The sequence below is a fragment of the Melanostigma gelatinosum genome (assembly GCF_949748355.1).
Source record: "Melanostigma gelatinosum genome assembly, chromosome: 15".
Classification (NCBI taxonomy): Eukaryota; Metazoa; Chordata; class Actinopteri; order Perciformes; family Zoarcidae; genus Melanostigma; species Melanostigma gelatinosum.
In genome coordinates this window covers 6,940,246-7,012,334 of record NC_136648.1, presented here as the reverse complement: position 1 = coordinate 7,012,334, position 72,089 = coordinate 6,940,246, and the positions used below count along the sequence as shown (strand labels likewise).

At 40.5% G+C, this 72,089-nt stretch overlaps 3 protein-coding genes across 7 annotated transcripts in view; 2 read left to right on the top strand and 1 right to left on the bottom strand.

Annotated features, from left to right (window-relative positions):
- Nucleotides 1-20,351: 20,351 nt before the first annotated feature.
- LOC306789123 (pituitary adenylate cyclase-activating polypeptide type I receptor-like) lies at nucleotides 20,352-44,309 on the top strand. 2 transcript variants are annotated; one of them, XM_079284928.1, is made up of 14 exons: nucleotides 20,352-20,467; nucleotides 24,519-24,615; nucleotides 28,971-29,081; nucleotides 29,190-29,290; nucleotides 29,379-29,476; nucleotides 29,634-29,766; nucleotides 31,257-31,410; nucleotides 31,895-31,955; nucleotides 32,528-32,597; nucleotides 32,724-32,815; nucleotides 33,904-33,987; nucleotides 37,872-38,001; nucleotides 38,838-38,879; nucleotides 39,942-44,309. In XM_079284928.1, exons 1-14 carry the CDS (start codon nucleotides 20,426-20,428, stop codon nucleotides 40,143-40,145), a joined length of 1,419 nt encoding a protein of 472 aa, XP_079141054.1. In that variant the 5' UTR covers nucleotides 20,352-20,425; the 3' UTR covers nucleotides 40,146-44,309. The 2 variants fall into 2 exon arrangements, with proteins under 2 accessions (XP_079141054.1, XP_079141055.1); XM_079284929.1 differs by lacking the exon at nucleotides 33,904-33,987.
- A 2,201-nt stretch (nucleotides 44,310-46,510) lies between these two features.
- LOC306789762 (pituitary adenylate cyclase-activating polypeptide type I receptor-like) lies at nucleotides 46,511-62,899 on the bottom strand (the record flags this gene model as incomplete). Its single annotated transcript, XM_079285833.1, has 13 exons — nucleotides 46,511-46,657; nucleotides 46,850-46,891; nucleotides 47,793-47,922; nucleotides 49,601-49,695; nucleotides 50,350-50,419; nucleotides 50,505-50,565; nucleotides 52,480-52,633; nucleotides 53,263-53,395; nucleotides 53,688-53,785; nucleotides 54,517-54,617; nucleotides 55,577-55,684; nucleotides 61,944-62,052; nucleotides 62,789-62,899. The coding sequence occupies 13 exons, from the start codon at nucleotides 62,897-62,899 to the stop codon at nucleotides 46,511-46,513; spliced, it is 1,359 nt and encodes a 452-aa protein (XP_079141959.1).
- A 3,612-nt stretch (nucleotides 62,900-66,511) lies between these two features.
- The window catches only part of LOC306789204 (elongation factor 1-delta-like), an 8,345-nt gene continuing 2,767 nt past the window's right edge, over nucleotides 66,512-72,089 (top strand). The window contains exons 1-4 of one of the 4 annotated variants that reach the window (XM_079285032.1): nucleotides 66,515-66,599; nucleotides 67,038-67,065; nucleotides 67,731-67,766; nucleotides 70,200-70,314. In XM_079285032.1, coding sequence (XP_079141158.1) covers nucleotides 67,753-67,766; nucleotides 70,200-70,314 — 129 coding nt within the window. In that variant the 5' untranslated portion in view covers nucleotides 66,515-66,599; nucleotides 67,038-67,065; nucleotides 67,731-67,752. Of the gene's footprint in view, nucleotides 66,600-67,037; nucleotides 67,066-67,730; nucleotides 67,767-68,534; nucleotides 69,068-70,199; nucleotides 70,315-72,089 lie in introns of those variants that run through there. The other 3 variants (XM_079285033.1, XM_079285030.1, XM_079285031.1) reach the window with 3 other exon arrangements.

The following is a 72,089-nucleotide window of genomic DNA, read 5'->3' as shown; positions in this document are numbered from 1 at the left end:
GTCACTTTTAGCTGCTAAATGCTCCTCTATGTTCACCAGCTGTTGAATGTGTCTGTCTGCCATTTGTTGCTTCCCAATTCATTTTTTGCTGAATCTCACAATTGTCTTGAGTTGATTGGAGTGTTATTCAGATCACCTGTTGTGTAGGTTGTGGGGTTGTGCCTGATTAAGAACTGAGAGCAGCTGCGTGCATTTCACCTTTTGGCCAATCAGGGTCTGATGCTGGAGCGCTTAAGAGTGGGGAACTGCACAGTCGGGCCGTTCTGATCCTTCCTCCGTGTAAATCAAACCTCATTTCTGCAGATATTGTCAGCCAGAAACTCTTCTTCTTCATTGCTGGCTTACCTTTTCTGATTGAGGGTGATTTGGAGCATTCTGTCACCTTGATGGAGTGAATACTAAAGAACACCTCTCCACTAGGTTACTTGCATCAGGGCAGATCTTAAGGCTCTTTGTGCTAACCTAACGCCCACAGCTTTTATTTGTTTATCAGTTTATAATAAACTAATTCAACAAACTCATTTTGCCTCTTTGTCCATGAAACACTTATTTAAATTAAACCCTTTGAGAAGTGTAGAGGGGAAATGTTTGCGATCTGCTAGCAACTCATCAGCATCTGAAGCATGACGAGAGACCAACGACACACTGCTTTTTGTTGTGCGGTCACAAGCTGAAAGGATGGGGAACTACCAGTTGCATCTTAAGCTGCACATTGAATTGTGTAAGCATCTCATGTTTTGTTAATGTTAAAGCTTGAATTGAATTCTATTTGACCAGTGATGGTGACCTCATCTCTCTGCATTTCTCCTGCAGCGGTCGACGACTAAAGTATCATTACCGCAGTGTGAGCAGCTCTGACTACATCTGAATTTGTCTTTCCTTTCCGCATGTATCAGAATAACTTTGTTTATCCCCCCGCCGTTAGCCAGCCCCCCCGCCGCCGATCAATCGAGCCTGGAGATTTTGTTTCTGTAGTTACGAACCTGCAGCCTCTCAGCTGGCTTTATCAGAGTCGTTATGACAGGAAATAGATCCAGCAGGGTGATGAGAAACGGGAGTGAGTCATCTATATAATATATGTATATATGTGTCTTTATGTACCGCATTTGTATGAGTGACGTATGTGCAGCTGAGCCATATTCATTCATTCCTTTTCCAATCGTGCATTGATTCACCCACAAATCCCCACCATCTTAAGTCAGATGTAGAGGAGAGGGGGCAGAGTTGTTCATTACAGCCTTTCTTCCACCTTGAGGTAGATAGGGAAATGGTAGCTTGATGGCCACTGTTTCCATGGCAACTCTGTTAGAGCAACCTCGGCCCACAACATCTCAAAAGATCAAAGATGTTATTTTTAAAGTAACATAAGACGAGATGCTGTCTAAAGCTTGAGGGGAGAAAAACGAAATCATGAATTCTCATACCAAACAACAACCGACAGATACAGAAAGTGAACAGCTGTACATACGGTACATACAGTACATACGGTACATACAGTACATACGGTACATACAGTACATACGGTACATACGGTACATACAGTACATACCGTACATACAGTACATACAGTACATACAGTACATACGGTACATACGGTACATACAGTACATACACAAGCGCAGTGCAGAGGCCACAGCAACAGGGGCTATGTGTGGGACTTTGATTGGCGTGGGCTCACCGCACAACAAGCAGAGACATACCCAATCTGCAATGACAATGAGAGAATAAGAAAGCAAGTGTTGCTTTTCTAAATGAGAATATTTGAACTGCTTTGGCGGACATGTCACAGCTTTAAAAAAAACAACCTGTTAAACAGACAACACATAAAAATGTCCTCTTGTTTTAATAACTCCTTTGCAGCGTTTCACGACAGGGCTTTATTGGCATGGTGTCAAATATTCTAGAAGACTTTACACGTGGCGGCCTCAAGGGGCACACGGTGACAACAGTATTTTTGAAGTTTGAACTTGTTAGAACTGAACTTGTTCCTCCTCACTGGCTGTCAAGATGAAAATGGGAGAATATTTATCGGCGTTGATGCAGTAGGCACGAGTGGTCCCTCTCATTTATTTGTGTGGATAAAAGAAAATCATAAAGTTCTGTGTTTCACCAGTTTTGTTGCTGAACGTCAGACGTCCGGCAATTCTTTGGTCTCAGTGTTGCTCTTTGGTGCACGTGTCTAAATACATGAGTTTAATGAAATGTTTACTCATAGTACATATTTTTAAAGTTGTAAAATAACCTTGAACAACTCCAATGTGTTTGTTGATACGTTTATGAACTGTGCGCATGATTTACTTCTGCATTTGTGAACAATGACTTCTTAGCCAGCATGGACGATAAGTTCAGATTGAGAGTTGAAAAGTATTCGTTGCGATATTTTATGCCTTTGTTAATAGTTGATGACAGAGAGATGACAAGAAATGAAGAGAGAGAAAGAAGCAGGGATTGAATTTACTTAACCCGACAACCAGGGACTCTGCAGTCCACGGTTGGCATCCCAACTCTTGCCTCCTATTACTTTCTACCTGAGAAGACTTGTTACCCTTCTGTTTACGTGAGACGTTTGCCACTAACATTCTACAAAACGTGTCACTCATACTGTCTCCTATGTGTCCCTCACATGCCGGGATTTCGTGACGTCTTGTACCACATACATTGAGGCGAAGCAGGACTTGGCGGAGACAATAAGAGTCCCTCTCTCTGTGTTCTCTGGCTGCTTCCCTCTTGATGATGGGTTTCAGATTGGTGTAAACCGCAATTCCAATGTGGCGCTGCAGGCTCCTCACTGGACACACTTGCCAGTATGTTGTTTCCATGGAGACGCGGTTTGCTCTCGCGCCCCTGCAGCCCGTGTCATTGACTTCAATTCGTGCAGAAGGCCTTTCTTGCCTAAGCACATACTTACACAGAGAGCCGGGTTTCAAAGGGTCGCAGGAAATTTGTCTGAGGAGATGTGAGGGCGCGGCACACGTCGGAGAGCACTTCAGGGCCACGGAGAGGCTTCATGCGGAGTGGCATTCATTTATATACTGGGACATTGGCAAAACAAAATGAGGGACATTTCAATTCAAACTGAGAGCTCTTCATTACCTCTGTAAGTCCAACTGAGCTACAACAGTAAAAACAAATCCCCAGGCTCATCCCGTTTCCCCTAAATCTCAATTTACAACAAAAAAACAGTTTCGATTCTTGTCACCAGAGCTGATGATCTCATGCAAACCCCTCAATCTGAATTGCAGGTCTCTGCTTCCAAATGAAGGAGCAAGGCCTTCTTTCAGGACAAAATGATGATTACTTTTTTCAGGTGTGCTCTGGTAGGAACATTTAGTTCAGCTGGGCAGCTAATGGCATCCACCATTTGACTCTAGATGTCGTTCCATTTGAATTTCATTATGTGTGTCTGATTGACCGATCTCATGATGTCTGTCTGTCTTTGCTCAGCTTTCATCAAAAGTGCAGTTCAGGCAAATTAATAACCTAACCGTTGCATTAATATATTTAAATATGATGAAGAATGCAAGAATGCATGTTTCATTTTAAATGACTAACATTTAATCTCTAAGTGCATGTGTTGTTATGGGTTAATTGCATTTATCGCATCATTGCAAACTAGAGACGATTCATCTGCACATCTCGGAGTATTGACATTCATCAGTGACAGAATTAGAAGCTCTTGGCAATACAGACAATTAAACACCAACCAGAGTAGGGACCACGATTAGGTTCTGCTCCGGCCATAAGCCAAATGTTTTTTTTGTTCTGGGAAAATACTGCCGCTTCAGAGGGACTCAATGGCAAACTTCATCCGTTCTTTTTCACCGACATATTGTGTTATTTTGCATTGTTTTGTTTATCCTTTTAATTATGGCACAAATATACTCATCAATTTACTCAAATGTACTCCATCTCCTGTTTGAAACATGTTTCCTTTACCTATTTGCATATTTTAGCCACTTACAATTGCTTTCATGTCATAAAAGGCTCTAATAAATCTTTTCAATATGGCAAGAAAATCAAGTTCAGTAGAGATGTGGCCCGAATTGTAAACAACACTGATTTGACTGATCGACAACCAAAGATTTCAACCTTGTGGTAGCAGTGGAGGAAAAGTTGTGGGATCCCCAAAGTCTTCCGGATACATCATCTTGGAAATATATAAATCCATGCAAGATTTTGTGCCAATATATCTAATAAATGTTGCATGGAATAAGTGCAAAATTTGACTTGCTGGTGGAGCTAAATTAAATGTAAATCACTAAAGTCAGCAAGCTTCATCCTCTGGAGACAATGCATGTCTTTATCAAATATCACAGTCATCCATCTCGTCGAAATATGGACCGACCGACTGACCAGTAATGCTGCCCCGAGATCCAAGGCACCAGTCTGGACGTCATTCTGCAGCTTTAAGACGATTGTAGTCATTGGTGTAGTTTTCATAACATCCAGTGGGTCCAGGCTTCCTCTCCCAGTGGGTGACTTACAATTTCAATGTAGACAGAGTGAAAACATTACTGGCAAAGTGGTGGGATGTGCCTTTAAAGTGATTCAACCTTGACTCTCCCAACTCATTATGAGCACACTCCCAGGCTGCATCTGTAATTACCGTGAACAGGTGCATCACTCAGACGCATCGTCATGGAGTTAGAGATTTCATTTAGAGATGCTGCCCGGGATATTAACCCCGCTAATTACAACAGCGCGCTTCACGTTGAACCACGGGGATGAAACGTTGTGGACCTCAGGTCTAGGGTAAGCACACAATTACTTTCACTTCTATTCTGAGGGGAGTACAGGTGTAGAGGACGCGGACCAGTGGACCGGATTCAACATTTTGTCCGCAAATTGTGTGATGGACAGAGCTTTTATTATTTGAGGATGGAGGCATGTGAACCGATTGTGGAGTTTAAGCAGAAGATTTAAACAAAGGTATCAAAGGATTCGTCACCAATTTGGTCCAGACTAAAATATCTTGACGACTATTTGCTGGACATTCATCGTCCCCAGAGGATGTATCCTGATGACTCAGTGATGCCTGAGCATCATGATCAGCTTGGCATTAACAAGTTACTTTGGGAAAAAAACAACCGTTTTTTAATTTTACTGCAATTGTTGCACATTTTGCCAATAAAAACATGTCTACATGTATTTGAAGGTGTACCAAAAAAATAACGGCTGCTCTTCTTTGGTTTCGTATATTAACGGAAGATTTCTCGATACGTATAGCTAGAGCCTTAAGTCCAACTTGATTTACTAGCACGAACATGAACAAGTAAAATAAATAATTTACCAGTGCATTTCAAACCTCTCAAATTATGAGTAATTCATAAAACTGCATTTCTTATTGGATAGGTCTTTCCTGGGAGAGTTTATGCTTCCACCAACAGTGTTTTGTTAGGAATAAAACATAGATTAGTGTGACACAAACAGTCTTTAATCTTTGGACTTGAAACGAAAGAGGAAAGAGCTCTGGATTCATTTCAATATTTATTCATTCTTCAACCGAAAATCCAAGGGAAAAGCTTTCACAGAAGCAACACAATGGCCACTAAACCGTATAAATATATATATTGTGGCATCACAAGGGGACAGGTTGTGGAGGGGCGCTACATCTTCACCCAGGATCAGGGCCCACAACCCAAAATGGCCGCCGGGCTAGAGACTACAGCTCCCAAACTGCCTCATCATGCACCCAGCTGCAGGTGCTTAAGGCCCCTGGGCAGGGCTGGGAAACAGAATAAAGGGGAGAGCACCACGGCAGAGGAGGGGGGCCCGGAGTAGGAGAGAGGACGCATACCTGGAGGAAGTGAGACCAAGGACTTTGCAGGGTGGGAGTACTTTGTTGGATGAAGAACCCCCTTTCTCCTCCGGGACGCTTTAGGTTTATTCATGGACTTTTTTGTTTGAGGTGTGATTTTTGGAGTTAAAGGAACTGCCAGTGAGATGGGCCAATAAAACCTTTATTTTTGTTTATACGGTCGGATTGTGCCTGTTTGATGCTCTCTTTTGCACTGCCCCACCCTAGGGACAACCGTGACACTACAATATATACAATATACATATGTGTGTGTGTGTGTGTGTGTGTGTGTGTGTGTGTGTGTGTGTGTGTACATAGAACAGTTCATTTCATGTGCATCTGCGTCAGAATATTTTTATTTTTCATTGGAAAACAGAATAGGGTGATACTGAAGCGAGCCTGTGATCTTTTGTTCATCCATTCATCCTCTCCTCTTCACTCCTCGCCTCCTCCGCACTAGGGAGCTCAGCATCTGACGGCGTTCACTGCTGACAATAGCGCGGCCCCTCACAGCACAGCAGATGGTTCAGACAGGGCTGGCTGTGGATCCAGATCAGATCCTCACCTCTCACAAGCTTTGAGTAAAATGAACTTTAAGGGTTCAGTTGCCTTTTTTTCATTTTTGACTCTATTTTGAACAATGTCAATGCGATGCTGGCTGAAGTTTAGCAGGTTTGATGTTTACCGTGTTTATCATTTTAGCGCGTAGCAAACATTTGCTCATTAGAACACAGCTGAGGCTGGATGTCATTAGTTTTACAGGTATTTGATTATAACAGTTGAGCAAACTCAAATTTTGACTTGATGCTGAAGGGATAATAATAATTCCTCTTGAGGGGGAATGAATGTGGAAAACAAATTGATGGCAATTCATCCAATTGTTGTTATGTAATTAAACTCAAGCGTGACCCTCATGGTGGCCAGAGAGGGAAAGTCAGAGGATTCCAACAGGTATGAAAACATGTTAGCATGAGGCTCATCTTAGCTTTTAGCACAAAGCACCGCTGTGTCAAAGTACAGCCTCGTAAAGCTGCCAGCATGGCTGTGCAGGAATAGCGCCGGGCTTTGAAAATAATTCTATGACGGTTTGAAAGTAACTCTCCAATTTTAACTCACCAGCTATCTCATGATACCTGCACATGTGATCGGAGTGAGCTTGTAGCTCTTGATGTTTTTAAAGGTCCAAACTCTCTAAAGTGTTTTACTTGGCAACACATTTTCTTTATAGAAATAGAGCAGAGATCTAAAACGATTTTTAAAAGTCACACTTATGGTAGTATTCAGAGTTGCAGGTGGTTTTATTGCTAATCTAGTTACATTAACACATATTGACAGCAACTCAGCGATAAACAGAAGAAGTAATTGCATGAAAAGATTTTTTTGTGGTGATTTCCAAAACACGTCTGTCAATCTGTCGCTGCTTCAGTCCATAAATATGATGCAAAACAACGATAGAGGGCTGAGGACATGAGAACATGACGCCCACGCCACTTCTCTGGCACACTCATTTAAACTTCCGGCAAAGCTGAAACCACCTGTCAGCCCCAGACTGTCAGCCCCAGACTGTCCACTCAACTCGCACTTCTCTGTCTTGTGTTGCTTTGTATGTGTCTCTTCTCCTTCTCCTTTCATTCCCAGAATCTTCTGCATCCGTCCTTCCGTCCCTCAACTTCACAGCCAACTTGAACCAACGGGACAGGTGAGAGCTTTGCAAGTGTCGTTTTGTACTTCATGTCATATAACATCTGTGTCACTGAAATGATGAAGGCCAGTCACCTCAGATATTTCTGTCCTTTTTCTGATTTTTCTGATGCTCTCTCTCTCACACACACACAGAGCTCCAAGTTGCCATGGCAACCTGATGATTGAATCAGTTATGATTGAATGGCTGAGGTGTGTTTTGATTGCCACAGTGTGCTGCATAGCTATTGATTTATCATTTCACGGCACAGACCTGCTGCAGTTATCATCATTGCTGGTGAGCTGAGCTGAAGTAATTGCAGCCAATACAATTTAAACACAGTGTGTTGCGTCATTCAGGGAGAGATGTGAGTGATTTTGTGAGTGCATATTCCGTCTCTCTACACCTTCAAACGAGGCGATGGTGTTTTTGTTCCTTTTTCAAGAACATTTTGCATCGGAAAGATAACAACGTCTTTCATTTTACACAATTTAGCCTGTAAAAAATGTTTCTAAGTGAGTGTGAGTGTTTGTGGGAAAGAATAATGTGCACAGGTGCATTGGGTGCAGTACCAGAAATCCCAACGTGTGAAAATAAAATTGAAAACTGTCACTGTCAACTAAGTGAACCCTGAAGAGTCATAATGGGATTTACTTGCAGCGACTTATGCGCTCTTTCTGTTAAGACGCAGCTGCGTTGCCTGGCTGTGGTGGTTGAAGCGATGGCTTATTATTATGCGAATACAGGAGCCGTGTTGTGATACTGCAGCAGTCCGTCAGTTAGAGTGCTGTACGTTAACTAGCTTGGTCTTGCCATTATCTCTTAGAAATGTCTTCATTTGCTTTTAATTGCTCTCATGTTACCTGCAAAATATTCAAATAAATTGTGGCCACAAAAAAATAAACATCTTAAAAAATCTTGGAATTCTTGTGAATCTTATAAAAATCATGGAAAACAAAACGTAACTAATATCTTATTGGAAAAATATGTATTAATGGTGTTCAAAAGTCACACTTATAGACGTCCATCCACACACATTTTGTATCATCTTTGTAAGTGTGTTGATTGTTGTATGTAACTGTAGGGTACACTGAGAGAATTACATAGTATTCGCTGTTTACAATTTATATGTAGTATAAGATCAAGAGACAACAACATTGTCAACGGGTAAAAAGGTTTATTCAAAATAGTATTCAATAGTAACATGGAAGGAGCAAAATGGAAAAGTGAAAAATGCAAATGAACAGAAGTTAAAGAACTAGTTTTTGAATTGTTTTTACAAACTCTTTGTAAGTTACAGAACAGCAATGGCCAAAATCATCTTGATGTTTATCCCGTGTTGAAATACCAGAGGTGGAAAGTGAGTGGACATGCGATTTGTTTCCAGGCATGTAATAGAAATATGTAAATATCTAGAAAACCTTTGTCTGACATGATTCACCAATTTATTCATAAAACCAAACTACATTTAGCAAATCCCCCATTGTACAAAAGTATACTACTTTAGGTGAGGTTCTCTTTTTTTTATTTCATTTAAGTAATTATATCAACATAAGCAAGTAAAGACTTCATTTTACTGCAAATAGAGAAACTGATGCCACAAGAAAAAGGCGTGTTTTGTATGTTTGATGTGCACTTAGCTGATCTCATTGCGAAGACATATTGTGACTTAATATGTTCCCAAGCGCCCTGTCCGTCACTAAAATAGAAGCATCATGGTGTGAGCACCACATGGGGTCATTAGGCCCAGGTTTAAGATTTAATGAAGTACATGCTGTGACAATACATGGGAAATATACAGGGAACCACTGAGAGGTTTATAAGGTGACACACACACACACACACACACACCTATGCATGGATTGAACTCTTATCTGTGAAATACTGACAGTGATAACAGACTCACTGCATGGTTAATGCGCTACATGTAAGTATTTTTCTCTGATCATATACACACAGATACAAGAGAAACATGACAATAATTGCATGCAGCGAGCTGCAAAAATATGAATTTACATTTAATCGGCAGGTCCCTCGAGATGTATTCATCTCTAATATGACTTAGTGTAAACTGAGGCTGGTTTGCAAGGATTCATATTTAAGCCTTAAATCACGGTTTAAGTTTGAATGATGTTGCACCAGGCTGGTGAGATGGATTGAGCAAAATAAAAGTACCTTGAAGAAAGCAAGTTGAGAGACAGACTTAAGCCGAATGAGTTCAATGATGCTGCTGAATTCATCAAATTTGTTGCCAACTCAGCAAGAAAACGGCGATGGAGCTAAACAGGAAGATTCTCTTTCTTCCTCAATGGGGAAAAAAGTTTATTATATTTTGCTGTTGTCCATTTTTTTATCTTTTATTATTTGGCCATATTGCTCCATTCATTTCATTAATTAGAGCTTCTCTGCCAAGCTGTCATGAGTAACATTAGCTAGCAAACAATTGAACATTAGTTAAAGAATACAGAGCAGCCTATAAGGTTAACGGTTCCACTCCTTCACTGTTCAGATGTATTTATGATTTCACATAGTATTGATATGTAGAAGTGTGTGTATATCATAAGACTAAACTACCCTGGAGTTTGAACCTGTGTCTGGGATACACAGATGTTTTGCATTTGGGCTAATTACCGGCATGTCTATATATACACCGACTGTGCTGTGCTTTCATTCTGTTTCCCTTGTGTTCATTAAGAAGTGCAATGCTGCTGCTGCTGCTTGCATGAAATTAAATAGTATTCAGATTGTGTGCAACAGATGTTTTGTCCTTTCCAAGAACACCTTTGAGTCACGCAGGAAGTGGACGCTGAACCTCAATGCATCAAAATAAGACATTTTGTATTTGCTGTTTTCATATTACTGGACAGAAAAGGCACCTACAGCTTTGGATCTGCGCATTGAATGATAAACGAATGCTTCTCACATGTAGAGTGCAAAAACATTACAATGAAAAGCCATAATGGCATATCCACCATTTAAAATGAGAGGATATTGTACTGTAAAGATGTTGGAAATCTAAAATACTGTTCTGATAAGACCTCTTCTGCGGACTGTGTGGGTATGAACATTGATTGACATCTCCCTCACCTATCCACCTAGCTTTCACTGTGACCATTAGGTGTTCTCCAAAACCCGAGCAACACGGGCCAGATTTAGTCTAATTGGGCGTGGGTACCACTTTATTTTTAAATATATGAATCAGTATTGAAGTAAAAAAAAAAACTCTTTTCAAATAAGAAAGACGAATACTGGTAACACTGGAGTTTTCTCCATGTCCATTTGTAGCAAGCAAGCAAACTTTATTGTGTGAAAAGCAGGATGGTGTACAGGTTGTATGCTGTATGCTGTACAGGTTGTAAATCCCCTTCATGCACGTTTGTGATTTTGGGCCATGTAATAAAAATTGACGTAACCACGACATCTAGTTTGTGTCCACAATCACTCCCTTGTTCACTTATTCTCTACAATGTACTCTGTATACTGTAATTAATGCAGTTTACTCTCAATGTAACATGTATTATTTTAGAGGACTAACTGATATTTTCCCCACGGCAGATACTTCCAGGACGCTTTCACTATGCATTGTTTAATATTTAAAAATGCTGTTTCCCTCAGGAATATAATCCACTTAATTCTTTATGTGCTGTTAAAAACTCACACACACATAAATTGATTCTGCACAGTCAGCGTTTGCTTTCTTCTCCTGAACTTTACACTTTACATACTTAATAAATCATTTAATATTCTGTAAATCGTAGACTGTGATATTAACCAGAACCATTTTTTTGATTAGTTGCTCTCAGTCTTAACTCACCAGATCATCATCAAGCTTTTGAGCACAATCCAAACCCAATAGTCTGGTGAATTAGTCAAACCAACACTCTGATGGTTTTGTACATCTCTTTGTAAAAATAAAGATCTCTGAATGCTTTATTTTCTCTTCACAACAAATGTGTAGAGCTTCGATCTTTTGACCCACTAGCCTGTGATACATTATGTCACTGTTGTCTTGTTTGTTGAGCCAAAAAAAATATTTGTCACGTTTGAAGATGCATCACACTCACTTTTTTGTTTCTTTTCCTGCACATTTGCAGCTGGTTTGAAATGTCTCAGGTTCAGTCACCAATGCGTTGATTTGTACTTCTCTTCCTGAAACTTGATGTCGTCTGGATGCTGCAAGTGTCAGCGCTGGACAAAAACTCCTGCTTTGATTTCTGTATTTATGCATTTCTCTTTTCCTGTCGGACATGAATAGAAACGACTGATGGCTCAGTTCTGCACACAACCAACGAATACTGTATATGACACTCCATGGGCCCACTCCTTTGGTCTCCTTGACAACACGGACGTTTTGTTCCTTGATTTCTCTGATGCTGCCACATCCACACTGTGTGTGACTGACAGAACACACACAGTGTGTAATCAAAGACATGGATTTTGTATTGAAGACAGACATGCAGGTGACAAGCATTCTGGATGCAACTCTGAATCGATCAAATTATATTCTCAATTTATACAAGTGTTACTGAGGAATGACCTGATAATCAGTGAATCATTACTGACTTACTTAATCATTAGTAATTAGTAATATGTGTCAGATTAGAGGATTATAGAGTCATAAACTATTATTTTGTTGACATCGTCGTCCACATTTGGCATCTGTGGTCCCTTTAAAATGTCTCATGTTAAAAGACGCCATTGGCTGTTTAAATCTACAAATTTGGTGATAATAACATCAACGGACATACATTTTTAAATCATGGATAAACTTAATGCTCAGGCGATTAATGATGAACTGATGAAAGGAGACAGAACAAGAATGGACGGTAATTCAGACATGATTTTCTCAATTTCATGGCAGTCCGTTCAATTGCAATAAAATGGTATTTTACTTGAAACAAATGTGAACCTCATGGTGGCAGTGACAAAACAAAGTCAGGGGATCACCGGAGTCATTTGGATGCGTCCTCTCGGGGATCTCCAAGTAGCATTCAGTAATGAAGCCTCAAGAGATTCACGAGATCTCAGTCATCAGAAAAAGGCCAAATGGTCATTGTAGCGTATTGAAAGCTCCAGCTGCTCGAACAAAGCCTGGAGGTCATGCAGCTGGCTTCCACTCGCCTTATAATTCGTTGTCTAAAGCAGAATGATATGGATTACCATGTTTCACATTGCAACCATTAATTAACTGAGCAACTGCATAGGGATCTTTGTTCATACATGGACCTGTTTGACTGAAGTCTGAGGATGCTGTGAGTAAATGTTTAGAATGACCAGCAGTATAGAAGTAAATCTTAACATCAATTAAAACAAAATGAAATTGAAAAAAGCAGCCGCTATGTCTGCTGAAAAGAAGAGGGGAAATCCACATATTGCTGCAGATTTTTTTTTTAAGATTTACTCACAGCGAAACTCGTGGAAATAGATGAACATTTAGCAAGATAATTCACTGACTGGAGGTGGGAATTACCATAATTGCCTCTCCTTCAACTTTAATGTGTGCAGTCGAGGCACAATGTTCCAAACAAACCATTAAGTTTAGACACAACCTGTGAAAAACGCCATTTGGAAGAGTTTACAATGCTGTCGCATGCCATAATTAGCGAGGCAAGAAATGAAAGTCACAGTGGTGAAAACAAAGACATCAATGCCTCACTGTTTTAGAGTAAACCGAGCCACGCTGAATATCAAGTTACAGCTATCTCAAGTGTTTCATAGTCTCCATGAGACTATTTACAGAATCGGAAAAAACATTTCTGAAAAAACTTTCCTCCAGTCATTTTCTGCTTTTTCTTGTTATTTACTGGATCATTAAAAGTATCTCATGCCTCTTAAAAAACATTCAAACAAAACAGGAAAACAAGTCACAACAGGTTGTTGTAGATTGTTTTAAAAAGAGAAGATATGTACCGGTAGTCTTCTGCAGTCGAACATAATGTCTCAGCTGATGTGACTGTTATATATATATATATAGTATCTAATATATATTTTGAATATCAGACACATTACAAGTACACTGTGGTTCTCCTTTATCTGCCATTATTCCACTGTTGCTTAGGCTGGCAACAGTGGAGATGCCTGCGCAGGGTAACCAGCAATGAATACGCACACTCTCTCACACTCATACGCATTATAATATCCCCTGCTGAGTCTCCCTGATTTGTCATTCTACTCTCCCACGCGAGTGAAAGGACCTCGTGACGACATGTGTCATCCATTACAGAACATTTTGTTGAGCTGCTTTTCTCTTTTCTATGGCAACCTGCAATTATATTAGCATCCTCTGAGAAGTCGATCCGCACTGCCAGCCACACATTAAAGGCAATCAAAAGCTTTTGAACAGACTTGTCAGGACGAAATTGGAGGTTTGGGCACTAAAAAAGCCTCAGAAAGACCATTGAGACATCATGCGAGTCTATGTGTTACATATTAACCTCGTTTTATCGTTCTCAAATGAGTCCTGGGAGAATCAGGGTAGCATGAGCAGTATCTAGTGTATTCGCTTTTTCAATGACCAAATGAGATCATATTCAAGAGAGCTCATCTCACATGGTAGTGATATTTAGTTGGTTGGTGCTCATGCCTCGTAGAATTAATGACACATTCCCCACAAACCATGCTACATCCCTCCAACTGACTGGCATTTCTCCACATGCATTTGTTTTTAAGAGCAAAAAAAGAGGGCGAGTGCTCACAGCTGAGAATTTTCTTTTTGTTCATCTCACCATCTGCCATTGCGAGAACACATTCGTTCCTTCTGTGCTGGAGGATCAGCAGCCCTTCTCCTCCTCCGTCATTTTTTTGTGCCATGAAGCAATCCAGCGGACCCGCTGTGAAATGTTAACTCGGTAGCACACAAAATGTAGCTGAAAGGCCGGTTGAAGCTGCCAATCGTCTTGGCAGTGATCTCTTTGTTTGCGGTAATGATGTTAGTTTATCAAAATCAACGATGGTCGTGAATTGTCAATGTCAAAATGCTACACTTAAAATATTTAAACACCTAATGACGCTGACTGCAGAATGTCTTGTAAAACAGGTTCAGCACCAACTGCAGGCAGTGATGTCCTGCAGTGAGGAACAAACTCAAACAAAATTGATGGACGGATGAATCGCTGGGTGTCTTCCCCCACAGCTGCGAGAAATTCAATGTTCCCTTTTTTTTCAAACAAAAAAATCTAAATTCACACATGGCAGGAAAAGCAAAGTAACTCAAATGTGCCCGGTGGGGTTTAAACAAGCCGATGTTTACATTCAGTATAACTCACCAAAGGTTGAGTGTTTAATGCTTCCCTTGAGAATTAAACATTTGTAGAGCTGATTAGTTCTAAATATTTTAAGTCTTGCATTGTTTAGATTTATCTTAAATTATGGTACTCACCATCAATGCCACTGTGTCCTTCAAACCCTAAATTGATTATTTTATGCTGTGACCACAATGGAGACAATGTCTGTGGAGATATTTCAGACAAAAAACCAAGATCTAGAAAACTCTTTCTCTGTTTTTATTCTGCTCTCACACCGTTGTAATTATCATCACCGCCTTAGACTGCATTTGTTTTCGCTGCCTTGTCGAAAGTTCATACAGAATTGGAAAGCAAAAACACTGGGAGCCACTGAAAGATGCAGCTGAGCGTTTTCCATGGAAACGAGGCTCACATCGTTGTCTTACTTGCTATCATGCTGCACAAATAGCCCACAGATTGCCGACTGCAATAGCTTAGGACTTTTTGAATTGCTCTCAATGGGAGCATTTCCATCGATGTCCTTGGAGCCAGAAACTGTGTTAAAATGTTCCGGGAACAGCATAAGACATGCGTCACTATACCCTTCATCCAATCAGCCGTTTTCATGGATGCTTTTTCTTTTTATACATTTTGATAAGGGGCGAATGTCTTCAAGTCAGTTATTGTGGTGTGTCCTGTCTTCTGTTTTGTTCTCTGAGAATATCCGCATCATGGCAGGGCTAAGTACTTTTTATGACTCGTTGATTTATGGCCAACCCATCAAAAGGCCTAGCTGGGCGATCAATCACTCAAAACAGTATCCTGCATATAGCTGGAAATTGTCTAGCCTGGATCCAGGGGCGGTTTAAGAAACTGAATAAGAGGGGGGGGCATTTAAAAGAAGGGTCTATTTGAAGTCATTTGATTGACTTTCCAATAAGAACAGTAACAGTTTCTTCAGAGACTCTGCCTGGCAAGGATCAATCCTATTGAGATTTAATTAAAGCAGCTCTTAGTGTTCAGACTGTTGTTTATTTGCAGATAAAATGTAATGGATTCTTCCTTTGAGCCCATCGATGCCCTGATGCGTAAACACGATTGCCAGCGGCCACACAGGCCCCTACAAATCCCATCCATGGGAACGTCACTGCATGTTGGTCTAAAATGCCACAGTACCAGCATTTGGGGATTATTGTGGAATACAAGCGATAATTCAGATGTTAAACTTTAGTGGAGATGTGAGTCACACACATCATGGAGCCGCCTCAGTGCCTCACAAATTGCACCCAGCAGGGAACCGGACCTAATGCCTTCTGGAGCGTCAGAGAGGCGCAGGCGCAAATGTCCGAGTTTTAAGAACAGTTTGTTTTCTCGAACAAAGTCCCACGCATGTGACGTGAAGACATGCAGACGATGCTTTTCCCTTTCAGCCCAACATCCCAGTGTTGAGACTTGTTTGTAAAACATTGCTCCTCCTCCAGCTGCGTTTGTAGACTACACTGTTGTCTCACTTTGTTGTATCTGTGTCTGACGAGGTGCGAATCCCAAAGGAACCTCCTCCTCCGCCTCCTCCTCCTCCTCCGCCTCCTCCGCCTCCTCCTCCACATCTTCGTGGTGCCGCAGCAGCCAACGCGGTGCGGTGTGTGCGTCCTGCAGCAGCAGCAACAACAACAGCAACAGCAGCAGAAACGGCACCTGTCTGTCGTTTTTTCTGGACGGGCTGACAACCATTTCAGGAGTAAATCAAGGTATTCTCCCAAATAATTCTCGGCGGGGATCCGTAAATACCAATGGCTGTGTAGATATTTGCGCCTCTGAAAATTACGCATCGGTAAGTTCCTCTGACTTGTTTTGCACGCCTGGTGCTGCGCGCTTTGACCAATATCTTTGACTTTTGCTGCGGCTGATCAATTAAGCGGGCTGTCACCGAGCGCGATGCTGTATGATAAAGTCAACATTATATTTCTTCTTAAATGCCAGTAGGCACGCTGAGATGAGTTCCGTAGCAAGACGCTCTTCTTGCTGATGTTTTTTTTTCATGTGCAAAGCGAAGGTCACCCACATGCATTGATGAATTAAACGTTGACGAATGCGAGGATAAAGGGGGAAAGGCATGGGCAAAATAAGCCGATTGATTCTGCACCACCAAGGGGGGAAACATTTGTCACTGATTGATTGTAATTAACTCTGTTGCATTGTTCTCCCACAAACTGTTTGTCATTTTGAAAGCTCTAATCTAAATAATAACAAAATAGCCTAACTCTAAATATGAACACTTGCATCTGGGTTAATTCCAAGCATCGTCCTGTCTAACAGGGCTCGTTTTAAAGTAAAAATGAATTATTAATGCACCACCATGATAAAAGGAATTCAACTCGCATGAGGAGGAGGCTGATGTGTGCAGACATATCCTTTAAAAATCCCTTTACACTATAGATGAATAAATAAGGAGAGCTTTTTCTTCTTTTGTTTTTCCTGTGTATCTGCATCTGTACACACACAGCTTGTGCGCGCACGCACACACACACACACACACACACACTTACACAACCTTGCTTTGCCAGTGTTAGTGGATGAATGAATGAATGAATGAATGAATTGTATTCATATAGCGCTTTTCACAGACAGCACAAAGTGCTTAACAGAGCAGACATTTAAAAGCATAAAAAACACAATTTGACCCTAGGGTCAATAAATTATCTACACAGAGAAAAAAAAAAAAAAAAAAAAAAAAAATAAAATAAATAAAATAAAAATGTAAAACATATTTTAAGAGCAGGTCTAGGACATGGGTTTACTTTTACACAAACGCCAGCCTAAACAGGTGGGTTTTGAGCTGGCTTTTAAAAGTATCCACAGTATCTGTGAGGCGCAGAGTTGCAGGCAGAGCATTCCAGAGCCTCGGGGCCACTGCCTCAAAGGCTCGTTCACCACGGCTCCCAAATCGTGTGCGTGGGACTGACAGAAGACCTAGAACGTTTGACCTGAGAGTGCGGGCGGGTGAATAGGGGCGAAGTAGATCAGCTACATAAGCCGGAGCCTGACCGTGAAGTGCTCTGTAAGTGATGGTGAGAATTTTAAAGTGTATCCGAGATGCTACAGGAAGCCAGTGGAGAGATCGGAGTACGGGGGTGATGTGAGACCGGTTTGTCCTGGTGAGTAATCTGGCGGCAGCATTTTGGATGACCTGCAGACGGTTAAGAGCAGATGCACTGAGTGATGTGAAAAGTGAGTTGCAGTAGTCAATGCGTGAAGAGATAAATGTGTGTATGATCATTTCTAATTCAGGTGTTGATACTACAGATCTCAGTTTACTGATATTTCTTAGATGGAAGAAACATGACCTGGACAGCTGCTTAACATGAGGGTCAACCGGATGTGGTCCCCAATCTTCCCATCAAGGGTTGGAGTCTGTTTCGGGGTGTTCCCTTTATCGTGTTTGGTCACATTCAGTGCCTTACAGTTGGTTCATTATTTATGATTAGAAATCCTCATGATGGACACTGTCTTGCATTAAGAACTACTGGGTAAAATACACAATACTGTTCTTTCTGTAAACCCACACATCTCCACTTCCTCCATGTTCTAGGTACTGCTGGTACTGGACATCATTTGTTTGTTTTTTTCCTTTAAAGCTCCACAGAATTCCATCCCTTGCTGAGCAAAGCAAAGACTCTCCTGCCTCCTTGCTCTTCGGATAGTTTTGATAGTGGGCCCCTTCTGTTGTTTCCTGCACCACTGCTTCCTCAATACCAACGTATTGTTACTTAATTTGGGGCCTCCAGACACATGGCTGCTGTGACATTTTGGGTTAGATGGAGCTAATTGACACCATATCTGACAAGTTCCTCTCTCCGTCCTTCTGTCTGTCTGAATGTGTGTGTTTTTCTGTTTAGACGTGCATCACGACAGTTTGATTTCAGTTATCCCTCCTCCAAATCTCAGGGTCTTTCCGCTGAGCACGGTCTGTCCTATTACTTGATAAAGCATCCGAGAGATGCTTTGGAGGTAATTGGATTCGGTGCTAGAGGGAAGAGACACAGAGAGGAATGTGTGTGTGTGCATGAATTAGCTTAGCTTAGAAGTGTGTGTGCCTTGCTCTGTGTGTGTGTGTCTCTCTGCTGGTGCTGGCCAGTGTGCTTTGTGTTTTCAGTGAATCATTGTGTTTTCAGGAAGCTGTGTGGATGAGTAAGACATGAAAGGAGGGGTTTGGGAGTTTAAAGGTCTGACCCGATGCTTATAAATTTGATTGAAGGAAATTTATTTGATCCTTCCAAATGTCTGACCTTTGGTAATCAACTTGTTCTTCATAAATCCATGCTTTTGCTCCAGGATTCTGCTCTAATTTAGAGCGCAGGTGATGACACATCTTTTGTGGTATAACCTCAGTGAAAAAAACATCAAACGCTTCCTCTGTGATTTGATCCAGAGGGTTTATATGAGTGTATCGCATTATGTTGTGATAAGATATGAAGTGTTGCGAAAGAAGTGTGTTTGCGTGTGTGTGTGTGTGTGCGTTGAGGACAATACAGTAAAAGTATTTGTTGTATTTTGTCATCTTTTAATCGTATCTTCTTGATTGTTTGTTTGTCTATAAAACATCAGGAAATCGTGAAAAATGCTCATCGCCATTTCCAATATCCCAAGTTAATCATTCAATTGCTTATTTTGTCCAACTTACATCCCCAAACCTCAAGATACTCATTTTACAATCAGATAAGACAAAGAAAAGCAGCAAATCATTACAACTCAAACATCATCTGTTAGTCGACTAATCAATCGACCGCCTTCTTTTTTCAGCCCCGGTTTTCAACTGACTGTGGCCTCTCTTTCTTCAGTTTCATCAGTTGAATCATCTTTGAAACGATGGAATATAAAGTAACTAAGTCGACAAATTGTCTTGTTCAACAAACTAGATGATTTGGGCGTCTGTGGTTTCCAGATGTAAAGGTCTCGTTCATTTTTCATAAAACTAAACAGTACGAAAGATTCATATCTCTTGTGCCAATCAGTGATCGCTGCTGACGACGAGTGGAAGCTAAAGAAAGCTGATTTTACAACCTGCAGTTTAAATTCATTCAGTTTGAAGTTCTGCGTCAATTTTGGATGAATTCAGCGACGAGGAAGCGCTTTGAATTCGCTACTGCTCTGATTCGTGTCTGTGAGTGGCTTCTTCTCCATGGCAACAGCAGCCGAGGCTCATGGGTATTGAAGTATTTTAAGCCGACTCCTTGCCATAACTACGGACAAAACACAATTTCTCAGAAACAAATGTGAACGTATTAAAAATCGTGGTTATTACATGAACCTGTGGGATGGTGACGTTATCTGGGAGAGTCCTGTGTCTCTGTGTTGAATTATATCAAAACTGAAAGATTTTTACTGCTAAGTCTTAGAAATAAAAAAAAACTGTCAATACTCAAGTTTCCAAAACACATGAAAATATCAAATAATAGTAAAGACTCTCAAAATGTTATATGCCAACATATTATTCTGTCACATATCTGCGTATTAGTAATAGAACACAATGCTACTGATGCAGTCGCCCAACGTCTTTCAGAACCTTTTTCCCTCTGTGTGTTGTATTTCAGAGCCCTTGATGCCGAGCTGTGGTGACGCTGAGGGGAGCAATTTCAGTGCATCCCAGTGAACACACACTCCCAGACACACACACACACACATATATTGTGGAGCCTTTTGGATACCAGCCCTCCACAGGAGACAATGAGAGGCTACCTGCTGACTGCAATCTTTCTGCTGCCCTTGGTGAGTAGTTTCTGTGCATGTGTCTACAGTACGGGGGAGACTGGGGGCAAATGCAACACAATCCATTCCACCAATCAGAAACAAGCTAAAGTGATGACGCTTGCTCTACATGCTCAGTAGGATTCTCTCAGCAGGATCATTTCACTCCCGCAGAAGTTTTTAACTAAAAACAGATTTAGAGGTATGAATGTTATGTTTTTGGTATTAACAGTATTTTTCTTCTGCTGCACTAAAGTTTACAAGTCTGTGAATTTAAGCTTACATCAATATTATCTCTGGCTTATTGGTTACAAATGAACAATGAACAACCGATGGTAAAATGTGTGTTGCTAGCTAGCGTACCAGATGTTATGCTGCAAGATTGGTGGCAATTGTGAAACTGTGTTTCAACTGCCTCCGAGCCACATGGCCCCTATGTAAGGACCTGGAAATGAACATATTTCACTCCATTTAAATGTTAAATTACATTTAAAAAGGGTGTTTTAAAAATAATTAGTTTGTTCTAGTATAGCAGCTCATCAATAAACACACTTTTTTGACAAATGAATATGTGTTTTATATGTATTAAAACAATATATATTGTTAGTAAAGTGTTAATATCATATATTTCTATATATTATACATATGAGGTGCTTTTATTTGAGATACAGTCTGTTAAAGAACAGATTCCCACACTAAAGGTCTTCTTGCTATTTATCAAGCTCGATTGTTTTGGTGTGAGTCGCCTAGTTTGTGGAGACGTTGCCCGTAGCGATGTCTGCCTTCTCTCCAATATAATGGGACCATATGACACTCGGCTTGTCGTGCTCAAAGCGCCAAAAAAATACTTTTGAAAAACAGCAATGTCTCGTCCCAGAAATAATGACGCGGCCACTCAAGACAATCCACAGACCTTGTTGTGAGCAGACGTGGAACTTTAGGCGCATACAAGAGTGTGCAGCCTATTCTTTCCCATCTTCACATTTGGTTTATTTTGTACTCTGGTGGGCGTGTGCTTGCATGTAGGCACTGGAAGCGTGGAAATCACCATAATGCTGCATCAGCACATCAGCATAAGTTACATGTCCTGGATCAGCGCTGCGCAAAGACAACTGGCCGCCTGTTACACCAATATCAGATGGCCCCGCTGACCTGAGAGCTGTAACTGCATCCATCTGCTGTGACTCACTTTTATCAGCCATCTCATTGAAATAAAAAGCAAAATGGAAGAGTTGTGCAAGATGCGTGGGAGGGATTTTATACAGCACACTGATGCAGCACAGCAGCAGTTTCCCTGGTGAAGCTTCACAGATACGCACAGTGATTTTGGTTTATGTGACAATAAATGTAACTTTATTTGACTCTGACTTCCTCGGTATCATCCTCTATCTGTGACTTTGATGATGATTGTACTTGTACCAGTCTAATGATCAATGGGGAGAATGTAATTAATTCACAATGTGACCTGGTAGTCACAAACATCTCTCGAACCTTGAAGTTAACACTGCTCCCAAACATGTGCGACGGGTTCTTCCAGCTGACGTCTTCGCACAGTGCAGTCTCAAGCTGACCTTCAGCGGCTGATGTGGCAGACGTGTCTGTTCTGATGTACTTATTGTGCGTCAAAGCGGTCCGTACGCTGGGCAAGTGGTCTGCAATGTCAAATTTTAGTTTTATTATCTGTGCTGCGCGGTGCTGCGGGAGCTACTCACTTATCTGGTCCTCGAAAATAGCCTTGGGGAGGTTTCCGTTCAGGCTCTGCATCCTCTAAATGGACCGTTTATCTGGACAGACATCTGTGCGATGGAGAGGAGAGGAGTGACTGGGAAAGCCAAATTAAAAACACACTTAAATATAAAACAAATTGATCTGTCCCCTATGCAATGTAGTCATTGTCCTGATTTAGCAGTCCTCAGTTAACCTGGATTAGATGGCACCAGCTAAAGGTTGCTAAAGGTTGCACCATTAAAACTTAGAGGGATATCTATTATCCATGATCTTTTTTGAATTGTGCGGTTCGAATTAGAAGCTTGATGCCACTCTCATGTCTGTATGTTAAATATGAAGCTATGTTATGTTAAAAGGAGACGCTTAGACTAGCTGAACACAAATACTGGAGACAGAACAGCTCGTCTGGCTGAGACTAAAGAAAACAAAATCTGCCAACTAGCACCTGTAAGGCTCACTCATTAAAAAGTTATGCCTTTTGTACAAGAAGTCTAAAAATAACAATTGGCTGTTTTACGAGGGGTTGTGTGCAGGATTGTTTCTTGGTTGGGTGCAATAACTTCCTGGAGTCTTAGAAATAGTCACAGCACATATAACCCCTTCATAAAACTACCAACGTCAGCAGGAGCTACAGCTGCTCACTCTTCAGGAGTGTGTGTGTGTGTATGTGGTAGATGGAGGTGTGTCAAAGCGGGCGTGTCGATGCCATAGGATTAGCCAATAAAAACGGCAGTAAATATTGATTGTTATTATAGTATAGTAGAACAAACGTAACCTGAAATACAGGATTCTAATACATTAATGTAGAGCACATTTAACACTGTCACCTTCCTGGCCTGTCTGCACTCATGCCAAACAGATATTAGTCATCTGCATCCAATTATTTGTTGTTTCTGGAAAGCCATGCCTACAGTATGAATTGGCTGCTAGCTGGTAACCTGCGGCTTTGCAACATGAATGCTTGCTACGGGTACAAAGAGGTTTTTTCTTTCAAGCAATGCCAGTGTGGGTTTCATTAAATAATATGTCAAACCCTATTGACAACATGAAAAAGTGACTTCTTCAATCTCCTTTTTTTCGTGTTTGTTTAGCCAGCATGGTTTCTGACCAGCGTTCAGTATTTGACAAATGTTTGTCTGGAAATGGAATCATTCATGCAGCGATTTAAAATGCTGCCTACGTGCAGTGTGCGATAGAGAAAGGAAGTGAGTCCTAGGACATCTTCTCTGTCGGTTGATGCTCTATCTTATCGAGGCAGCGAGGCTTGGAGTGAATTCATATTAGAGGGCCGAGAGATAGAGTGATGAGTCAGCCGTGGCTCAGCGGGCGGGGACATATTGCACCTATCAGTTCACTGCGAGAGGGAAGGAGGGAGGTTGCATCAAAGCTAAAGGTGCAAAAACAGAGATTGGCTTTAAGAGAGCGAGAGGAAGAGTGATGGAGAAGTTGATTGACGAGTAACTCTACCACCTCTGGGTAATTTCTTTCCCTCACTACACCTACACCACTGTATTTCAAAGAGAGGCAGAATATGGGGGTGGTATACAAGTTTCAGAGGGATTTGATGCGATCGCTCTAAAGTGTATGGAAATGAGCAACTCTCTGGAGAACCACAGTTTGGAACCTCCTCCATAACAAAATCACTGACCCACCACCAGCTTGTAAACTCAGGAAGCAAAGAAGGAGAAATATAGAACAAAATGTTTTTTTTAAGAACACGGACCCAAAATATCACTCTGTAGGAGGATGAGTCATAAAAATAGTTTTACATTTTAAAGGAAGAGAGTTTTTTCGGGTAAAGCGGCCACTCGTGAATGCTTTGTCAAATATTTGACATACACTGGCAGGAAACAATTAATACAGGGACACAGGTCTTTTTCTCTCTGTATTCATTTGGGGACAACACATTGACACATATTATGTTGTTACATTGAACATGTCAGCGAACTGATTTACACATCCAGCAGATAAAGAGCAACATTGGCATTTATTTGCACTCCTATTTCTGACCACGTTTTATCGCCTCTCCTTCTAACTCTGTTTGGGGCTCCACCAACTCACGACGGAGTAATCTGTCTCTCTAGATGCTCAGTGCTCCGCCATGTTCACCAGCTCGTGGCTAACTTTGTGCGGTTTGGTGCTCAGTGGGTTTATCAGAGCTTTTTCACTCAAAACAGCTGCCTGCTGCTCCAAACAAGGTAGTTGAGAGCAGTGAGAGTGAACCAAAACAATGAGCAGAAACTTTCAGAACCCTGTTCTCATTGGTGCAGTGGTGCAGTCCAGTCCATATTTATTGTGACACTGTGTGTGTGTGTGTGTGTGTGTTTTTGTTTATTTTCTCCAGGTGGCCTCAGAGTCCGAGCACTGTATCATCAAGCGTGAACATGAGAAATGCATGGAGAGGATCATGCTGCACAACCCCAGCGACGAACTTGAATTAGGTAAGTGAGGACGTATGCATGTGTGTTCTTCTCCTCGCATTCCTTCTTTGTGCATAATTTGGCAAGAAGCCTCAGCTTTTCATGGCTCTGCCGCTGTGATTTAATTGTGCACATCTTGGGCTGCTCAGAAAACACATTGCTGCAGATGAAAGTCGTGCATCTCCTGAAAAAAAAAATGTAACTTTCCGCCAACGAATGACGAAAACAGGCTCTGTTTTTTACTATCTGTCGTTTTTCTGTTCATCCAATCAGTTTTTGAAAAGGTCAAAGAGCTTTAAGGATGAAAGAGTGCAGTTTTCTATCATGTTCATATTACAATACATCACCTTGACAGGGCGCTATAAAGGACAGACCATCTGGTGATATAAAGTTCACAAACCAAATGTCTGCCTGTAATGTCACGCTGAGCTGTTTTCACATTTCTCACAGATACTTTTTTTTTCCAAAAACACAGGAAACTTGGTGTGTGATTCCTGGAAGCAATTATTTTCTTGGCTATGGATTGAGGTTTTCATTAGCAACTACTGCAGGCCTCCCGCTGCTCCAAAGTAGCCCAACAGACTGCATCTCCCAGAGTGCACTGCGACTCATGGCTTCGCTGACAGACACGGAGCGTTTTGAAAATGAACATGAAGCATTAAAGATTTAAAGATCTCAGATAACAAGTGAGAAGAGGTTTTTCATCTGCAGATCTTAAAGGTCTGGTCTCCAGTCTTCCTGTGTGCTACACAGCAAACTGCATAATGCTCTTTTCAGTGTTTTATTTTTGTTTTTAAATCATTTTTACGTATAAGTCAGTTCACTCATGTATGGTTGAATCAGACACGCTGTTGCTGTTTTATTCCCGTATTCCTCTGCAACTTGTACAGTTTGTTATTGTGCCATTTTCAGACTGTATAATCACACATGTTCGCCTGCACTGAACCTTTCACCGATCACTGTTTCCTCCTGTCCCTTCTGCTGATAGCAAATCGTTGGTAAGGAAATAAAAAAGCCTGGTCAGCAGAAATCATGGGGGTTGAGAAAGTAAAAAAAGGGGGGGGGGGGGGGGGATAGGTGGTGGTCTGCTTTTAGCCCGGTCAGATGATTTATTAAGGCCCACTCTAAAAAGCATATTTCTTGATTTATTTGTTATTATATTTTTAATTGAGGTGCTTTGGCCTCAGATTAGTCTGCCGGCCGTGTACAATTGCTACATAATGATTTGCTGTCTGGTGCTGTAATCACTGTGTAGCTGAATTTAGCACACTGCTAAATAGTTGATATAAAATGGCCTCTACACAGTGTTTATTATTTCAGAACTAAATGATCCTCAGTGAACAGTTTCTGTAAAGCAACTCAGAATGTCACAACTGCACATAATCTAAAAATGCATATGTAATACAAGCTCATAATACTCATAGCAACCCTTCTAGTTTTACATGACACAAGTGTAGTCCTTAATTTTAAGCAACTAGACTTTGTCTTTTTGCTCTCGAGGACATTTTTATCAATGAAGCCTGTTGAAAAAATCTAGAACTACGAGATATCCAGTGACCTGGACCAAAGAGAGCATGACAAAGACGATGCTGAATTCAAAATACTGGGAGATTTTTAGCATGTGAAATATTTTTTTTCTATTCATTGAATATTAACTCGTCTAGCACACATTAAAACCAAGCATATGCATGTGATACGAGCACGCAGAACAGTATCCACAAGAAGAAAGCAATCCTTGCGAAAGAGCATTTCTGCTTCACATGCACAAATCATGGATGTATAAAGAGAAGTGGAGACGGGGAAAACTTCAGAAAGTTGCGCAGTAGCCAAAATGGCTCGTTGGGAAATAGAGCATAGAACAAAAAATTTGAGCAAGCAGCGTTTCCTCTAACCTTGCCTCCCAGTAGGTCAGTCTCGTTCACATGGACAGAGGAAGGATAATAATTCATTTTTTTTATTCGGAAAAAATATTAAATAAAAGTTATTTTCGTGTTTTCTACTGGGAAGTTTATTTACCTAAAAAAAAAACAATCGATTATTTACTGATGTGTCTTTCCCAATTGAAGTCTATGGGAAACGGTCTTTCTGGGCCCTGTGGCGTCACGTGATGCATCTGGAAGTAGTAATTTGTAAAATAACTTTGTGTTGGACTGTTGGTCAGACAAAGCAAGACATTTGACGATATTATCTTGGACTTCAGGAAGTAGTGATGGGTCTTTCCTTTCAGACTGTTTAAAGTAAAAATGAATGAAGAGAAACTAGCTCTGATTGGTATTCTGCCACCGTTGCACCTCATGACTCAGAATACAAAAACAAATCTCATTCAGTCGTCAGATAAAATCAGCTTTAATGAGAAAAACAATGAATGTCTGTATGTGTTTGTGTACACGTATTCTGCACTATGCATGTGCAGTATGTGTGTGGATGCCATGCTGTATCTTTGCTGCCCGGTGACCATTCAGCGTAGGATTTTGTGTGAGCTAGCCAGTGATGCAGACAGAGTGCTTTATTAAGCCGGTTACCTCTGTAGCTCAGCGCTGCTCATTTGGCTCAGATCTGCCCTTTAAAAGGTAATTGGCTTCGTGTCTAGCTCACCAGACAGAACCAAAACAGATTAGGGAGCCAAGCAGAATGTAGAGAAAGGTCTGCGCACACACACACAAACACACACACACAAATGCATGTCTAGGAACACAAACACACAGATGCAGCCATACTCAGAAACACCCCTCAAAATGCATGCGCGTAAACACACGGTGCCTCGGCAGCACCATAAAACCACCGGAGCATAAACAATGTGGTAAAACCTGGAGAGATGGAGGAACAGAGAGTGGAGGGATGGGGAGTAGCTGGAGATAAAGGACATCATTGAAGCATGAAAAGAAAGAAAGAGAGAGGGAGAAATCAAAGCTGGGAGAGGCAGCACTGGATGTAAGAACTGAGTCAGCAGATGACTGAGGAAGATGAACAGAGGGAGATCGAAACAGAACAAAAACAAGACATGGAAATGGGTTGATTGCGATTTCGTTTAAGCTTGTTTGGGATAACGTTGGGATAAAAGGTTCAGTTCGGATAGAATCGGATGAACTTTTAGGTGTAAATTGTGTAAAAATCGAGTTCAGCTTAAGTAAACAAACATCTTTGCTACTACTTAACCATTCACAGCTAATGCATGATGGCTTCTCGCTCCAACGCTTGCACAAACGCTCACCCCTCTGTATTACATCTCTTACATTACTCTGCCCATTTAACTTCACCGTGATTATCAACGTCTTGTACTAAATGCTGCGCCGCCTTTCGAGTGCTGGAGGTGATATTCTGTTGGAGGCTGTGTTAGTGGTGAAATTGAATTAGCAACAACAACAGCACGCTCAGTAATATGAAGACAAGAAGCTGATCGTTGCTCGTGGCTTAATATAAGAAGGACATTTGCCTTGAACTCGTTCTTTCGTTCCGTGTGTGTGTGTGTGTGTGTGTGTGTGTGTGTGATAACATGAATTTCAGTCTGATGTTTCAGTTAATGTGTAAGCTTCAGGTTCAATCACTTACACAAAATCTCGTACACGCACAATCTTTTTAACGTCTCAAGAACGCCTTGAGCGTGAGGATAGAGTAATGAAGTGATGACATCGTTGGACAGACTTCCTGCCAAGCGCCACGTTCTGGTGGCGCTGCAAGAAGAATCAAAGTGCTCATCAGTGCTCAGCTTTATGGAGCGTTACAGTGAGTTTCAGCTCGTCAGCTTTGTGGACTGTAACTTCGCTTCACCCTCACTGCTCTCATAGAGCCGTCGTCATAAGGCAGCTGTTTTCCGTATGTTACCTTCCCAGCCAGGGGGGAAATTTACACTCTGGTGGACGTTTCTCCCTCCCTTTTCTAAAATCCTATCCTTGTCCACATCATTTTTTATAGTGTCAGGGTTGATTTTAATTGTAAAATGTCTCGTAACGTTGTTCCCTTACTGTCCAGCGGCCACATTTACCGGTAAATGCAAAAGGATCTGAGTTGATAAAAGAAAGTTAATTCACTCATCTGAGTCAACTTCAAATATGACTGTGCGCTCATAACTATGGGCTAAATTACCTTTTTTTGCCCTGTTTTATTTGCCAGGCTACACCACAGGCTGCTCTAGCTTATTACTCAAGAGACATAATACAATTTGAAAGCGGCCTCATCAAAGCAATAGATTTGTCCATTTGGATGTCAGGAAAATGCTCAATATCTTTGGAAATGAAACTCTAAATCCTCATCACCTTGAATACAAATTGTTCAATTGAATTTGTGTCGGTATCATTTCATCACTTTCATTCCAACAGAAATGCCGACAGGAGCTTCACACTGACCTCGGTGTGTTTGTGTTGCTCTTGTCTCCTCAGTGTGTCCGTGGCTGTGGGACAACCTGACCTGCTGGCAGGCGGCCAATGTTGGCGAAGTTGTGGTGGTCAACTGTCCAGAGCTCTTCCACGACTTCATGGACCCCGAGGATGGTGAGGAGATCAGCGATGTCCTCTCATTTGATTTGATCTCATTTGTATTTCAAAAAAAATGAACTGCATTCGGTTCAGTTTAGCCCGAGGCTTATTTTGTATTTCCAGAGATGGGGAGGATCAGTCGTAACTGCACGGAGGAAGGCTGGTCTGAACCTTTCCCTCACTACGTGGATGTCTGCTTCTTCTTCGACAACATCACTAAACTTGTACAACCTCTTCAACCTCGTCTGAATTTCACATTGCATTTGTCACAGACACACATGACTGACCCTCTCCCTCTGTCTCCCACATTAGGACACGTACTTTGCCTCAGTCAAGGCCCTGTACACAGTTGGCTACAGCACATCCCTGGTGTCTCTGACTACAGCCATGGTCATTCTCTGCAGGTTCAGGTGAGCGTCACAAACTCGGGTTTCTCAAAATTGGTACATGATATGAAAATAGGTTTTATGCTTTTCTTTAACCGTTTGAATCCTAAACGTCATCACGCCGACCAGTCCACCTTCACGGCCTCGCCGTGTATCCTCGTGCTCTCTCTCTTCTCTGCAGGAAGCTCCACTGCACCAGGAACTTCATCCACATGAACCTGTTTGTGTCCTTCATCCTGAGAGCCATCTCGGTCTTTATCAAGGACGGCGTGCTGTACGCTCAGGAAGACAGCGACCACTGCTTCGTACACACAGTCAGTAAAGACATCTACGTCATGTATACTGTGTGCTCACTCAGAAGCCGTAGTACACACGTCACATACATGTCTTGCCGATAGATTGCTTATCAAAGAAAGCAACTGTGACCTGTTTGGTAAATATGCAAACACTGACTTTTCAGTACACAAGGCTGAATGTTTCAATGCTGTAAAACTGAAGCAGATAATTGCAAAAATGAAGCCATTCTTGTTCTAAATGATTGCTTCTCTGATTGCTGGAAGGGTTTGCAGTCAGTATAAGAGTGTTGGCAGTCGCAAAACGTTGTCAAGAATATTGTTAATAGGTTCCAGAGAACATAATTAAAGGATTTCATCTCGTTTTATAAGGGAAAACATGTGTGTAAAATGTGATCAAGCGCGGTCTGTTTGAGATACAACGAGAAGTTCACAGACAGACGGATTGAAACACTTCTCCTCCGGTCTTCACTGTTTGATGCGCACCTTTGAAGGAACTTCAATCACATGCAAATGTTTTACAAAAAAAGCAAACACGCTATTAGATGGCTAATATTCCCTGATTACAAATGCAGAACAAGCTCTTAGCCGTTGTCTGGTAACAACACACAGCTCGGCGTTGTTAAGCAGGCTTGATGAATAAACGTAATTAGGTACGCTAATGGCTTCAGCACGGCCAGTGGAAATCTTCTACGAGAGGCTCATTAACATGTCAATGGTTGCTCTGCCCTTTTTTTTCAAACATGCTGATTTACCGTTGTCTCTATGGCGATCACAGGTCACTACTGTGGCCTTGTTGTACCGTGCTGTAATGGGTTGACCTCACACTCAGACTCTGGACTCTTTCATTAACATGATGTCATTAGATTACAGCGACCCACCTGACATGTAGCCTATCGTAGGTGGGTCCCGATAATGTTGGCCGTGATAACTTTTTTTAATCCACACGTAGTTGCTAAATGCTACATGTTTGAGGGTAAATGCAGCGTTGTGCAGTTAGTCGCAGCCCTGTCCATCAGGGAACAACGATCTCTGCTTACACTGTGTTTTACAGGAATGTCTTGAGCTTTTTAAAGAAAGGTTGATCATTCAACATGGATTCTACATTCTGAGGCTGCAGCAAAATTCTTTTAATGAGGATAAAACAACCAAGAAAGCTAATTTCTCTCATATATCAAGAGCATATTTAAATGTACCTGTAATTACGAGGGTCTGTCAAATGGCTGACGGTACCGTTCATATTTTTATGTACTTGCTCCTAGCTAACTGAAGGAATAGTACACTATATATATATATATACATCTATGAATGTATAAAACCATTAATTAAAATGTGAAAAGAAATTATTTAGAAAACAACTAAGAAGTTATTCAAAATAACTCTTCACAAAAATAGATATCATCTTACCATGTTGTTGCACTTCATTCTAAGTGAGAGTTCAGATGTTATAAATACATGATAAACTACCTGATAAAATACATTTCCCTCCTCTTGTGTTTCCCCCTGTGCAGGTGGCGTGTAAAGCGGTGATGATTTTCTTCCATTACTGTGTCATGTCCAACTATTTCTGGCTGTTCATTGAAGGTCTGTATCTCTTCACTCTGCTGGTGGAGACCTTCTTTCCTGAGAGACGCTACTTCTACTGGTACACCATTGTAGGATGGGGTGAGTAACCTTTCCCGAGTAGTTGTCATTAATGGTCAAAAGTTGCAACTTTTCTGTCTAATCACACCGTAGATTCAGCCGTTTATGCCACAATTTAAACTTTCAAAAGTAATTGACTTACACCTGTTTTGGAAAAAATTTGATTTGTATTATCAATCTTGTAATGCTTCGAGGAAAAGCGATAGCACAATGAGACTGAATAAAACATGTATTCTGGATTCTCATCACTTATTCCGTACATCTTCATCCTGAAGGTCTCATTAAAACAGCTTTTCTATTTATTCATTTATTTGCCAAGATCTTTGCGATGTCAGCCAAACTTGCCAGTAAATATAATAAATACAATTCCTGTTGATAATAATAAAAGTATTATTACAGTCTGGAGACAAACATTTCAGCATTCTATAAATACAAATGACAGAGTATCATTATGACCATTTACTCATAATTCTTTTCCATTTTTTAATGATTACTGTTATTACAGGAACTCCCACCATCTGCGTCACTGTCTGGGCAGTTCTGAGGCTCCACTTTCATGACACTGGGTATAACTCCTCTTTACATTCTCTCCATGGCGACCATGTTGTTCGTAGCGTATAAAGCACTTGAGAACACACTGTTTGAGAGCAGTTAAATGTATCTCGTTTTGATCCTGGTCATACAATTTCAGATGAGGAGGGGATTTACAAGTTCAGGCATTTAGGGAAATAGATCATTGTTACACCACAGATTATTTATTTATGCTGAAAACGTTTTTTAAATCAAGAACTGATCATGTGTTGCATGGGATTAAGTGTCAGCTCGTCTTTATCTTTTATAATTTACAGTGCACAACACATGATAAACTATGTGAGTGTAAGCAAATAATCGTCATTTAGAATTATTTGACGGATTTTTCTAAAAAAGGTTCAATCATGATTTTAGCGCAGCTTCCATTTTACATCCTCCTCTCCTTTCCAACCCTTTCCTCCACCGTCCTTATTCTGCAAATGGCCACTTGCTTGACGTATTGTATGATGCCATTTCTTTCCAACTGCTGATATAGAATGTTGAATGATAATTGAAACACACTGTTCTCCTCCTCCTCCTCCTCCTCCTCCTCCTCCTCCTCCTCCAGATGCTGGGATACAAATGAGAACACTGCCCTCTGGTGGGTGATCAAAGGACCAGTCGTGGCCTCCATTATGGTAAAACGGATGCCAATGTATTTATTCAGTTTTTCTTGTGTCTACATTTGTACACATGCTGTGCTGTTGCTTAACCGACTGTAGTGTAATTTATGACAACAAGATTTATGTTATTTGTTTTCCCAGATCAACTTTGTCCTCTTCGTCGGAATAATCATCATCCTGGTGCAGAAGCTGCAGTCCCCCGACATCGGAGGGAACGAATCGAGCATTTACCTGTAAGTTCCAATCAGCAAATTCATTATCTCCATCGTTGTATGTCTTCAGAAAAATACGGCACGTGAAAAATCAAGTGGATTTTAAGATCTCTAGTTTGCTGAGCACATAAACAACCCTGCAGCTTAAATACATGTGATTCACCTTTGCTGTCAATATTTAAAACAAATGTTTATTGTCAGCATATCCCATGAGAATATTGAAACCAAAAATAACTGATCCCTCTAACAAGGATTGCCTGTGTATCTACAGCCTGATATATTTTACTTTTCAGCGCAGAGGAGCTCCATTGTTGTCTAACAACACAACAATCAAAAACGCATTAATGAGACAGACAGTTCCACGGGATGAAAAATCCCTTTATTACAGTAGACATGAGCCCCGTAGTTTATTTTGGGTCAATCGTCCTGCTGTAAATACTCACCAGAGCCTCAAATGTGCCTTAATCCGCAGCTAAAGTAATCCCCCAAAAGAATGGGTCCTTAACATAAATGTAACTACTTGTACAGATTTGCAGAAGGAACAAATGGGCTTGAGAATGAGCGCCTCTGACAGGGTGGAGAAGTTAGAAGTGTTGAGATACGGACTAAAACATTGTTGATTTTGGTCTTTTCATGGGATTTGTTGATGATAAAAAAAGTATAGAATATTGTTTATTTTTCTTTGGATCAGTATGTCCCCTTTAAATACACTATCTCATACTAAATTAACATTTCATAAACAGGAACCATGTGTTATTTAATGGGTTGTTTTTATCCACAGCAGCTTTATTTTCACATTCCTATCATTAAACCTCCAATGTGTCATCTTAGACACTTTTCAGAATATATTAATTTGTAGTACCTGTTGGCAGGAAGCGTGAACCTCATTATGGAGTTGTACTGTAGCCAGACATCACTCCTGTTCTGCTCCCACCGGACCGTGTCTTTTGAGGCTCGGCAGATAATGTCATTCTCATCTGTTGCTTAGACCTGTGCGTGCGTGACCACGTGTGAAAACGTGCGTGTGTTGTGTGAGACTGCGTGTCTGTGTCCCTAAAGACACTGTCTCTGTCTTTGTTGTATTGTTGTGTTGTCTTTGTGCTGTGTAGCAGCTGTGCTCAGAAATGCTTCAGTGAGCCCACACAGGCTGTTCAGCATTCGTGCAGGATGTCAGAGTTATCCACCATCACACTGTAAGTGTGTGTGTCTGTGTGTGTGCGTGTGTGTGTGTGTGTGTGTTTGCCCGCTGACACACGTTTGTGCGCGTTTGTCGAGTGTCGACTGCATGTGTGTATATGGTGTGTGCTTTACACCAGGGGTTCTTAAATGCATTCTCTCACACACATGTTTGTACTTCTATACTCGTGGGGACCTTTATTGACATACTACATCCTCTAGCCTCTAACCATCACTGAACCGAAACTTAACTCTAACGTGAACCTTACCAAGCCGTAGTTCTCCAACAGGCCTTTGAAGGTTCCGCCCCAAAGTGGGCGCGGCTGAATTGTCCTCACTAAAACTTAACCGGTCCTCACAAAGGTAGACACACAAGAATGTACATATACACAGCATTAAGTTAATCTGTGTTGCACTGTGTGCCTCGCATCATTTTAAGGTGTCATTTGTTTCTGTGTATTTCCATTTGTTATCTGTATGTCAGACACTATGTTTTACTGCATGATACGGACACAGCTAAGATAAGGACACAATTAATACTCTATATGACCACAGGGATGGATAGATAGATAGATGGATAGATAGATAGATAGATAGATAGATAGATAGATAGATAGATAGATAGATAGATAGATAGATAGATAGATAGATAGATAGATAGATAGATAGATAGATAGATAGATAGATAGATAGATAGATAGATAGATAGATAGATAGATAGATAGATAGATAGATAGATAGATAGATAGATAGATAGAGACTTTATTTCAGACTCGGGGTCCATACAGACAGATACATAAAAAAACAGACACAAACAATAAAAGTACATCGGCCTAGCAATGCCTTACAAAGAGACAGCTGTACCAATGTCGCCACAGCTGGACTGGTAGCGTGTGGTGCTAAACCTTATGTTGGTTAAAACAACTATGATCCCATTTGCAGAGTCATTCAGTCTGCAGATGAATTTGTACATGAGATTTCTTAAAACTGTTTGGAAAGTGTTGACTCGTGCAGCCACAAACATTTCACCAGCACTACTCCATCTCGGTCTCTTTAAAAGTATTCTCATGGCGTCATTGTACGCTACTTGAAGTCTCTGTAAACCCTTTTTTTGTAGTTTGACCACAAGTGTGTAGTGTAGAGTGGAGTACAATATGCTCTGAACAGAGACATCTTCACTCCATCTGTACACAGACCAGACTAACGTGAGAGACTGTTTGCTTGTGCAGACATCATACGACATTGCCTGGAAATGTCGTTATCATCAGTCATGTGTTCTGTTAAAAAATGACCAAGATATTTGACTTCACTACAGACACCAAGATTATTGTCAGACAATTTGAAGTCAGGGAAGTTTAGACAGTTGTCCTCTTTAGTTGGACAGATCTTACTGGCGTTGTATTTGATGTCATGTTCCACACCGTACACAGTACATATAGTGAGGAGCTGCTGAAGACCAGCGCTAGAAGGACTAAAGATCACCAGATCATCTGCAGACACGATGTGATTAACCAGAGCATTACCCATCATGCACCAGTATTACAGGCTTTCAGTTGCTTGGACAGATCATCAATATACAGATTAAACTGAACTTGTCTGACACCATTGCTAACCCCAAATGGGGCTGACACACTTTTACCCCATTTTACTTGCACACTCTGGTGCGCATACCAGTAAGCCAGAATTCTCACAATGTGTATGTGGGGACAGCTCTTTGGCTCAGTTAAAAAAATTATTTACTGTGATTAACACGATCAAAAGCTTTGGAGGCATCAATAAAACACATAAGAAGTGATGAGTTTTGAGCTCTGTATTTGTTTACAGTTTCCTTTAAGGCGTATATACACAAGTCAGTGCCATGTTTGGCTTTGAAGCCCAACTGGTTATCTGTGGAGGTGATGAAGTCCTGTATTCTGTCCAGCAGAATTCTTTCTAGGACTTTTGACAGTACGCTGGCCAAAGCAATGGGCCTGTAATTCTCTCGGCTACGTACTTTACCAGCTTTGTTTTTAATGACTGGCACTAAGAGAACAGACAGCATTGAGTCTGGTAACAAGCCGTGAATCATGAAGCCAGTAAAACAAACAGCGAGGAGAGGAGCTAACCTCGGACTAGCATATTTAAGGTGTTCAGCAGGAATATGGTCCAAACCACTTGCTTTGCCTTCAGACAGTTTATTGATAGCTTGGTGCACCTCATATGATGTAATTACCATTCACTCATTACTCTCAGAACTGTCCACGCTGTACAAATCACTTTTGAAGCACTGGCCCTTGTCTGGGTCTACCAGCTGGAGCCCATGATTTGAAGGCTTCACAGGCTTCAGCACGATACTCGGCTACATACTCGTTCCAGCCAGGTTTGATGTTATGGGTCTTATTATGATGCTTGTAGTAGGGCTTGCTGTCTTTATACAGAGCACTTACTATATCATTGTACATGAAGCAGAGATCTCTCCTATCACATCCTTACAGTTAACGTCAGTCCACATAGCTGCATCTCTAGCTGGATGAATATGACTGAAGGACTGGTCTGTAGGAGCAGAATACACGAAGACGTCCTCTTCAGTGAGAGTTGACCAGTCAAGTTTTTCTGTGTTGACACTATTTCCATTTCTAGATAGCGCCGGTAGATGTTCAACATTTATCGACATAGCAAACGGTATATGATCAGTTGTTGCTGCGCCATAAAGAATGCCCATACATCCCAATTAAGCATGAGCATCAGCTGTACGACTACAATGGCCCAGCCATGATGTAGTGTGCCAGGCCTCACTAATGTATGTAGAGCTATCTGTAGGCAAAAGCACTTTGCTTGATAATATAAAATAATTGTCTTTGCAAAACTGAGCCATGTGCTTGGCAAATACTGAGCTTGTGTCTGAGATATCTGCATTCATATCCCCAATAACATAAACACTAGAAGAAGTATTATCTTGAATGAAGGAATTGATGAAGGCAAGCCTATTTAGATATTCATCCTCATTGTGATTGCATTCATAGGGTGTATAAACATTTAGGATAATGAATTCCTTATCATCATGAGTAAACTGTATTGCAACACACCAGTCAACACCAAGCCTGACCACATTTATCAAAGAGTCAAGCTTCTTATTGGTATAATTTGGTATTGTTTGGTATATGTCTCTTTGGTATGATTTTTTTATAGATCGTACATGTCAACAGTTATGTGTTTCTCTTCTCAGTCTCGATCTTGTGATCATTTTCACCTAAAAACCGATTAGTACACTAAATCTAAACTCAGATTTAAAGGATAAGACTTGTTTTATTCTATATTCTTACTGTCAAAAAACCCCATAAAGGACCAGAACTAAGTTCAACAACACTATTTAGTTCCTTATCATCATATCAATTTGATCTCACTGAAGATATATATTCTTTTTAAATATATTTCCTGAAAAAGCTTGGCATTGTAAACAAACACAAGTCAATAATTAGTGCTCCAGTGAGTATTTATGTCAGTGAGACAGTGAATGTGGAATTGACTCATAATAAACTACAGGCTACAGGTTTATCGTGATAAAGAAACAAGTGACGCAGCTCATTCATGTTTATAATAGTTTTGGACAACAGTGGCGCTCTATTGCAAATATAAGATATTCTGCGTTTGGCTACACAGACAATACCTGATAGTGGGATCAATTAATTATTGATTTGACTTTTTATGTGATTTGTTGACAATAAGGAGTATAAAAAAAAATCTCCCGCCTTATCCTTAAAAGTGAACACGAAAATAATCATAAAATTGTGACTGAGCCTGCATTTTAAACATTTGTCATAACATTGCACCATTAGCTCTGTTCTTGCATCACGTCCAGCTGTCCAGCATCAGTAACACATGACTTATTAAACTCTGTGTGTGTGTGTGTGTGTGTTTGTAGGCGTCTGGCGCGCTCCACCCTCCTGCTCATCCCTCTCTTTGGTATTCACTACACTGTGTTCGCCTTCTCACCTGAAGATGTCAGCAAGCGAGAGAGACTGGTCTTTGAACTGGGACTGGGATCCTTCCAGGTATGCTCCAACATCCGATTTCAATTTAAGAGAACTATGAGATGACGAATGAGAGAACATAACGGGATGATAAATATTCACAGTAAACTACATAAAAATACCTTGATTTCCGCAGCTATGCAGCAAGCTTTACACACTTCCAATAATAGAGAGCCGTTGGGCTTTGACGTTTTTCCAAGCGATTACAGGCACAAAATTGGACAAGTTTAACAATGAAAGAAGTCAAACATTCGCTTTTTCTTTGTCTTATTTGACAGTGAATTGATTTTTTTTTTTTTTTGGACTGATGGTTAAACAATATGAACAGTTTGAATCACTTTTGGGAAATCGTGATAAGAATTTAAAACTATTTTCCTAATTTGTAGTCAGTGTAAGCATGTACCATAAGCCATGAAATCGTTCACTTAAGACTTCATTTTTGCCAATTTGTATGAATTTGATATTGGGTATCGACACCTCTGCAACAATTAAAATAAAAAACAAATCTTTACAGGGAAATATGAACTTTTTTTCTACAGTATGTCATACAAAATTCTACAGAAGGGTCACGACGCGGCCTTTACTGATGGCACTGATTACAATTCCTGGATACTGAAGTTGACATTTTTTCAAACGCTTACTTCTGCTATTCAGAGCTGACAGCACACACTGCTTTGGAGTGTAGCTTTTAATAGAGATGGCTGAACATTTTAAAAGTGTATCCATCCCCACAGTCACTCTTTTTGATACGTCTTTAGCCTTTGTTGATAAGGATGCAGTTATGTTTTTAAAAGAAAGCACATTTCAATCTCAAGCTGTTTTTCTCTATAATTTGTGTTCTCTTGTCTCCTCCTCAGGGCTTTGTTGTAGCTGTCCTTTACTGTTTCCTCAATGGAGAGGTAAGCTTTTATTCCCATTGATAAACAGTTTCCCTTTATGATATTTTAGTCGGCTTCTGGGTTTTTTCTGACACTTATTAATACCAGAAATGGTCTTAATGCTATTTTTGATGAACATAGCACTTGAACATATTTCAGGATAGATGTCTCTAAATACTGCAAACAGTAACTCTTTACTTTAAGCCCTCTATTTAACATGTATAATATATAGAAACATTGAATTACTTATAACAGCCATTCCCAAAGACTAGGTCGGGACCCACAGGTCTTTTATTTAACGTGTGTCTGCAGTACAACTTTGAGTCAAAAAAGGAAAATGATCGCCTACTTATAACATCACATCTTTTATAAAAGTACATTTGTTCAATTGATGAGGGGAAAAAAACAAGAGCCTGTTAACTAAATGCATTCATTTTGCCTCATTTATAAAGTATTCATGTGTATATGTTTTCAATCTCACATCAAATGAAACTGTGATTTATCTAATGCTAGTTAATACATTAAATTACAATAAGTGCTTCATTAACAAATAAACAACAATACATTAAATTAATATGTTTACAATAAATATTATATTTTGAATGTAAATCTGTAATCTGTACCACATCTGCCCCAAGTCTGATGACAGAGAACAACAATCACTCGTTTTTGACAAATAAGTATTCAAAAAAAGTGCTGCAATTCTATAAGGCCTCGCTCATCAATAAAGAAAAATTACATTTGTTCTCAAATGAATCAGACAATCTAAACACATTGAAACATACAATGCAGTTCTGTTCTTCCACAATTCTGACAAAAAAAATCCTATCGTCAACTGACCTCTGATGTCACAGATGAAGACTTCATTTATGTGATTAAAGCTTTAATATATTATATTGTCAATCCTTCATTAACTGTTTACACACCAATTACGAATGCTTCAAGGGAATTATAACTGTTGACGAATACATTAATTATATATGAAAGTGTCACTTACACAACTTAAGTGTACTGTACCTTATCGTGGAGCTGGTACAGCTTAAAGTACATTAAAAAATGACCTTGTGAAGTTTCTCCCTGAAGGTGCAGTCGGAGATCAAGAGGAAATGGCGCAGCTGGACCGTGAACCGGTACTTTGCTGTGGACCTGAAGCAGCAAAGGCACCCTTCGTTGGCCAGCAGCGGAGTGAACGGCGGGACTCAGCTGTCGATCCTCAGCAAGAGCAGCTCCCAGATACGAATGTCCAGTCCGCTAGCGGAGAACGCCAACATCAGCCTCCCAACCTGAGCGTCTGATTGGCAAGAGTCAACTTAAAGGTGCCGTTCCACTTATGTACATCCAGACCAACCAGAGCAGACCAAAGTGGCCCCTCATACCTCGTTACATTTTGTAGTTTGGCCTTTTCGAAAATGAGGTATTTCTGAAAGCATTTACTGGAGATCCATTAGAGGTACACAGCTGACGTTCATACTTAATCATTTTATTTCACGATACAATTTAATTTATTTGAGTATTTCAGTTGACTCTTAAGATTGTGAACTTTTCAAATTTTCCGATTTTCTAGCAGACAAATTCCATTCCATAGATCTAAACGGAGAGATATTAGAAATTCCCTTCCTGCCAATGTTTTTATCTTCAATTTAGCCCCTATTATTGTTTAATGTATAATTAATATCAATGTAGAGTTTGGTGCCAAAAAACAGTACTTGTTGTAAAAAAGAAAACAGCAGTTAAACGCCAAATGTAGGGGTCATATTTGTCTGTTGGTGTGTCAAGTAAATGTGCTTCAAAGTGCCATACAGGTTGCCTGACTGGATCTGATCTCATAACAGTCCAAAAGTGAACAACCAAACGTCTGCCTTGCTTGTACAAATGCTCATTGTTTAAATATTTCATCTTCAAATTTAAACATTTTTCTACAATCTGCCGTACGTACAGAGTATGTCAAAAGATATATCGAGAAAAAATACAAAACATGCATAACGCAGCATTGTAATGACCTTTTCAAACGAAAGGAACTGGAGCCCAAATCTGTAGACTTCATCACATATCCTGAGGACCCAGAAGATCCGGCCCACTCTATTCTGAGATATTTGTTTGTATTTAATAAAAACACAGTGTACACAGAAGAACAAAGTGCCAAACTGAATAGAACAGGGTTTCCCAACCTGAAGGTGAATATGAGGGGTTGTGAAATGCCAGATACAACAATGTAGGAAAGAAGAGCTTAAATTATGTTTATTACTGGGAAATTTATTTTACTTTTTTTTTGGTGTAAAACACCAGATACAGTCACGTCTTTCAGGCTTGTGAAGGCAACATGTGCTTGCAAGCTCGAAGAAATATGTAACTTTTTATGAGCGATCATGAATTGACTTTGTATTGTTTTAAAGCCAAAAAAGGTTGGGACCCACTGGAGGACATCGCCGTACATGAGGGAATACAACATTATATTTCAAAAAGAATCCTTAAAATCTCCTCTCTGACCTGATTTATGCTCACAGCTAGTGTCAGTAGTTTCCTCCAGTTGATTTTCCTTTCTTGCAGACTGTGAACTTAAATGTGCCATTTAGCGGATGATTTCATCCAAAGCTTTTCTCATAGTGCCATGAGTTCATATGTACAGCATTTTATCATAGGCGGCGAGAATCAAACCCTTAACATGCTCTTAAAGATAACAGGACTCTTTATCCTCTTTTCTCTGAGCATCAGCCCATCGTGCCACATCTTCATTATCATTTTTTTTGATGAATCACATCCTACACTCACATTCCAAAGTGCCTAGTCAGTCACACATAGCTCTCACTTTTATTTCCAGTGCAATGAACAGATATCTTAAATGTCTAGTGAGAGTCATTTTCTGCAAAGAATGTACAGAGTGTTGTGTTTTTATTGTGAAGCAAAGTTATGCTACGAAAAAACAGTTGTGCTCATTTATTGGTGAAATTATTGATGAGAAAAGAGTCCTGCTGTTTTTTTTCCTTCTTCTTTTTAATCACGATGAGCTTGACAAGACTTAAGTAACAGCTCTACGTAACTTCTGTTTTATTTCACCTGCTGGTTCCAACGATCATCTATAAGTCCGTTACAATTCAGCACCAACGTCAGACACATAAACCGCTTCAAAACAACACATGTTCTAACAGTCAACACTGAAATGCTTTAATGTGACAGCTCTTGACAATCGCAGTGTGTTGCCCATTTTTTTCTTTCTCTCTCTTTTTGTTTGTAAGCTAACAAACAATAACTGTCCAGACGTGGAAATGAATTAAGATGAAATGTGAAACGATGTGTACAGGAGGATTTAGCCACAACATTTACTCAAGATATTTATTTTTTTTGTACTGTCATCTGAATGGATTATACGATTGTAGTGTCTTAAAAAGATGAATTGACAATTATCGAACAGAAAAGGATGTACATTTATTTTCCATGAACCAGTGCCATGCTGTGAAATGACTCAATGTACAGTATACATGCTTTCTTATGTGTAATTTAGTTGTATGCCTGATGTATTATTTCATTATTGATATCGACTCTCGTGTTGCTATAACTGGTGAGATGTGTGGCACAATGTCTCATTTACAATTTTAAAGAAAACAAAAAAGACTCACAGGAAATTGCTGTCCAAAGAGGATATTGTGAGCAAAAAAAGCGAGATAAAAAATAAACACTACTGAAGAAGAGATGCATCGGATTTATGCATCTGCTTGGCTGCTTTTTGACAAAACAGTGTGTGACAAGATACTATCAAGGGAACTCGAGCCGGAGGTAGAAATGGTTTTGGGTTGTTTTTTTTTATTAGGAAGGTACGAGAAGGTGGAACAACTGCGACAGATAAAACACAAAGTGTGTACGAGGGTGTGATAAAAGAAAACACTCCGCTGCTGCTTGCGTGTTCTATCGCCAGCCGTCATTCTGAGTCTGAATCAGCTCAGATGGAAACGACCATGTCTCAAAGCTGTTACTGTCTGTGGAAAGAGGAGAAAACTCCTTTCATGACCATGTCTGTGCTGTATATTTGTTTACCACAAGGTGGCAGCAAATCATTTTAGTTGGGGGTTTACTTTTCACAGCGTTGATTTTTTTTTTTTTATACAGAACTAAATTATCAAGCCTACAAGTTCGATTTTTCTTAATGAGGTCAAATGTGCCCCCTTCTCAATCCCCAAATTCCCTTCCGGTTCACTTTAGTTTCAAAGCAAAATTAATTTGAAAAACTATTTGAATTTCAAAACTTACTGACATATGAGGAAATATTGAGAATTGGGGGCACCTTGTAGTGACCGTTCCTCTCTCCACAAACCACTTCTTACAGTTACTTTCGTTTTACGGAAGCGCACTCATCTTTTTGTGTGAAAGAAAAGCTCTTGACACATTTTCTGACAGCAATAGTCTGACATTTTCGTAAATATGTTCATTCACTTTCTAGCTGAGGGTTTGGTGAGAAGATCGATACTACTTTAATGGCTGTACGCTAATAATGAAGCTACAGCCGGTTAGCTTAGCTTAGCACGAAGACTGGAAGCAGCTATAGCACCCCAATGTTCCCAGGGTCTTCATTTTATAGCCCTGTATTTTCTCCTGCATTACGGTAGTTTGGTTCAATTTACATGGTAAACATTGTAAATTTAACAAAATAAAAACAAAATGACTTTAGGCAAAATTGTTTGGTTAGGTTTCGTAAAAACATCATGGCCACTGTGGAGATTTCAATGTCTAAAGTCAAGAAAACTGTTTGCAAATTTGAGGATGTTGATTTCAAAGAGTATGACATCAGCTAGAAAAAACAGCATTGCTGAGGAAACTTTGAAAGGTCTCCTTTGTTGTAATAAGGAGATATGGAGCTGGGGAACATCGTACCCATGGGGACATAGATAAGCTCCCAGCTAGAAGTTATTGGCGAACTAATCGCGACCTTATCTTGACGAGATAATTACAAAACAGCTGGCAAATATTTGGTGTACATCCCAAAATGTCAGGCTATTCCTTTACATGTAACTCTTCTCAGTGTGGCATATCTGTGTTTAGACGTGTGAGTTCCAATTGATTGCCAATGAATTTTTGAATGTACCGATGTTACTCAGCTGCTCTTAAATGTCGCCTGCTATCAATTTGCCATGGTGTACAAACGATGTCTTTTCTTGATCATACACAATGCACATGTATATGTATATTTCCGGCACACAGGTGGACCTCTTGACGGAAACCTGTAATGTTTGTGACCGTGTTTTTGTATGTTTCTGTAACTGTTTTCAGAGTGTGTGTGAGTGTGTGTGAGGAAGTTGGAGCAAGTGTATTCTGTACACATGTGTACGTAATGACAAGCATTATTAATGAGGATATATGTAACTTAAATGTCAAAAGAATATCTATAAAGCTTCATCCATGTTCTACCTGTGACGGTGTGTCATGTGTTACATGCGTTCTGGTGTCAAACATTTATGTAAATTTGACTGCAAAATAAATCTATCTGTGGTACATTGTTGCATTTCCAGATTGTTCTTTGTTTCCCTCAGCTGTCCCATCCATTCCAATGGACAGTGTACAGATTTTGCAGTTCATGGGTACTTCGTTACTTTATCATAAGAGGAAATTATATTTGTAGAAATTAGATCTGTAAAAACAATTATTTGTAATGTAAGGATTATGAACCGTATGACCAACTTCCTGCTTCTCTTTCCTGATGTTATCCAAATTAAGGTTCACATCAACATTTGTGAGCATCTTACCCCAAGCATTTAATCCCCCAAACACAAAGCCTACAATGTGTTAAAATAAATGAATATACTCAAACTTATTTACTTCTCAAACCACATTCATAACTGCCCTACAAAAGCTGACCCTCACTAAATACACAAGAACAAGTAATATACCGTATTCAGTGTGAAATAAAGTGCAACATTAAATCATATTGTGTGCCGACAATGACCATCAAAGTGCTTCATGGAACAGTCCAGTGCATTATTCATGGTTTGTGAGCTAGAGATGCATCGATTCAAACAATATTGAACACAAAAGCCAACACAGAGGTATTTTTTTGTGTTAATTTCTTCATTAATGAGTGCAGGTTTAAAAAGCTTCATCACATTTCCCTGTTCTTGACAATCTATTGTAAAGGGTTGGTTTGAACATTGTACAGGGCTCATACTCCCCTGCATTGTTTACACCAAATCCCCCCAGCACTGCTTCACCCTCCCTCAGCAGAACTGGAAAATTCCAACACAGAAATGTATCTTAAGACACTCTCACTATGTCAGTTAAAATGCTTCATCTTGTTACCGTACCTTTTTAAAGCCACGTTACCATGTAAATGCTGAGCACAATGTTTTGTATAAATTTGGTATCTCCTGTAGTGCAAGAATTAGGACTATCCCATCTGGCAACAGAATTTAAAAAAGCACGATGCGATGAAGAAACAAATCAAGCTCATGAATATTCACAAAGACTGTGTTTCAAATGGCTCATCAAAGCAGACAACTCCTTGAAATAAGAAGTCTTGTATGATCACACACACACACACACACACACACACACACACACACACACACACACACACACACACACACACACACACACACACACACACACACACACCTCTCTCTCTCTCTCTCTCTCTCTCTCTCTAAACCAGCAGGTGAATTTCTGCACAAAAAAATCAGTTAGCACTCGGTCCATATCAGTCCTGCACATATGTTCAGTCTGCACCAAACTAGAGAAACTGCCTCTTTTACGTGCAGCACAAAACAATTAGACATGTCAAGCTCTTTTCAAATAATTTAACCAAGTTCAAGCATCCGTTGTTTCCACAGCGGTGTCCTTATAATTCCTCAACATTTGTACTCCATCTGTAAACCAACCCTGTCTCCTACAAAATGACATTCCTATACGAACGGCACTCTCAATTACGTTTTAAAAGATTACGGTCACAGTTTTAAACGAGTGGTTAACGTTGTAAATTGAAAAAAGAAATATATGCAAAAAAATAACACAAAACTACTTTATTAGGTTTAGTAGAAAAAAAAAATCAATCTCACTTTAAACTCGTCAAATACAGACAGTTGGTAAATGTCCCTCAGCGTCTCACATCGACGCACCAACGTAAACCCAGCCGCGTCATTATTAGACGCTCAGAACAACTGACGCAGTATAAAGAGCGAGACCACACAGGGCAGGCTAAATGGGTGGAAGGGTCAAACAAACAGGACTTTTGAACAGGAGACTTCTTTTCGTTAGACATTAACATTTTACAGCAACATTTTGCTGTCAACAGAACCATGTTAAATCATCTTACAACAAGTTCTCGGGCCAGCTCTGTCTCCACTGTGGACCGGACACCGTGCGTCACCACGACGTCCTTACAAATGAAAGCACCAGTGTTCCTTTACTTTTTTGTAACTTTTGGTTGAAACCATTTTTCGAAGAAACTGTAATTTAACTCAGAAACGTGTGACGTCATGGCTGCAGCCGACACTGATATGATGCATTTAAATCATGCAACATGTCCTCAATCACTCACCAGTGTTCATTACGCTCCTCCCACAGAGGCGTTGTTGAGTTATTGTCAATAGCAGGTTGAGGACTGCCTCTAGTCGTTTGTTTGACATTCTCAGGACAACTCTTCTCTTCTCTCATGGCTGGGATCTTTAAAATCAAACTGAAGAGACGTTCCCGCTAGAAGGAGGTCGCCTGAGCCCCCCGTGGGCTTGAACTGTTATCCGAGTGATGCTTCGCTTGGCCGGCATGAGATGATTTTGATTGCGACACTTCCACAGCCATCTCCGCAGCTCCGTTTGGACCTGCAGACAGACGCATGTATGCAGCCTAGTACCAGAGGCAGGAACTGATTTTGTTAAAGCCACGATGTGAACAATGTGCCCCGAGTGACAGCACTAGAACAGACACTGTGGCAGATAATGTAGCAATACAAACGAGTAGAAATGTACAGCATGCTTGAATATTTGTATCATGTAACTGTCCCCTATAGTTACCTCTCCATTCATGAAACAGTAAAGCAGTGCCACCACAAAACCCTGCAACACAAGAGGACATGACACGTACACATGTGATGCATGTATAGTCAGCTTTAAAGATAAACGGTTCAAGGTCTCTCTTGGATGTACATTTCTCAGACATTGCAATTGTGTAAAAACTCATTTTTGGTCTGATTATAAGCTTGAACTCAATCGTTGAGATCCTCAGATGTTCCCCAATTGTACACACCTCAAGTGACAAATAAGAAGACATTTCAAAGTATTCATATTTTCTCCAGTCAATATGCTGTGACTGGAGTGTTATACGAATTCATGAAAACATAAATATTGCCAGCTCGAAAAGTTGCTCCAAATTCTTTTTCATTGAAGTCGACTTCAGTTTACGGTGCAGACCAACATCCCCGGTTAAAGTTTGGTCACTCCCCATCACTCTCTCCCTCTATTGGCCCTTTTCACAGCAGCCATTTTGACGTGTCACAGCAGGGTAAACACAGGTGTAATTGATGAAGTTTATCAGTGTCCCATTTTATTTATTGTCACAGCTATTCATCTGAATCAGCATGCACAATACCAGGGCCCTGGCCCACCTGGCACAGGGCCATAATTAAGGTTATTAATTGCACCTGTGTTTACCTTGCTGTGACATGCCAAAATAGCTTCTGTAAACTACCCTAATGAAGACATAACACCCCCCCCCCCCCCCCAAATTAGGGCTTGTCACAGAAGGAAATGACTCATGTGCTTATTTCATGACTAGAAAAGAGCAGAACCATTGTACACCTGCGTTATCCTGTAAGTCAAAATGTCTGATGTGAAAAATGAGTATCCTGGGAGCATCCTACCCTAAGCAATGCACCTTTGGTAACTTGTTTTGTGATTTGTCTTTGTCTAGATTTTAAGTCTGGACTTGTTATTGTGATCCCTCTCTGTTGCTTTATACCTGAAAGGATCCCAGGCCCAGCTCGATGTAGAGTCTGGCTGCCACTCCCGTGTTCTCGGGCAGGAAGGCGAATACTGTGTAGTGCATCCCAAACAGAGGGATGAGGAACAGGGTGGATTTAGCCAGCCTCCTGAAGGAAACGAATCACAAAGGAATGAAAGAAAGAAGAAAGCCTTGACAGCAGTCCAGGTAATGTTAAGGCACAATCGGGCTAATCCGCCATGGAAACACATTTTCTCAATCAGCGATAAGACTTTCATGAACACATAATCTTCTGGCTGTTTCACGTAAGAGATTTCAGTTTTATTTTTTATTGTTTAGTTGTCTTTACGTTTTGGGTTGGTGGGGCACATTTTTTGAAAAAAAAAATACTTTAATGCATCAATCAGGATTTAGCTACTTTGAATCAAAATGTAATGAAAGTATCCCAAAGAAGCACATTTTTCACTTTGACTTTGATGGTTGCCGATAAATATTTCATGTTAAAGACAAATCATGAATATTAGAAGGTTTCCAGGAGCTTTAAATTAAGATGCATCATCTCAACAACAAACATCTGAATATGTAGTCATACTAGCTTTTCACAGAAATATTCACTTTTATCAGTGTTCGTTTTAAATGCCAGAATGCATTATTCCACCAGGTTTCACCAAAGCTAGAGCAGATGTGGCAGATATGACCTTTAAAACAACACGTGATCAGTGGAATAGATTCAAATGTCAAAATACAAAACCCTGATGCATTGTGCATCAAAGTTGAGTTCAAATCAGATTGATGATGATGATGACGTTATTTAATTGTGGTGACATTACATTGTTGCACCAATTTGCTATAAGTCATGTGGTTTGAAATAAAAACTCCACCTCTGCATGTTATCCCTCAAAAATCACAACTACCGCTGATAAGTACCCTCTGTCTTATCTTATCTGTCTTTCTTCAACTTTATTAAGTTTATTCTTTCATGTCGCCGATATGGTAAATTAGCTGCAAATATTAGACGTGTCTGCACATCCGATTCAAAGCTTGAACAAGGACAATAGCCGTCTGGATATTCTAAATAACAAAGATAGTCACTCTTATCAGACATAACATTTTGGCTGCTGGAAGATTAAAGTTGTTTTCTTTTGGGGTTGGAGTATTTTCAGGCCTATAATAGGATTGTGTATGTCTTTTGTCGCACTGGAGACTTATGCCTTTGTGTTCATGTGTCTGAATCAGATTGAAGTTTGTAAGACTGAGATGAAGCTTTTGAAAGCGCCAACCATTGATTGAACTGGTGGAACAATCCTGTCGCACGGTGATAGAGGAGACATCTATTTCTGGCATCCGGGGCTATTTTTATGTGCTGCGTTCATTGTTAATTCAGCCGAGCTGGAATCTGAACCAACCAAATGTCAAAAGGAAGGAAGGATTCACTCAGGTAAAGAATGATTTCTGGGCTCCAAGAGTAGATTCACAGATGAAGCGTATTCACTCTTTAACTGTGAGGAAGACTTCAGTACTTTACCACGGGATTTCATCAATTCCCTCTTCTTTCCCTCTTCATCGTAGACGCTTCATAGAAACTGACAACCGTTTCTGACATATCAGTTTCTGACTAAGATGTTTTACCTCAACACTGAACAATTGTTCCATAGTTCAAAAAGCACTGACACAACTTAAGTTTGTCTCGAAGTATTGTATAAAGAAAAGGACGGTCTGCAAGAGAGGTGATAGCCAATGTAGCAGGTAGCCAATGTCATTCTCAAAGGCAGCCTTTATAGGAGGGTTTACGTTACGGTCATGGTCCAGTGTAAGTCGTGACTCACATAAAGTGTCCGGTGTCATTGTTCCCGGCCATCGTTGAAGATTTAAGCTTTTGAACCAGGATCCGGATCACGTTGATGAAGATGACAATGTTGATCTGGAAGAGATACATGCACAATTACAGAATCCAAACGTGCACAGAGAAAGACGTGAGAGAGAAAACAATATTTTAAGCAAGAAACATCTTTTTTGCATATAAAACAAATTGCTGAGATATTAGCAATTGATCCTTCTTACATCCAAAGAGATGTTGTTTAATTATAGCTCCGCAACAGGGAATGTGTTTGGTGTGTACGCAGCGTGTGGATGTAAGAACAAAGAGTGTTTGGAGGCTAGCTAGTTTTTTCCAAGGGATACAAATTGGCCAAGGAGCATTTCATTAGCTGGCTATAGTCAACATTGCATTTTGTTGCGTTTCCAATTCATTAGAAACCGTAGCTGATCTCCTGCATGGTACAGTATTTCTCCACTGAGTGGAAGCTGGTCTTGGATGCTACCGTCCTGATCCTGCTCTTTGTTGGATTCTAAAAGTGAAACATACCCTAACTTCTGCTTCTCCAAGTATGTCAGCTATGTTAGAGTGACATAAGGATAAATTATTAGACTTTTATCAAAATAGCCTCATTTTTATTTTTAGCATGATACTCTGTTTAAAACAGATCAGCTAGAAACATTAAAAAGTCAGCAGAAGATGGTGTGAAATGAAGGGCTCAAAGATCCTATGCATTTTAATTTACTTCTTTCCACTCACCACCAGCGAGGCTGTTATTGGTCCTTTAATAATCCACCAAATAGCAACATTGTCTGTGTCGTCCCAGCAACTGCAATTAAAGCCAATTTCAATGAATTAAATTAATTATGAGAATATATAAGCTGCTTTGGTGCATATTGTGTGATAAATCGTACCCTTTGTCATCATAGAAGAATCTGGTCAACACCCAAAGTATGAGAACTGTTGATGGGAACCCTGCAACGTAAGAGCAGAGATTAATTATTGATACGCTGGATATGTGTCAAGTAAAATTAATCAAATGCCCCAACTCGCATATCTACTGCAGTTTTAATGAAAATGTTGTGAGGCATATAACACATTGTGTAAATGTATCTGTCTCCCAATTACATCTCCATGAGAAGAAAAAACAGACACCGGATAAAAGCAGAAGAGAGAGAGAGAGAGTGCAAACCGGAAAGATGCTGATAAGACACATTAGAGCCACTGAGTGAGCGACAAAAACAAAAACAAAAAAACACCCCCCGGTTTGCTTGTCAGGTTGTAAAAACACAGATACTCAGGACGGAGATATTTAGGTCCAGATGTTCCGTGGCAACAAGTGCATAGTTTTACGTTTGAATCAGTTTAATGTGTTTTGTTGGTTCATATGCTTCATATGCCATGCATTATCATAACTATAACCACTTCCTCTTACAATAAGCAGACTTTAGTACAGAAAACCCAGGATGACCTTTTAGAAATTTTGTTTTGTCAATCGTCTGTTCTGTTGGCTAAAAATGTCAGGCACTCTTGCTCCTCACTAAGAAAGTCAGCGGCCTCACAACATCAAACCGGTATGCTGCTGTTTCTCACCGTCACTGTTGCAACTGGTCAGGCTGTAGTATTGTACTGTTACAGTTGTTGAAGTGATACAGTCTGTGGAATATCACTAGAAGCACCTGAGAGTACGGGCTTGAACAAGGAAAATATCCAGCGAACAGATAGGGATGGTGAGACCATAGAAATCATTTGACTGAGCCAAACAGGATGACACAAAGGGAAAGCACTCAAAATATCCAGCTCACTGAAGTAAGAGATAAGGGAGGGCAAACAAAGGCAGCGCCGAGGAAAAAAGAGCAGCCGCAATCGCTGCTCAGGAACAGCTATTGTGTCAATAAATATCGTCTGGAAATAGATTTCCAACCACTCAAATGTGACTGTGTAGTGTAATCACAAGACAGACCAACAACCTTCCAGTATCATTCAATGCAATACAACAACACCACAAAAACGGGCTCAGGAGATCCTGAGATCCTGAGACGCACAACACAGGACCATAAAGCCTCTGGCCACATCTGCAACTGGCATGGAGGCATAAATCCGTCTCTCCTATACCAGCTGACTACCTGGAACCATCTTCTTTATTCCACCTTTGCTTTTCAAAAAAAGGCCTTCATCGTTGTGTGTGTATAACGCAGCCTATATATTCGTGTCAGGAAGCAACAAAAGCAACACAAATTATAAAAACAGGCACACATTTCTCATCAAGTGGTGAGTTTGATTTATTTTCTTTGTGATTTTATAAAAGGAAGTGAAGGCTACGGTCTCTTTCTGTTTCTCTCTCGCTCTCTTCCTCTTTCCTGGAGCTGTTCATGTCTCTTTTAAGACAAATGTATCACCTCAGAAACTGCAAAACTAGAGTACTGATCTGACCATGGAACACCTCGAAAGCCACAGTGTGTTTCGAAACACTTGCCATATTTATTCTGCAAGACAACATTATCTTTGTCAGTTACCCAATGAGAGCTGGACGCATTCAATGTCAAAATACCATCATCAAGTCAAAGTCGGTGCATCTGACTGTCAGACTGTAAAATGAAAAAAGTGTCTTCTGTCCAAACACACTTTAAGAAGGTTTTCCCCTTCGCATCCCAGAGTAATATTATCAATAGCAATCCAAAATAAATCCCCCACTGAATGCTTGGCCTCCAACAAATATCTTGCTCCTGGGTGTTTAACATCTTCCCCTTATATTGAGCGATTGAAAATGAATTGTGGGACGACTTCACCAGGTTACGTGAAGATTACGTGTATACATTCAATCATCACTTGTTCGTCCGTTATGGGCTTGAACGTCCTCAGACGACCTGGTCGGTCATCTCTACTCACCCCATCCAATCAGGATGTACCACCAGAAGTACTTCCTCTGAGAGACGAAGGTCAGGGCCAGCAGCGTCTGCAGATACATTCCCTCCACCAGCAACCAGAAGTAATTGGCCAGGATGCTGAACTGGAAGAACGCCACAGCTGACTTGCAGGCTGTCTAGAGAGGACACCGTGAAACAAAGTTACTACGACCAGATGTGTCATTATCTATCTATATATCTATATATATATATGTATATATGAGGCAGTTCAGTAAAATATTAAAGTAGTTTAAAAGCTCTCTGTTCAGCAGCAAAGGAATTATTAACATAACAATGTACTACATCTATCTTTTTCATCTATTTTCCGTTATTATGTTATGAATGCATAACGCACTTTGAAATGTACATGTCAGTTTAAGCATTCAGTCTGTGTACAAGTTACTGTTACTGTTGTTAAAACAAAGTTGGCTGAAACAATATATTTTTGTCACTGTAACTGTTACATGTGGTATTTTTTCATGTATATTTATTATTTTTATGTACTGGCATACATACTTTTCTCACTTTAAATGTTTTGTAAAAATGGTGCATTTAAAAAACGTCAACTTTTCATCAGCTAAAAATAAGATATTTCAATTTGTTTTCAATGGATTGTTCAGCTTAGATGTGGTCATTTTCCCTGACGAATGAAGGGATTCGTCCCCTCTGTCCTGACATTCCTCTTTTCATTGGTCATTTAATTCAAATAGCAGATGTGGGAATCTGCTTGATGATGGGATAATTATAGGCTAATAAGCGTGCTCACTGTGGACACGGAGCAGTGGTCCAGGGTCTCGTCAGCAAACAGCACGGTGTCCTTAATGAAAACAGCGCTGGCTCTCAGGACGAAGGAGGAGAACAGGTTGACGTGGATGTAGTTTCTAGTGCAGCGGAACTTCCTGAAAGAGGCACAAATACACAAATACACCAACAGTCCTAGATTCCCAATCCAACAAAGGCTTTACTGGGGCCTTTATTGATCTGACAGTCGATCATGTGGATATTTGTGTCTGTTGGAGCATGTTACAGCTCTATACTCGACTGTAAAGCTATTTAATTCTTGCTCGCCGCCCTTCTTAACACTCCAGTTAAGAATCTGTTCCATAAATCAGTTACATAAATGGCTGGTGAGCGAGCATCTGTTGTGCCTTTTATTGCCCTTGTTGTTCAGGGACATTGCTGTGGTCTTACCTGAAGGCAGTGAACACCACTATGGCTGTGATGAGGGAGATGAGCGAGGTTGCGTAGCCCACAGTGTAAACCTGTCTGAACGTGTAGAGGTAACTCGTCTGCAGAGAGACAAAATTGTGATGCTGTCAAATGTACGCATGGGAAATAACTCGATGACTGAAATGTCACACGAAATGTCTGAAACAGTGGATCTGACGGAAGTGCAGTGGTAGAGTTTTATAATACAAAATATCATCAACAAATATAATAATATGTAGTATCATAAGGGAAAATAAAGGGGGGATTCACAAGATAACAGTGGATACACTAGATACAAATGAGCCCCATGTTTAACAGCTGCAGCATTAAAATGACAGTAATTATTATCCAATCATTTCGTAAACATTATTCTGCATAATAACCTATTTTTCGTACTTTAAGTATAATCTGATGTTCATACTTTTGTACTTTTACATGTAACACAGTATTTCTACACGGTTGTATTCATGCTTTTACTTTAATAAAACATCTGAGTACTGCTTCCTCTACTGCAGGATGGAATAGAATCAATAAATAAAACTGAAAAGTTGAATACAGATACAAAGAGACATCAAAGTTTTCAACCTATAGCTTTGCTGTAGTTTGTCTTAGAGCGTTATATCAAACACATTTGACTGTTGTCTTGGCCGTTCACATGTATTCTTGGAACAAAAGTGTCACAGGTGCGTGTTGTCTTTGCACTCAAAGAGGTCCGAACTGAAAAGGAAGACGCGAGGGAGGAAGAGCAAAGAGGAAGCAGAAACAAAATGAATAATTAACTGATTGGCACGATTACGGCATCGTGTGCTACCTCAGATTCAGGCTCGCTGTCGTCGCTGAAAGCACAGGCCTCGTCGTACGGTGGATACATTTCTGACCAGCCATGGACCGTACAGTTCCTGTAAACATACCCTGATGTGGGAGCAGACAGAAGGGGGGCATGAAGGGATTCAAACTGATTTCAAGTGATTCATCCACTACAAAGATTCTCCCAACACATCATACAAGCCATTCAGAAGCTCAACCAATTTGCTGTTGTTCTTCTTCTTAACCTTCTTTATGGCTTCATTTTGTCTGAACTTCTTTGGAATGTAGTTTAAATTAATTGTGCCGCGAAATGCTGCTGAAAATGGTTTCAAATGTCAGTGGCCAAAAGTACTACATTTACGCAAGTACTGTACTTTTAAAAGTATTTGTGCTATACTCCATATTCCATCAAGGTAAGAAGGGAAATAGCATTATTCCTTCATGTTCCTGACCTTTCCTCCGTTAATGATGTATCATTATGTCAATTATTTCAAGACGACTGAGTACAAACAGTCCGACATCTTTGTATTTAGACTGGAAGACAAATTGACTAGCTGTCCTTCAAACACTAATTTACAGATCCAAATAATTAATACTTGATTGTACTTATTACTGTTTCAAAAAGGATAATCACTCTAAATATAAAACCTCTTAAACACTTTTAGTCTCATGACTATATTATTCAGAATATGTCTCTCTTGTTGTCATTGGCAACATCTTTCTGGAAACACAAATCCTTCAACAGCCCAAGAGAAAGTCTGACTGTCAAATGTGAACTCTGCAGACAAGATTCCAACTCTTTTCTCCTTCCAGAAACATCCCAGATCATACATATATATATTCTTGCCAACAAACATACATGAATAATTCATTTGCTCCTTCATCAGTGCGACTCCAGCCTGCATTTGCGCAGCAGATTATACAGAACGGATAATTATACTTAGCTGTGGAGCAATGGGACGTCTACGTTCACTTTTTTTATTTTAACTCCGCCACTGAACTTGACTGAAATTGAGTTATTCTTCTCTTTGTTTGTTGAGATTGTGATTAACATAGAAACCGACCTTGATTTCTGGAGAAATGCTGGAAGACCTCGGCGCAGGATTTGTTGACTACCTGCCCGACTTCAGCTGTCAGCCAGCAGCCGATCTCATCCCACTCTGTGTTACATCCTACGAACACAGGCAGAGGGAGGAGCAGGGTCAGTCAGTAAGAATGATTAATAATAATAATAATCGTGATAAACTGCAGCAAAGCAGACATCCTCATTCCTTCAGGCTTTGCTAAGCATTACTTGCCCAAGCTACATACATACCTGTGTCAAGAAACTCAATTTCACCGAATACAAAGAAAGATAATGCATCAGTTGTGATTCCGATGAACTTTTGTATTTGCGTGTTTTCCTCCCAGAAGCTCTGCTTGTTCATAGCAGCCAGTGGTGGTGAAAAAAAATCAATTAACAATGGTAATTGCCATAATATGTACAGCATGTATGCATTTGCATAATATATTGTTTTGCTTCTTTCATATGTAATAAGTTTAAAGCAACATGTAAAACACTTATTCTTCTCACATAAGACGTCGGTGAAGCACCTCTATGTGCTGTCATTTATTTCACCATGTGCATTTATCTATACATTTTGATTGGTGGCAAAGGTTTAATGGAATCAAAGCACAGTTAATAATAATGTCACGTACTCCAATATTTAGACACCTGTGATGTACATTTAATCGAAATGCCATCACTGGAAGGTAATTTAACCGTCAAGATTTCTATTTTAACCAGACTAAAGTTTGCAGCGACGCTAGCGGGTCACGAACTAAAGAGATTGCTACACTGAGAACATGTAACAACACGATTTGGGTCCTGAGACGTTGAACCTTCTGTTCTTTGATTATGTTATCATCGAAAAATGATCAAAATTTAAAAACTGATCACAATTAAGAGTCCAGGTAATTTGAGCAATCCACTGTGGGTGTTGACATTAATCTGAGACAGAGCAGTGAATTACAGAAAGCAATCTGTCTGGGTGAAATATAGATTTTCTCTCTGTGCCTTATTTCATTTGTACAAAGCCAGCGTATCTAATCCATTTGCCACTCTATCTGCTGTGTGTCCTTATCTCACAAACACAACCTGCATCCAATCAGGACAGTCTCACGAAAACGATGTCATCGCCAACGTCACTCTGGGAAGCGATAGGATGCAGTTATTCACGGAGCACCTGTGTTGTCAGGCTGAGTCAGACTCCTGAAGCCGAGGACCCAGGAGGTGCAGAGGGACTGTGCCAAAAAATGCACTTTCAGATCTCAGATCTGTCTTTTCATTCATTGTAAGCTCCATGAGTTGTTGCTTCTGGAGTGGTGTTATACAATGTCTTGCTAGTCGCCCCCAAATCTTAATTAGAGTGAAAACAATAATTAATTACACAGACATGGTAAAATGAAGAGTGAAGAGTCTTTGGCGATTGGACTCCATCGTGATGTAGGATATTAAAAGGGGGGAGTTAGATCGAGAATATTCCCCCTGGAGTCTATACACTGGTGTTGGTGGTGATGAAGGGAGTTGCTGAAGATCCAATGATGGGATGAGTGGCAGGACTGGGCACTGGATATGACGGAGACTGGAGGTGAATGGGGTGGACGAGGGTTGCATCGGTTCATGCTGACAGCATGAACTGACATGCATGACAACTGACAGCAGAAGAGAGGAGAGCAGTTTTGAAATGTTGACAGCAACTATGTGATTGGCTTAAGGAAATCGTGGCTGGACCTGGTTGGTGAAAGTAAAAGTGAACGGCAACAATCAGCTGACAGAGTAGAAGCCGCAGAGACAGAGGGAAGGACAGATTTGTGAATGAATGAGTGTAAAGAGAGTCTTCCTGACTGAACGTCCGCTAAACTTCATTCACTAAGTTTTAAAAGCAATCCCTTAATCGATAATTGGATTTAAATGTTTCCATTGTATACATTCCAAACTCATGTCAAAATGCTCAGTCGCGCCCATTGATCAAATGCACATAAGCTCATTATCCAATTTATGAATTAATATAAGTAATATGCATCAATGGAGGCCTTTTCAGTCCCATTGTATTAATACCAAAGCAGCTGTAACTCCAGTATGGTGCTGATAAAGTGAACTTAAGCTCATTATGATGACATTTACAGTTTAAGAGACATTGTTAGTTTCATATCACATTAGAATCTATTTAGATGCATTATTTATAACTGGGCACCTGTATACAGTAAAAACTTGAATGATATTTTAAAATACTCTGTATCATACTTTAATTAACTGTACTTAAAGCCCCAATCATTCCCACTGCATCCAAAACTCAGACAACATATTCAGGTGTTTTATTGTTTGTATGATGAGAAACATCATCCACAACTTCTAACAACTTTGTATTGGACCCATCCCTCATGGGTTCAGTAGAGACCTGCCCAAAATGTGCCAGAAGAGAACAACTGAACAGCTTCAGTCTGCACAAGAAAAAAAATATAAATATTTATTTTATTTCTTCTTGTTCCACATTGCTCAGAAAACACCACAGATATATGCAATGTCACATATTAAAAAATGAATTATTTGTTTGACAGAGCCAGAGCAGCGTGAAATTAAAGTATGAAATATTTACAACTATTCGGGGACCACCTGAGGCTCTGGAGAGCTTGTGACCTCAGAGACAATATTTACAGAAGCCATTCAGAAGGGTTATGACAGAAAAAGCACATGCATAATCTATCAGTTCCTCGACCATTTTCACATGGCTTACTGGGAAACTTGAACTGAAATAATGCTAAGAACCAATCAAGTAGCGAACGCGGGTGTGGGCGTCATCGTTTCTAAACTTATCCGTTTTCGACCTTGCACACGAAAACGCAACCCGGAGTTTTCAAAGGTATCCGTCCTCGGGAGCGTTTTCAAACTCCTCCGTTTTCGGTGCTCGAAAACGCCGGCGTAGTGTGGACGCTCAGCGTAGACAGCGAAACATGTGCGTTTTCAAACGGAAACGGAGTAGTGTGGAACCAATCAAGTAGCGAGAGGCCTGCCTTTCTTTGGTGTTTGATTTTGCAAGCTTCCCTTTCAGTAAAATATTTAAAAGGATGATTTTAATAATGAATGATATTTCTTCGAGCTCATAGAATTCAATTAAACAGTTGTTAAATAATTGTGTTATTCCTTAGATTCTTCATGTTTGGTGATCGCTCTTAGGCACATCAGCCATGAAACAAGGTATACACAAGCAGAACAGAGATGTTTTAGTCCCTTTAATACAATATTAACATAGTTCTTAACAAATATAGATTCCAGTCACCTGCATTAACATGATTCTTATTAAATCTATATACAAATATTTTGTGATAACTTCCTGTTTCTATGCATAACTCTAACCTCCCTGATAGTGCATTATAGCCCCACATTGTTTGTTTTGGCCTTCTTTTGTGCAGTGTCAATACAATCTACAGCCGTCTCTGGCTCCAGTTTATGCTGGGTCTTAAGTAAAGAGTTATCATCCGTTCAAATACCAAAGGCAAAATATCTGCTGGAAAAGATTGCTTGTCACATTGAGTGTTAACTTGAAATGGTGGTGTGGCCACACTGAGCTCTGCTAAATATAAAGATGCATTTTGTTTCTCCAATCCAATCTAAGCTATAATTAATCACATACAAAGCAGCTTTTCAAACAGCCCCCCTGTCAAGTGCATCTTGTTGAAATCCATTGTGGGTAAAACGATTAAGATTGGCAGTACAGGTTTGAAAATGAAGGACGTGGTTCCAAGCTCGCCGTTCACGATCTGTTGGCGGTTTAAATGAGGTGCATCGTCTTTATACAGTGACTTCATCACTGTGCTAAAGTAATTGCAATCAAGGATTAAGAGATTTCGTTTTCCAATATTGTAGTTTCCTAATGCCAGAATTAGATGTTTGCCTCTGAATTTTAGATTTGGTGAGAAGGGAAAATTCTCAAGCATAATTATCGTAGGTGGGAGGATCGTCTTCAGGTTTGGGTGTAATCCTAATAGACAAACACAAACATCTGTTGAAGAGAGGAAACTGCTTCTATTACAGAGTTCACGGCAGAGACGGCACATTTATGCGTGTCATGTGGAACACACAAAACCCAGCAGCAGTACAGACCCAGCTGCAGAGGTAACGACACTTGATAGGTGACCGTAAGCCTGATTTACTTACTGAATTTCAGTTGTTGCTTAATAAAACAAAGCAGCAGATGAATTCATTCAAGAAAATTGAAGTTTCATCGAGAAGATCTGATGTTAAGGTGGCGGAAGAAGGGGGACAAAGGGCAACAGACACGACCATCCCCATCATTTACTTAGTGTGGCATTATCTGCCATCAATTCATGCCCGAATCACACACAGAGCATACAGGCAGCATCTGCAGCAGAAGGTACAGTGGCCAGGATGACAAATAGGACAGCTTATCCTGACACAATGACAGTATGTGGGCTCACTAGAAAATAAATAATGCATGTGGGTGTTTTGAATTGCAGCCTATGCCGGTTAGTTTTGGGTGTTTTTCTCCCAATTTGTCACTTGACATGAGCAATATAGTTATGAGGAAGGTGTTGGATGAGAGTCAAAATGCTGATTTACCATCTACTCTGCCAGAAATGAAGAGTGATGATTCAGCTTTTTAGCAATGTGGGCCTGTGGGTCTGTTGATCAGACAAGTCGGCCGGTCAAACGCTGAGGCGGCTATTAAATGAATTGCCATAGAATTTGCTAAAAATAATTCATGTTAAAAAAACCCAAATGTGAACATCATGGTGGTGCTAGAGGACGTCAGGGAATCACTAAAGTCACAAGAATTGGCACCAGATTTCTTGACACTTTATCCAGCAGTCGAGTTACGTCAGTCTGGACCAAAGTGGTGGAGACCTACATCAAACCAAATGTGTCCAAGGAAGACAACCGTAAGTGGCTGAGTTTTGGTCAATAGCAACACGTTTCACAGCAGCATGCACCATATGACGTCTAATTGGTTCCATTACCACCAGCAGTCAGTCCGTCATTGTTTCACAAAGGTGGAATTTCAACTCTACATGACTCTCCAGCTCTGCATGACTACATGTCACCTGCGTGGTCGGCATCACACTGATGGACGCACAAACAGACACACACACACTTCGACAGTGAAATTCATCAGCAGACATTTATCTGCATAATGAGCAGCCGAGGACAACTTTGCACTCGGTAGTAATTAAGATCAAAGTACGGAAATGTTAAAGTTGATTACTCTCACGGAGGGGAGTTGCCAGGGAGTTGCCAGGATGGTCTGGGGCAGTTTCTGATGAAAAGCACGGCTTTCAGTGACACGGTTCAACATGGAGACACGCAGTGCAGCCCTCTGGGAGACTCCAGCTTCATTAGTATACAATGAAGTCAACGAGTCAGATTGGGAGGACAAACGGGTGAGGCCTCACCAGGAGGAACATGAAGAGTGCATGGTGTAATAACAGGTGTCCATGCACATCTCAGTTACAGTCAGTCTCTGCACTGTGCCTTTAAAACACACAATATATTAACAAATGCGTGTTGCGTTGGGTTGTACCTGTAAAAATTGCGGTCTTGCTGTGTCTTTTTACAGCAAGTCTTCTCTGCTATTTCTAAAGGCAGTTAGCCTTTCAGCGCCCACTGATCCACCTCACATACAACATCAGCGCTGCATGTAAAACTTTGCTCCCGCCATGCAAATACATACATGTAGGCCATAGACAAACAATAGATTTAGACTGTTGTTTGGTCATTGTCATTTATAAAGTGATTGTGGTCATAGGCCCTGAAGCGATTTGTTGTTAAATTGGTTTTGATCAACATCAATTGATCTTTTTAGACATTTTTCAAGCTAAAATGTTTAAAATGCACTGGTCCCAGCTGGCCAAATGTAACTATTTTATTATTTTTCTTTGACATAAATGATGGTAACCTTCATATTTGGGGGTTTGGAACAGTTTCAAGACATTATTGGGCTCTGAGAGATTTTGATGGACATTTTTCACTTTTTTTCTAAACTTACATCATTAGTTGCAGCCCAACTGTCTCTTAACAAAAATCCAGGTAAAATGCAGATAAATAAACATCAAAAACGTGCTACGTATCAAGTGCTATAGAAAGTCAAAGACAACTGGGCTTTTTGTTGAAGACTCCTACATTGTGGCTGCATCACATGAATTGAGCTGCAAACTTTTCTCACAATGCTAAATCAACAGCAACACACTGGCAGACAATATAACATCCTACACAACGTTTAACTCACACATACATTTCCGTGTGTTTATAATGTGCTGTTTTTTGCCCACATGCAAAAAATCTCCCGCATGCAGTGCACCAAGTTCTTCCCAGTTATCTCACGAAAAAAAACACACACTAAGCTGCAGCAGCCACAGCATCACACATGAACTCACCGCTGTGGTCGGTCTGGTTTTGCGCTTCGCTCCTCCTCGTCTGGCGGCAAACCTCCCGAGCCCTCAGGTGTTGAGAGATAATGGCGCAGTCCGGATGAATTGCTTCAGCCTGAAAATACGACACAACTTAAGTTATCTACAGTGGCTTAAAGCAAACACATGCACCTCAAGTCGATGCTCTTTGCTGGCTGTGGGTGAGTGGGTGCAGCGATTAAACAAACATTATCAACACACCTCTTTGGATTCAAAACGTATTTATTTTGTGATGCAGGTTTCAATAAATACGTTTTATATTCCATAAAACCCTCTCAGAAGATGCCCAAATTTGTCAAAGTCAAAAATGAATGTAAACCTTTTTTAATTTCCCTGCTAATAACGCTCTTAGAGTTTTAAATTTGCCCCCAAAACATCACACAATTGATAAGAATAAAAGTAATTTCTTATCAACATGCAGTTTGCAAATGCATGTTCAAAGCTTACAAAAGACAGCTTCTGCACGCCATCTCTCTGATGCCTTGTCCGTGTTTTCCCTGTTGATTTTTTTTTGTCGCTGATTGATACCAGACAGCTGATGATGGATGCAGGTCGCGAGCCTCGATAACTAATTACCTCCAGCGGCTTAATGACAGTGCCAGTGCATGTGCTCCAAAGAACCGGAAAAGGACAGAGGATAATAAAGGTAATAGCGTTGCAATAAATGTCATTCGGCTCTAATTAAGTAGCTTTAATTAGTCGATTAAAATGCAGCAGAAAGTGACAACTTCTGCTGCACTTTTCATTACTTCTTGAATGAGAATGTCCCAGATAAGAAAAAATGTATCAATTATAAAAGAATTAACACTCACTATAGGCCACAGATGGAGATAAAAGATGAGGAGAATGAAGGTCTCCTGTCGTCCCGGCAGCGCCTTAAAATACACTTCCATTTTCTTATCTGCCTTCTTCATATCCCTCATCGCATGATGATGATGATGTGAGCGTAAATCCGGGTGACTTGTTCCTCTGGTGCCTCCTAAAGATTGACTTCTTTGTTATAGCCTCTGTATGACAATGTAGGCTTAAAATAGATGAATCACCATATTCTCTCTGCCAGTAGCAAACTTGCAGGAGTGAAGAGCTTATCTCTCTCTCTCTCTCTCTCTCTCTCTCTCTCTCTCTCTCTCTCTCTCTCTCTCTCTCTCTCTCTCTCTCTCTCTCTCTCTCTCTCTCTCTCTCTCTCTCGCTGTGTGTGTGTTTCTCTCTCAGAGCAAATTCAGGTGAATGAATATCTCCATTCACAGGATTGGCAGTCATAAAACAAACAGACCTAATTTCAAATCATATTGTGTATTTTGTGACTGCCTGTATATCTTATACCAAACCCTTTATATACACTCCCTGAGGCAAATGTCTTCCTATTTATATTTTGTTTTCACGATTTAAAATGCAAATATTGTATTTTTACAAAAAGGAGAAGTGTGTAATGAGTGGAAGGCCAGTGGTTAAAACCTCCACAACGCTGTTACCACCTTGGTATGCAGTTGTAAATGTGGAGCAGGCCAGTGCTAAAAAAAAGACAAAATCCTTCCCTACAGAAAATAGGTTCCCAAGAACAAGAACACAGGATTCCACCTTCAACGACTCCTCTGGAGCTATCTTGGTGATTCATTTACAGCTCAGTTCCGGTCATCAGTGTAGCATGGGGTTTCCAATAAAGCTAAAACGTTGCGACCTGTTTAAAAACACAGGTTAACAAAAGGTTTGTATAAAATGAAAACAGCTGAGTGTTTGATCCCCACAATAGCTAATGGATCATATTCCAGCTTGTGTATTCTCAAGCTACCGACTGTGAGCATTTCCAAACTGAAGTTGGGAAAAACACAAGTCAGATGTGATCAGTGATTGACAGGGCTATAGAGATTATTCTCATTGTCTGAAAATGAATAAGCAGCCATTTTGATAATTGATTCGTAGTTTCAGTAATTTTTCAAACAAAACAAAACAGCCAAATATTTTCAGATTTCAGATGTTCCCGTCTGAGGATTTGCAGTTTTTCTCTGTTTTTCATTGTAAACTGAATGTGTTTTGGGGTTTGGACTGTGATGGACACTTTTTCTGACTGATCAAGCGATTAATTGAGAAAACAAATAGATTAATCGACAATGAAAATTGTCGTGAGTTGCAGTCTGACTGCAAACAAGATGAGTTATGTTGTGTTGTGTTGTGTTGTGTTGTGTTACGATGTGTTATGTTATGTTATATTCCGCTAAATTATGCAAACACTAAATTATATCTGTTTGCGCCACCATTCATACACTTTTTCCCTGATAGATTTTTGGCTCAACACAGGTTGCAACATGTTTTTGTTTTTGTTTTCCTTATTGTTTTAGCCGTATAGCTCTGAAGCCCAGTACGGGCCTTGTCAGTGCTACAGGACAAATTCATAGTAAAAGGCCTTGTTTCAAGAGGAATGTCACCCAGTTTTAAAAGGCACATGTGCTATTCATGAGGCAGAGACACAGAACTGGTAATACTTGTGTAAATGTGTTTCCTAAAACCTGAAGCGAAAGAGCGAACGATTAATGTTTGAAGTCAGGGGTGTAAAATGTGGCTCCGCTCATGTGCGCTCTTTGCTGTCACATAAAATGTGCTGTGTTTGATTCATGCAGCCAAATTATGATTACAATCTGGTTCCTATAACTTTATTTGATTTGACAGCTCAGCATCTGGCTCCACAAAGTGTTGGCCTCCTCCGTAGGCAGTGGTGCAAGTGCTAATTTTGCAGCCCAAAGATAGTGCTCTTATAATTATCAGCATCCGAGATGTCGTGTCAGGAAAAACTTATGTCGAAGGATTTTAAACCATTTATTATAACATATGTGCACTTTTATATGTGGTTTGTGGTTTTACACTCATGGGGGTCCCCAACTGAATTGTTGAAGTATAAAATATCCTAAAAACCCTGAAGCAATATACTGCACACTACAGAACAGAACCCAGTAGACTGTATCACCCAGATACAGATACGGGACATACATAATGCAAAAAGAAAGAAATGTATTCACAAGAGCTGTAAGTCAGAAGAAAGTAGGGCAGGAAAAGGCTTGATGATGCAGGGATGAATTCAGTGAACGTATAGTGTTGTTGAACTCCTTCCAGTCAAAGAAGGATGTATTACTAATTCTAATGGTGCAGATTTGGATACATCCTTCATTGTCTAAACTGCAGTGATGTATTCACTTTGGTACGATGCAGAGCACAAAGCCTAGTTTTAATTTTAAAGACAGTACAGAACAGCCTACTGCACTTAACTGTTGGTGCTTTTCCTACTTGCCATATTTGCCTTTTGAAGAGAAAAGATGAGATGAGAGTTGTAAATTATTGGTTAACCAGAGTGGTTGAACGTGAATAAGATATAGGACTGTTTACGTGACGTCCTCGTGGGTTCAAACCCTTCTCATCATTTTGCACATGATGATAAGACTCCTTAAAATGTTAGCTGAGCTCCGCTTTCTACTCCTGTCAGATTTCTGAAGATGTCAGAAGTAACTCATCAATATTTATTTCACAGGAAAGATTGAAGGACTGACACCACTCATTTTGAAATCTAGCTTTTATATTTCCTCTGAGGTTTTCACTGTACAGTTGGAAAAGATTGTTATCATTGTAGATTTTTTCAGTTTCGCTTGTGGCATCATAAAGCTGAGAACTCTGGGACAACAGGAAACAAATACATTCATTGGAACTCACAATACCTGTTTCAAAATATGTAAAATTCAGTCATGTCAACGTATATCTTTACCTCCACTTTGCAATAGAAGATAGTAAAAAGCATGGATTTGTAAGTGCCTGCAAACCTGTAAAAAACAGTCAAAACAACATAAATTAATGCTACTACTACCACTACTACTACTAATAATAATAATATATCAAATAAATCTACTAGTCACACTGGAAACTATATAATTCTGCTTAAGTTAAAACTACTTCAAACTTTATCAACCCAACTAATCTGTGTCTTCTGGTCTTTATAACTATTAATAATAGTAGTAGTAATAACAGTGGCCTTGTATAGTTTGTCTGCAGGATTTATAGTCTAACTTGGCTCTCGACTATAGTCTACCCCCTGCAGGACAAGGGAGGACAAAGTATTTGGCTCCACAAGAAAGTCAAACCTGAGGAAAACTTTAAATATTCAACATTTTGCCACATTTTATTTTTTAAACATGCAGTCACAGAAGACCACTGTCAAATTGAAACGACAAAGCAAAGTCGCGTTGTAGTTCAAACTAATAGACTGTACGGCTGGGCCTGACAGAAGAACTACTGCCGTTCGCTTAGAATCATGGGAGATGAAGTCTTCGACCAAAATGGATCATACCAATCTGAAGGTACGACCTAAATGGTATTGAAAACACAGATCCTCGCTTGTCTTCAGGATCCACAGACAATTTCTTACTTTCATGTGTATTTATGTGTTCTTATCTTTTTTTTAATAAACATTATACAACAGCGGAACTCTTCGATGAAGTCGTGGGGAAGCTAACGGACCTCCCCCTCTGACACGGAAGAATATAGTCGGCCCTCTAATGCCTGTCCTCTTTCCCTGTCGGATTACGGCCAAGGCAGCACGCAAAGGAACGGTTACCAAGCAATAAAACACCGAACAAAACAAGAGTAAGTGGAGAATAATTGTAATCGTACCACCGACCTGAATGATAACAAAAACGTTACGCCTTGTTAAAACTCTCAAAGTATTTTGAATTCGGAGTTTTATTAGCGCCACGTGGTCAAAGAAACTAGCTACTAGTTGCTGTGGCTGTCAAAAAAAACTTCTGCCTCCTGACTTTAGCTCGTCAGAGTTAAGAGTGAGCAGGCAACAGACGGACTACAACACGGGTTTTATATCACTTTACATGTGCCTGATTTGTGACTGGTCTCGTACACGAATTGCTAATTTGTGATTCTTTCTTAAATGACAATTTGCTGCACATGCAGTTATTTCTACCCCCCCCCCCCCCCCCCCCCATGTCCATCGATTTAATAATCCTTCTGTGGTTGTGTGTCCATGAGGTTTTGTATTTTATGAACTCTTATTTCTGTGTTGCACACTAGTTTTCCATTCCAGTTAAAGTTACCAAAGGTGAGCGTTGGCGTTGCAGCTGCTGTTCAGCTGATGCTCGAACACATGGTGCATTGCTGTGGTGAAGTGGAAGTCATGTGTACTCAGTTGCTAGTTTGTTAAGTACATCCAGCTACTAGTCTAATAGAAGAGACCCGCAGTGAATCTCACACGTATGGAGGTTAAAATGTGTCTGAGAAGTGTTGAGTCAACGTTAGAGCTGCATCTGCACATTTCCATTATTGATAAATCTGTAATTTTCTTTTTTTTTTCTTTTTGTACAAACACTTGTTTGGAATCTTTTCATGCAACGTGACCAAAGCAATTGTTGTTACAGCTCTTAATGACGAAGACAAAATATTACAAACTTTTTTGTAATATTAGATTTATGCAACATAATTCAACAGCCAAAAATTCTAGCCTCCAAAATGACACACGCCAGGTGTACCTTACAAACTGAGTATTTATCTGCACTAACCGTGCTATAGATAATAAAATTGCATGTTTGCAAGTTGTTGTATTTTCATGTGGTTAGGCTCGTTTTTTAAATTTTTTTTTTTAAGTATATGCATGGAAATGTATCCTAGTGTCTTTTGTGTGAAGTTTGGCTGCATGTTTTAAAGGAAGTGTTGATATCAGAAACATTTGGATTGTCTTTTGATTACTTTGATTGTTTTGTACGATAGGAAGCATTCATTATCCTTCAGCATGCCAAAACAAAGGTGAGCCACACCCGGTTGCACAGGTTGGGTTTTTTTAATGTTTCAAAAGAAATGTGTTTAATGCATAAACGCAGTGTTTCCTCAATAATTTGACACAGCTGCTGTGTGATTATTATTATATGTGTCATTATCTTGGTGTTGTCCACCCTGCAAGTTTCAAATTAAGAACGCAATGCTTCTTAATCATAAAATCAATATTTAAAAAATATGCGGGAAATATTTGTACAACATTTAGTGTAAGATTTTAAATGAATATTGAGGAAACACTGCAAACACATCCTAACCTTTTTAATGTTGGCCATTTGTCACATTACATGTTGCATTTGTTTGTTTTGGCTTTGAAAGTCCAATGTGAGATTGATCAATGTTGCGACTTTTTTGGCGCACTATTCCACGATCCTAAAAGCAAACACGATTTGAGTCTTTTGTATTCTCAGCTTGATTCTTCTATTCTCAGACGGCTCATTCTGAACACGTTAGCGATTGATCAATCCACCGTCTCTTTGCACGCAAGACCACATTGGCATCACATGTCGGCTGTTTTACGAGCTTTCTTTGATGCGTCTAAGTTCCTTTTTGTGATGCAATCTTCACACTGAACTAATGGCTTTAGCTTCTACCTGTTGCTTCTTTTCTCTCATCACGAACACAAAAGTGAGTAGAGAGCCCTTTTTTAAAAGAGGAATGGATCAGTCTTGGCCGAACCGTCAGCAAGGAGGAGCCCCTGAACATGCCGTGCCAGTGAGGACCTTCAAGCAGGGTAAGGGTCCCATCGTCAGCGGAGATAAAGTCCAGTTTGGGAGGCTGCCGCGGCGCACGCGTTTGTCAGAGAGCTGCAGCTCTGGGGCTGAAGAGGAGTGGTTGAGCCCCTCCATGGAGGCGAGCGGCTCCTATGGTAAAAGCCCCATCCTCCAGGGCATGCAGGCAGAGGGAACCTTGTTCAACCGCAGTGCCTTTGAGCAGGCTGAGAGCAACTACCAACGGCGGCTCGCCTCTAACGGCAACGGGCCGCTGTCCTCCTCGCTGAGCAGTCCGCACAGCAGAAGCAACGTGACCTTCCAGGCTAGACGCAGCCGCGGTCAACCGCAGGATCAGGGTTACCCCGCCACCACCGTGAAGGCCTCCGGTGTCCCCCACCGCCGTTACAGCTGGGGCTGCAATCGCACCTCCTCTGAGACCGAGCAGGGGCCCAGAGGCAGCAAGGGGCCGACCCAGAGGAAGAGGGGCCTCTCTGAGACGCAAAGCAGGCCCAGATGGGACAAGAATGCCACCTCTCACACAGGGAATGGAAGAGAAGTGATGTGTGTTTTCGGATGATTTTATTTATTTTTTGTAATTTGTGGTCTGTCCTGCATTCTTCTTTGGCTTGTTTCGGTTCTGCTAACTCGTGTATAATGTTTTTGAGGTACAGGTTTGTTGATTGGCCCTTTGTTTGAATTTCTTTGTTTAGGCAACATTCAGACTGATTTAAGCCCTCAATAAATAATAACGTGGCACGCTCATTCATTTAAATGAGATCAATCCATTGACACAGCAGGGGTGTGAACACAGAGGGCTCCTGCAAAACCTCCCTCAACCTCTGCCACAGTGCAACTCAACATCATTTCAAGGTGCCGCAGTAGTCAGTTGATTATTTGTAATGTGATATCTGTATTTCTATTCATCTCATCATTGTGGCTTAAGATCAAATTATCTTCACACTGATAACTTGTAACATCCCGTCACAGAATATTGAAAGGCTCTGCAGTGTTTTGGGACGTGACACACCTTTATTTAGTCTCCCCGGTGCCTGCATCCATACAGCCCCTTGCATTTATTTGTTTTTACACCCACTGAGTCTGAACTGGTGTCGCATTAAGGTATGAGCGCACAACATGCACAACAGACGTGGTCTGTGTTTGATTATCACACAAAGAAGTGGACCTCTGCTATCACTAAGGGGGAGGGGGGGTTGTTGGTGGACAGCGAGTCGACCGACCTTTTGTTCTATAATCCAGACTTTGCAGACCAGGCAACTGCCTGACTGAGGAATGTGTGGATGCCTGTCTGCTGCAGTAACCCGTCAGCGAAATGAGAAGGGAGGTGAAGCGTACATGCAGTAGTCTTTCACCCATTTTTAATGTTACTTTGTATTTTACAGAAACGAGAGGCCTTTTATTCTGCTATCCATTTATAGTTGAATCTGTCTGCGTTACGCTTTGTTTCGTCTCTCCATATTCCACCCACAACCCCATCTGTGGCTGTGCATGATGTAGCCTGTAATATACGGTGTCCCGGTCAAGCCGTGTTCTGTCACTCATTGCGCTGGCTTTAACGATCGAACGCATGGCCGTGGCTGCTGGTCGGTAGAGAAAATGTTGGATGCGAATCTGTGTTTAGTTGGGTCTTCTCTGCGTTGTCTTACTTCTCCTGAATTTCCGATTCCCTGCTCAGTACCAAGATGAGCGGACTGCAGTGCCTCGCCTCGGAGAACATCTGGTTCGACAAGCGGTGCTACGATGAGGCCGAGAAGTGCTTCTACGAGGGAGCCAACGGACCCTCCGCACAGGTACACGGCTTCTCAGCTTCTTCTGAAAGCTTGTTTTTCATCATTCCTAGACATAAGGACTCTGTGTTTTAGACTACCTTTATCTCCAATCCTCCTCGTGTCTCTTGCTGCCAGCTTTTGAAGTCTCTGTCGCCGCTTGCCTGACACCACCTCAGCTCACGCTGCCCTGTCAGTCAGCAGCATGTTAAGCAATAGTTGCATCATCATCGCCAGCCCGCTGTAGCCCGGAGCAGCTGTGTGCATGAGAGTCAAGCCACTCGATTTAGAAGTGGCACGTCCTAGTGAGAGGGGTCAGGTGGTTTGGCAGCTGCCTCTGCTTCTCAGTTTGTCCAGAGCAGCAGAGATTTCGCCACACAAGCCTTTAAAACAATGGAGATTAGATTAGAGATCACTTGCAGTTCTTTAAAGAGTTCTTTCACCCTAAACACAGAAAGCGATGCAGACAGTTTTTGTTTCACGTGATGAGTTTTGAGAAATGCGTCTCCACTGTTGCCCAAATGAGAGGAGTGAAACAACGTCCTGGTTTTCAGGATAATCAATAGATCACCGCACATTTCTTGGGTGTAAAGCGGTTTCAATGGAAATGGTTTACATTTCAGTACATGTACTGAAGTTGGTAAATGATAGCTGCTCCATGGAACACAAACATCACCCTGGGTTTGTGTTGCCTTAATGCACGCTGCCAAAATCCAGTTAATATTTAATCACGAGGAATTTAATAAGCATGTAGCTCACATTTATTTGCTTCAATTGTTTTAAGTCTTCCTGAATGTTGGGTGTATGGTCCATACTGCTTTTGTCCGTTTTGCATTCTGCTTTGTGTCTTTCTCGCTGCTCCCGCTTCATCACTGCTTGGCCCACATACACCTGCAGGAGAGAGAGGTTAATGGCATCCTGCAGGACATTGCTAAATCCCGACAGAATATCCTGCAGTCCCTCAACGGAGTGAGTACTGCCCTCCGAATGAGCCACAGAAACAGCCCTGTAGTGGCAGAACTGCACTCCCTAATGTTCGTGTACCAGCCCTGAAAGAGGGGAATATCTGTTTAAATATGAAATTAGGATTTAAATATAGCGACAGCTAGGGGGCAGCTTTTAGTCACAGAAAACATTTCGCCTGCACTTCACAAGAAAAGTTCTTCTTCACCCCGTCGTCTCTGCTTGCTTCTCCCATCATCTTCATTGCAATCAGTCAGTAAGTTGTTTGTCTTTACATGAATGTCATTTACTTTGTCGTTGGCAGTATAAGTGTGGTCATTTTTGCATGAACAAAAATCAGCTTTCTCTCATTAGATATTTAAATGTTACCTTTTTATAAGGATACGTTCACATGTTTTAGGTCCGTCTACAAACAATACCTGCATGCCCTTATGCGGCATAAAAGCATTTTGGTAGCTGCAACTGTTCCGCCTGTCCATGCTGTCCAGATTCTCTCCTCGAGTTCCTGCCTCATACCGTGTCTCAGCAAGCTGTCTGTGGCAGCAACAAGGAGGGACTGTCGTAATGCATGTGATGAATAAATTACACGAAAATGTGAAATACTCGACGTGAATATTTTTGCATCAAAAAAATATTCATAACGGCAGCGACGTGAATTTGCAGTTGCAACACTTCAATACGGTTCAAGAGTAGATTTGCAGAGGACCGACTACCACGATCCGATTGGACCAGAGCAGTCCGAGGTTCATTATTGTATGGCCTGAGCTACTGTAAGCTACTTTAATACGTTTCCTTTAGTGAAGTTGAATTCCCTCTGGTAAACAGTTACGCAGTGT

Bases quoted from the DNA above. Each gene is read 5' to 3' on its own strand.
- LOC306789123 (XM_079284928.1), top strand. From the start codon at position 20,426: ATGAGAGGCTACCTGCTGACTGCAATCTTTCTGCTGCCCTTG. The intron at 29,291-29,378 runs GTACAACCTCTT...CTCCCACATTAG, and splicing joins TCGACAACATCACTAAACTT to GACACGTACTTTGCCTCAGT. The intron at 38,002-38,837 runs GTATGCTCCAAC...TCTCCTCCTCAG, and splicing joins TGGGACTGGGATCCTTCCAG to GGCTTTGTTGTAGCTGTCCT.